We start from the raw sequence: 72,089 nt of genomic DNA on the forward strand, positions 1-72,089 counted from the left end.
CCAGACTTTGACTATTTCCTCAGCAAGTTGTTGAGAATGATCTATATGAGATGCACCAATTTAAAGGTAGAAAGTCAGATTGCTTGAAATAGTTCCAGATGGCCCTTTCAGTGATTTCTCCTTTCTTTATAAGCTTGAATTTCTTAGGCTTTCTCCCAACAGATTTGAGATTGACTTTTAGTGAAGGTTTGGCTAAAGGTAGGGTTGTGATTTTCTTGAGATTTGTTTGGCCTGTGGTGATTGGAATTTTTAGGAAAGAGTTGGCTGTTTATTTGTACAGAAATTTTGGCTTTGAGGTGGTTTGATGCTTGTGATAGTTGATTTTATAGGTTGAGCTGAGGTTTGAGCTAGTTATGTTTGGATTTTTAGTGTTTGGTGTGGTTCTGAACCATTATGACTTCTCTTACTCCTCCTTTCACTAGCTCTCTTCTTCTCATCATTCTTCTTATCATCCTCCTTCTTCTTCTCACCACCCTTGCTGCCAGATGGCTTAGTGGACTGATTTGGATTTGAGCCAGAAGGATTTTGATCATCTTTCTTCTGCTCATCATCATCCAAATCATCCTTATTGATTTGAGTTTTGGGCAAGTTGGCTTCAACATCATTCAAGTACCTCCTCAACAGCTTTATCATCTCTACATCATCATTATTCTTATTCTTCTTTGATTTTAAGCCAGTTTCCAGAATCATGATAAGCTTCTTGTTGGCCATGACACATTGTTTGGGGATTTGAAAATGTGTGAAATGTCTGGTATTTGGACAGATGTATGTTATACCCTTGCTTGGCTGAAGATAAGCTTCAGGAAAAGCAGCCACTTGTGCATTCTTCAATTCAGTTAGCAGCAGGGTGTCTTCATGAGTTACAACTCTGACTTTGTTAATCGTAATGTCCAACTCAGATGCCCTCCTTGAGACAAGATAATTGAGGGACACCTGCATACATCTGTCTATTCTTGAGTCATTGATATTGATCACAATCCTCTTTTGTAAAAAATTGTCTTGATTCACCATGACCACCCTTAAGAAATTTATTATTTTGTCCAGGGTCGTTTTGTATGAGAAGTGATTATCATTGAGAGAAGCTTTCAGGGCCTTAAGCAATTCATCAAACTCTCTGCTCAGACTTGGTCCTTCAGCAGCCCTAATAAGTCTCTCCATGTCAAGATCCACTTCTTGATTTAAATTCTGTATAACACCCTGGACTTGTTGTGATTATCTGGATTGTGCTAGCCTAGCCTCTATATAACGACTCGTATATTTTTATATTGTTTAAATGTGTAATTATTAAATAATTACATAAACAAAATATGTCTGTGGGTTCTATCAGCTGGATATTAAATTGTTATTACTTATATGTAACACCCCCAAATCCGGGGTCGGGGATCCGGGTTGTCACGAGTTCCAGTTCCCTTAATAACACCCAATCTTAATAATTACTCAACTACTCTGTACTGTGACCCCACAATAAACACACACACCATACGTTATAGTCTCAGATATGAACATCCAAAAATAACCACAAGTCATTTTATTCCCCAATTATCTGCCAATACACCTTAAAAGGTTTTCTGAATAAATTTACATTTATTTGCCATTATTACAATTCATAATTATACATAAATCTGGTACATTAGAAGTTGAAAGCCTAGCCTATTGGTAGTTCCTACCTCAGCTACGGCGGCATCAATGCTTCTAGAAAACTGCGGAACGTCTCCTAATCGCTTGCGAATCGGGAGCTTGGTCCTGTTTATCCTTTCTATCTGTTGTTGTGTGATGAAAGAAGAAAGCAAGGGTGAGCAGCAAGCCCACCAAAATAATATGTATAATGATTAATAGTATATGAGCCTTCTCTTAGTACTCATGAAAGTCTTGGTCAAAAGAAATGAACCAAGTTGATATCTTAGTGCGATGAAGTCGCAAAATATTCAGTATATATATATATATACATATATACTTTTCAAAATCTTGGAAGTCCTCTTCCATGCATAATATACACAAAGTTCCAGTGTATAACTGTATAAAAATATCGTTGCAAGGTGATTTCATATATCTAACCTTGTCTCAACGTTTTTCTGAAAATCTTTGTCATGCATAAGATAATCATTTACTAGATATAAGTTTAAAAAAATGAAGTTACAAGATACTCCCATATACTTATATCCAAATACTACTTGAACTACCACCGTTCAAGTTATAATCAGTTTCAAAGTTTATCACCCAGATGAGACTACAAGATAATACTTGAATAGATTCAATCTTTGAAATATCATTATAAATAATGAAGTTACGAGATACTTCATTAAGTCTGATATATATATATATCCACATATACATCTTCCTTTATACATTTCCTAAAAACCTCTGTCATGTAAAGTATGAACAGAATTGCAATATCCAATAAATTTGGAAAGGAAAGAATTTTGGCATAAACCTGATATCTTGCTGATCAGGCAAAGATACCAATAAGTAACCTTTTCTACTAGTAGATGGACGAATTCCCCACTGGTCATCACCCTGGTCGCAATAGGACCTTATGCTGGACTGCCACTCAGCCACTTACGCATTTGATGGACTCCCACTGAGCCACTTACACTATCATGGACGCCCACTGAGCCCATGTTGCTTATGCCGACTCGATAGATGGACTTACTTCCCGAACTTTGGGTAAGTAATCAATTCATTTACCAAAACAGCAACCTCGTTGCGAATATAAAATACACCACTGAGCCGGATTCCCCAGGTTTTGAGCGAATATTTAAATCCCCTTTGAAAGGAAGATCTTAAATATAAAAATGAGTTTTGGGATCCGCTCTAACTTTTAAAAATCATTTTGAAGACTCGAAAACATTTTTAAGAATGTTTGGAGTAGTACTGATTTATTAAAATAAATCAGTCCCGATATGAAAGAAATATATGAATATTATTATTTAAATAATATTCCCATAAGAATAATTGAGGTAGAAGTTGGAAAACTTATACTTGAATGAATAGCAAATAATCAAAGATATACTTATACGAAAGTAATATCTTTATTTGAATAATCAAAAATAAGTTTGATTATCGACACCTTATTCTTTAATACAATAAAGAATATTATTAAGTAATAAGCGGAGTCATAATACCTCGAATGAATACTATAAATAATATTCATAAAATAAAGGAGTCATACATCCTCAAATGAATATCCAAGTAATATTCAATAATAATATAAACTGAGTCATAAGCCCTCGAATGAATATTCAAATAATATTCAAATAATAAAATAAACTGAGTCATAAGCCCTCGAATGAATATTCAAATAATATTCAAATAATAAAATAAACTGAGTCATAAGCCCTCGAATGAATACTCAAATTAATATTCAATTAAGTAAAATAAAGGTATCGAATAAACCTTATTCGATCCATAGTTTTAAAAACTATATCCATATATATATAAATATATATATATATATATATATATATAATATACTCGGGAACATCGACTCCCGGTTTAGAAATATGTTCACCTTTTATCCCCTATACTAAGGGTATACGCAACTACTTGCTTATTTCTAGCATAGGTATTATGCAACTATAAGCATTGAAATCAACAGATAGATAACCAGATTACGAAACAGACATGCATATATACCATATCAGCATGCTCCAATATATCGCAAAATTTGCTAATAACAATCATGCACTATCACAAGATAATGCATATACATATATTTACATCACAACAACAGTATAACGGGTAGAAAACTTGCCTGAGCGACTGGGGGTTACGAATGGCTCGGGACGAGTCTGGTAACCTATAAACAACAAGTAAGTTGGAATTAAACCAAAGTCACTTGTAAATCTATACTTTAACTAACTTAGACTCTAACGCTTGTTTTGCGCTTACTGATTTTCTTAAGTCACTCGAGTACCCTCGGCTCCACTATTTTTAATAAATTGACCATTACGAATTTTAAGGCGATTCCTTCGCGAGTGTCTTACCAACTGCCTAACACTCTTACCATAATTGTTTCATACATTAATTAGCCCTTTTTGGTCTTTAACCTATGTTTCAAAGTAAGGCGAGGGGAAATGTTTCGTTCGCGAAACGCCTTTACTTGAAACGGTCGTTTCCCCTAAACCGTGCATCGGAATCGAACGAACTATATATCAAAACGAAGCTCGTAACACGAGCTATCTAGACATGGAAATGGTCATAATCTAGCAGGGGGTTCTCGGGTCCTAATGTTATGCACAAAAATAGTCTAAAGAAAATCGGACGTTACGACGGCTATGTTTACGCGATTTCCCAAATTTAAACCATTCAAACACCATCACAATTCAACCTCAAATCAATCATACAACCAACATCCATCCAAACCACATCATAACAGCCCCAACCAATTCAAGTTTAACATTCATACTTATGCCTAAGCTTAACTTTAACCATACTTAAGTTCTTTTAATCAAAACAACAACATTTACCAATCCAACAACATCCCAAAACTCACTAATCTCTACATACACAACCATCAAGCCTCTCATGAACTAAAATACTCATATTATGCTCTTAACATTCAATAACAAAGCTTGGTTAAGAGATTATACCTTCCTTGAAGCTTTTAAACACAACACAAGAGCTTTGAATGCCTAAAGAACCTTGATCCTTGCTTGTATAACCTTAATCTTTCATAAAAATTCAAGAAAACTAAAGTTATTTCTTGAAGGTTACTATTCACCATCTTCTTCCTTGATTTATAGAAAAAGATTGGCTTGGAATTAGAAGCTTAAACTTATAGGAAGTATGTAACTATCCATGGGGAAGCTTAGATAATTACCTTGCTAAATAGTAAGTGGTGGAGCTTGGATCTTCAAATTTTAAGAAATGGGCCGAGAGCTAGCTTGGGAAGAAAGAGATTTTTGTGTTTTGTTTGATGAAAATGAAATGATTTGCTTGGTTGGTTGATTTTTGTGTTGTTTTTGGTTAATGACTTAATTAACCTTGATTTTGTGTGGTTATAATTCAACCACACTTCCTTCCCTTCTATGTCATGCTTGTGTCACCTTGCACATGTCATAATGCTCCCACTTGTCCACACCTTGTGGTTTGATGATGTCACAATCCCTGGCTTCTTGTACAAGCTTGTCTCTTGGTCACTTATTTGTTTTACGGTTCGCTTATCTTTCGTTCTCGTTTATCGTTTGAGGGATCATACCCGGGATCTTATTACTTAGGTTCCCTTAACCTTTCTCAATATATTATATTCCTTTTATGATCCTTTCCTATAATCCTTTAATTTCAATCCTTTTTATCCTGTTACCTTATACTCAATTCTCTCCGTATCTTGTGGATTTCCGGGAAAAATCAAAGTGTTCGGAATTGGATTCTGACGATCTTTACATACACTTATATACCACATAGAGTACTAATAATATCCCATAAGATCAATAACAGAACCCCTACATAGCGTGGCATGAAAAGTTTTCTCGTTCAGCAAAAACACTATTCATAAGGGTTTCAAAATTTCTCAAAAATTGGGGTTATTACAGTCTCCCCTCCTTAAAAGGATTCCGTCCCGGAATCAGATAGAAAACAAATGGGGATACTTTCTTAGCATTACACTTTCTAACTCTCGAGTCAATTTTCCACATTGTGGTTCTACCACCAAACTCTGCCTAGTTTGATAATCCTTCTCCTAAGCACTTGTTCCTTTTCACTCTATAACCCTTCCTGGTTGCTCCATATAGGTTACGTCGGGTTGCATATCTATGCGCTCATATGCCCCTATTTGACTGGCATCCGAATTACACTTCCTTAACATTGATACGTGGAACACGTTATGAACTTGCTACATGTTCGGGGTTAGGGCTAGCTCATATGCTAACTTCCCAAACGTCTTAATATATCCAAGGGTCCAACAAATTGTAGACTTATCTTTCCTTTCTTTCCGAACCTCATCAATCCTTTCCAAGGGATACCTATAACATTACTAGGTCCCCTATTTCATACTCTTTATCCTTTCGTGTCAAATCAACATACTTATCATGTCCATCTTGGGCTACTACCAGCCGTTCTCTGATTAGATTTATCATATCCTTGGTCCTTTGGACTACTGCGGGTCCAAGCATCTTACGCTCTACAACTTCATCCTAACGTAAGGGAGATCGACATTGTCTTCCCTCAAGGATCTCATAAGGCGACATCTCGATAATGACATATGATCTATTGTCGTAAGATAACTCAATCCGAATTAAGTGATCATTCCAAATGCTTTCAAGTCCATTGCACAGACTCTCATTATAGCTTTTATCATTAGAACTTTTGCTTCTCAATACCCATCCTTTTCCAGTTCGTAATCGCTACTACCTTCCGTTCCTAATATTATACTGGTTATACTTTTGCTCGTTAGCGATCTATAACCTTTTAATAACCACGTCAACCTTAGTATCACGAATGTGTTCCCATTCCGCATACTACCACCACTTTATTACTCCTTTTTCAGTTGTTTCTATTTTCCAAAATTTGATCAATCAAATAGAAGTAAAGGAATTTGTTGAGAGATCACTATGATCATGAACACTTGTTATATCGCTTAGTTAGTACAGAAGGTGGCCAGCCTTTAGTACTTGACAAGCGATTAAACAATAGCTGGTATCCTACTAGGCTTCTATCACACAGATAGATAGTCATTCGACAATACCTCCCCTTTCTGGAAGGGTTGTTCTTCTCAGCTTACATGAAATGAAAAGAAGAGAAAAGAACGAATTGAAGAGAACTGTATATGTGAAAAAAAATATACTGCCACAAAATATCTGGCTTGGAACCTACCTCTGAACTATAGAGGTTTGTCATAGGAGAACAATTCATATACGTATATAAATCAACATTAAGCATTATAGCCTCGTATTTCCCATGCCTAAATATTTTCGCTATCCCGTCCATCATTCTATGGACCCACACTCTTCCTTGAGCTTATACACAATTACCTTTGAAACTCCTTCGACATCGAAAATCGAATCTGGGATCTCATTCCAGACATCATCGTTACTTGAATTCTATGCTTGCACCGCAACCTTCCTCGTATAATAATACGACTCTCTATTGATAAGAAAGAATAATAATTCACTAGGTAGATACTCTACTTAATTAGTCTATCAATGATAACTTATACACTACCACGACCCGATTAGTGGTACTCAATCTCAACACCCATTCCAATACAACTCTCACGGTTGTAATCAGCTCATTACTCGCAGAATCATTGCTGCCTTACTATGGTCCACCACTGACCTACTGTAGTCATTCATTTTCCATGAAGTCTTAATAGCTAACCATACGGAGTCCATACATGTCGTACCAAATCCTTCTAAGGAGGTAACATAATCACCATTCATGATTCATGGAGTACACTCCTGATCCTGACATACATACATGACATGAAGCATATAAAATTGCAGAAGAGTTTCAATCAAAGCACCGATAGCAGGTTAATACCATTCTTAATCATACGCCCTAAATAGAGGACTTAAGTCAAAGGTTCGTCTAGTCCTTTTTGAAACATGGTCCTGGCTTATCTCAAGATAGTACCTTCTGAGATAGATAGCCTGCTCATGGCGATTACACGAATTAAACCTTTACCAACTACTATTACGGTTGGGTATTGCACAGTCATCAGAAGGAATGTCAATCTTCCAAACCATAATACAACCTTCATAGCTTTAACCATCATCACTGTATTCCTTTGGCACAAGCGCCTATAATTATCCTCTTACCTTTAAAGTGTCGGCCACCTCTTTGGCCTTTCCTGATAGTAAAATTTCCTTACAGTCAATGTCATTTTAACCACCTCCAAATAAATTTTCTACCTTATTTCAATCACAGCTTATGTGAAAATACTTTTCTTTAATATCTGATGAGTAAAAAAAAATTCCATTTTTCCATAAGTTATCCCCTCAGTCTTTAGAGGTTAATCACTGTCATGACTGACTCTCAATCATAATTAGAACATCTTTTATCTTAAGTCCTAATTGCCCTGAACAATTTCGACCATTACTGGTTCGATCCATACTTTCTCGTGGTTTAACACGTGCCCCACTTGGCAACATTATAATTACGTCATATTTCCTTTATCAACATTTCTATTCTTGAGAATTTTGAATATTACCTTTCTCCTTGTAAAACCTCTAAGGTTATCCTTCAATCGTTCCTCCTGTATTCCCTAGATACATGGCATATCACAATACCATTTACTAATACTAGAACCATTGTTTATATTCTTCTGAAAAATTTCTCCACTGATTCTTAAAGGTTGTTGTTACTTTAACCCTTTCCCAATCATACTGTCAAAACTCATACTGTCCCTATTAAGGGTGACATGCCAACCTTTATGCAGTCCCCTAGGATTCATTTTAAGTTACCAATGTTCTATCCTTAATTCCACCTTTAAAAGGTACCTGCATCCTTCCATGGATAAATCAAGTCATATACCCTTGATAGATTATCTTATTCATCATTCCCACCTCGATAGTCTATACCTAACTTCATAATAGCATCCTTATTCAAATTGAGGTCAATCCATATGGCCTCCAAAAGATAACAATGGTCATCCGCTTTTCTTTCCTGATTTGGTAATGATAACATGGATGTTCTGGAAGATATTGGTCATGTTCAACGTGAACTTCTTCTTAATAATTCCTTATTTACTTTTGTTGTTTATCTGAACAGTCATCTCAATGTTGGGATACCTCTCATACCTGACGTCTCCCTTTCTGAGTATCGAGCCACCGGTCTTACATTTCACATTATTGAAGGTCACTTCCTTCATCCAATTTTCCTACTTTCTTACTTTCTTGTCTCCTTAGTCTATCCGCGTCTTATTATTTATCCTTCGAACTATCTAAAGGTTTCCTTGAATCCTCCCAACTTAAAGGGGGTACAATATATGTATCTCTTATGCCTTCAACCATCAATTTTAACTCATGGTGGATCATCATCATCCTGACGATTACATACTTTTCTATTTCTATTGCTATGAGTCTTTAGGGTTTCCTCATACCCAACTCCCTTATCATTCCTCAAACTCTATTGCCTTTATATTCCTTTCCACTTCAGTTTCTTTTTTTTTATTTTCCTTTCTCTTATCATTATTTCACAAACCAATCACAATATAAGCATTGATTTCAAACATCCCGTCATTCTGGATTCGTGTCCTCAGAACGAATCTTGACAACTTTTACAACTTAGATTCATAATTTATCATACTCGTCTGCCTTTGTTCTGACTCTAAAGCTTTTACACTATCTCCATAACCTTGGGAATTACTTTCCCGAAAACAATTGACTGAACTTAAATCAGTTTATTCTAACCTCTGGCTCCGTGCCTTTCTTGGTCTTTCACCAGCAGGTGGCCTCTCTTTTAGGAGGGTAAGTGATAAAAACAGTCTTTTGTGATTCATCAATCATTTAGAATCTCAAATGATTCCTATATTTCCTTTAGCCAGGCTCTTGCCTCGACTAGGTCAGCTTGTTCCTTGGAACTCTGAGAGCTTAGCGACTTAGAGGTCCTGAAAGAATTTCACACCACATTGTTTCCTCAAGGTGGTGGTTGGGAATAAAATATAAGTTCTGTTTAGACAGGTTCATGAATTTCCGTATAGGAGTACCGTCTCGGGTCTCCTTATCTCGCTCGACTTTTACTTTCTTAGGCTAAATATTTCTTCCTACTCCCCATAATTGGAGTCATCTTTTAATTTAAAATCTTCATTTTCCACTTTATTATATTCCGGGTTCTTTATATCTTAATTGCAACCTCCCTGATTATCACGTTCCAGGTTTGCCCTTAATCTTATTCCTTGTGGGGGCATATTACTTGGAAAATTTTGAGAATCTCCGGATATTTTTCTTACTTACTTTGCTTAAGTCTTCCCCTCGTTTAGTCCTTGCACGATTGCAAATTATGAATTCTTAAGTTCGATAAACTTCATGACACTCTCTTAAGTGTTAATAGAGCAATTAACAATATGATTTATCACAAACAAACTGACCTGAACTGAAATTAACGAATATATACATAACCATTTGTTCGAGGGTACAACAACTGAACATATTAAAGAGGATTACATCATTTGAACTTATCGCTCCTATCCCAAAAGTACTACCATAGATAGTCATCTCGTCATTAAAACTAATCATCTGTAACTTAGGCTAATCCTCCAAAAGTGGTGCTGCATGAAATTCTTGTCTGATAGCTCTGACTCTGCACACTACCATGGATCAAGAAATGCGAGCACGCACGACATCCCTAACCTGCTCCATCACAGAGGTGATGAGGTCTAAGATAGTCGCAAGTAGAGCTGGATCAACCTGACCCTCAAGATGGCCTCTAGCTGTAACACGGGTGGTAGCCTCAATCCTTTCCATGCTATACGCTAATCCTGCCGGAAGTATCCCACCCTCAATCCTTGGTGCAGTAAGTCGATCCAACAGATCACTCCTAACATTCCGGGCCTCTGACAGGCCACCCAAAGTCATATGATAATCAGCGATAAGAGAAGCCTGAGTGGTAGCATCTAGCAGTCCATGGGGTGCAGGTGGCGTAGACCCAGGAGATCCAAACGGATAACCAAGCACGGTATCAGGTGACAATGGTGCAGGGGATAAAGGTGGCATTTCCTCAGTATGTGCTGGGCTCTGTACAGGTGAGGGAACAGGAATTGGTGGAACCTCATGGATGTCTACAGGAGCCTCTGGAAGAGGGTCTGATACTGGTATAATTGGGGTCGTGGAAGGCCCCACTCCTTCTGCCCTCATTAACCTTTGTGCCCTTGGTAACTCTTCATCCTCTAGTGCCACCCTCGCGGCCATTCTTGCTCTGGTAGTCGCCCTGACTACGGTCATCTGTTCCTCAACGGTCCTTTCTTCATTCTCATCAGGATCCTCCATGAGATCCTCCTCAGCCACAATCCTTTCCGAAATAACATCCTCAACCGCAACATTCTCTATTTGAACCTCATCCGGTCCCTCATTAGGGTACTCCATCGGATTCACAATTTGATCTCCAACTTGTAATAAAACATCCTCATGCTGATGATCCTGAACCTCAAGGTTTGGTGCCCCGCTGCCCTATACGAGAATAAACTATGTTACTATCATGATACTTATAAGGGTTCCCGTAAGGGTTTTAACTGTCAGTGCTACGTTAGGTAGCCCGACTATGAACTTGGCAAGAGTTCTTATTATCTTAGTGAACTTATTATCTTAACGTCACATCATCTCTGAGGTTTATAACGCTTAGCTCTGATACCATTTCTGTAACACCCCCAAATCCGGGGTCGGGGATCCGGGTTGTCACGAGTTCCAGTTCCCTTAATAACACCCAATCTTAATAATTACTCAACTACTCTGTACTGTGACCCCACAATAAACACACACACCATACGTTATAGTCTCAGAGATGAACATCCAAAAATAACCACAAGTCATTTTATTCCCCAATTATCTGCCAATACACCTTAAAAGGTTTTCTGAATAAATTTACATTTATTTGCCATTATTACAATTCATAATTATACATAAATCTGGTACATTAGAAGTTGAAAGCCTAGCCTATTGGTAGTTCCTACCTCAGCTACGGCGGCATCAATGCTTCTAGAAAACTGCGGAACGTCTCCTAATCGCTTGCGAATCGGGAGCTTGGTCCTGTTCATCCTTTCTATCTGTTGTTGTGTGATGAAAGAAGAAAGCAAGGGTGAGCAGCAAGCCCACCAAAATAATATGTATAATGATTAATAGTATATGAGCCTTCTCTTAGTACTCATGAAAGTCTTGGTCAAAAGAAATGAGCCAAGTTGATATCTTAGTGCGATGAAGTCGCAAAATATTCAGTATATATATATATATACATATATACTTTTCAAAATCTTGGAAGTCCTCTTCCATGCATAATATACACAAAGTTCCAGTGTATAACTGTATAAAAATATCGTTGCAAGGTGATTTCATATATCTAACCTTGTCTCAACATTTTTCTGAAAATCTTTGTCATGCATAAGATAATCATTTACTAGATATAAGTTTAAAAAAATGAAGTTACAAGATACTCCCATATACTTATATCCAAATACTACTTGAACTACCACCGTTCAAGTTATAATCAGTTTCAAAGTTTATCACCCAGATGAGACTACAAGATAATACTTGAATAGATTCAATCTTTGAAATATCATTATAAATAATGAAGTTACGAGATACTTCATTAAGTCTGATATATATATATATATATCCACATATACATCTTCCTTTATACATTTCCTGAAAACCTCTGTCATGTAAAGTATGAACAGAATTGCAATATCCAATAAATTTGGAAAGGAAAGAATTTTGGCATAAACCTGATATCTTGCTGATCAGGCAAATATACCAATAAGTAACCTTTTCTACTAGTAGATGGACGAATTCCCCACTGGTCATCACCCTGGTCGCAATAGGACCTTATGCTGGACTGCCACTCAGCCACTTACGCATTTGATGGACTCCCACTGAGCCACTTACACTATCATGGACGCCCACTGAGCCCATGTTTCTTATGCCGACTCGATAGATGGACTTACTTCCCGAACTTTGGGTAAGTAATCAATTCATTTACCAAAACAGCAACCTCGTTGCGAATATAAAATACACCACTGAGCCGGATTCCCCAGGTTTTGAGCGAATATTTAAATCCCCTTTGAAAGGAAGATCTTAAATATAAAAATGAGTTTTGGGATCCGCTCTAACTTTTAAAAATCATTTTGAAGACTCGAAAATATTTTTAAGAATGTTTGGAGTAGTACTGATTTATTAAAATAAATCAGTCCCGATATGAAAGAAATATATGAATATTATTATTTAAATAATATTCCCATAAGAATAATTGAGGTAGAAGTTGGAAAACTTATACTTGAATGAATAGCAAATAATCAAAGATATACTTATACGAAAGTAATATCTTTATTTGAATAATCAAAAATAAGTTTGATTATCGACACCTTATTCTTTAATACAATAAAGAATATTATTAAGTAATAAGCGGAGTCATAATACCTCGAATGAATACTATAAATAATATTCATAAAATAAAGGAGTCATACATCCTCAAATGAATATCCAAGTAATATTCAATAATAATATAAACTGAGTCATAAGCCCTCGAATGAATATTCAAATAATATTCAAATAATAAAATAAACTGAGTCATAAGCCCTCGAATGAATACTCAAATTAATATTCAATTAAGTAAAATAAAGGTATCGAATAAACCTTATTCGATCCATAGTTTTAAAAACTATATCCATATATATATAAATATATATATATATATATATATATATATATATATAATATACTCGGGAACATCGACTCCCGGTTTAGAAATATGTTCACCTTTTATCCCCTATACTAAGGGTATACGCAACTACTTGCTTATTTCTAGCATAGGTATTATGCAACTATAAGCATTGAAATCAACAGATAGATAACCAGATTACGAAACAGACATGCATATATACCATATCAGCATGCTCCAATATATCGCAAAATTTGCTAATAACAATCATGCACTATCACAAGATAATGCATATACATATATTTACATCACAACAACAGTATAACGGGTAGAAAACTTGCCTGAGCGACTGGGGGTTACGAATGGCTCGGGACGAGTCTGGTAACCTATAAACAACAAGTAAGTTGGAATTAAACCAAAGTCACTTGTAAATCTATACTTTAACTAACTTAGACTCTAACACTTGTTTTGCGCTTACTGATTTTCTTAAGTCACTCGAGTACCCTCGGCTCCACCATTTTTAATAAATTGACCATTACGAATTTTAAGGCGATTCCTTCGCGAGTGTCTTACCAACTGCCTAACACTCTTACCATAATTGTTTCATACATTAATTAGCCCTTTTTGGTCTTTAACCTATGTTTCAAAGTAAGGCGAGGGGAAATGTTTTGTTCGCGAAACGCCTTTACTTGAAACGGTCGTTTCCCCTAAACCGTGCATCGGAATCGAACGAACTATATATCAAAACGAAGCTCGTAACACGAGCTATCTAGACATGGCAATGGTCATAATATAGCAGGGGGTTCTCGGGTCCTAATGTTATGCACAAAAATAGTCTAAAGAAAATCGGACGTTACGACGGCTATGTTTACGCGATTTCCCAAATTTAAACCATTCAAACACCATCACAATTCAACCTCAAATCAATCATACAACCAACATCCATCCAAACCACATCATAACAGCCCCAACCAATTCAAGTTTAACATTCATACTTATGCCTAAGCTTAACTTTAACCATACTTAAGTTCTTTTAATCAAAACAACAACATTTACCAATCCAACAACATCCCAAAACTCACTAATCTCTACATACACAACCATCAAGCCTCTCATGAACTAAAATACTCATATTATGCTCTTAACATTCAATAACAAAGCTTGGTTAAGAGATTATACCTTCCTTGAAGCTTTTAAACACAACACAAGAGCTTTGAATGCCTAAAGAACCTTGATCCTTGCTTGTATAACCTTAATCTTTCATAAAAATTCAAGAAAACTAAAGTTATTTCTTGAAGGTTACTATTCACCATCTTCTTCCTTGATTTATAGAAAAAGATTGGCTTGGAATTAGAAGCTTAAACTTATAGGAAGTATGTAACTATCCATGGGGAAGCTTAGATAATTACCTTGCTAAATAGTAAGTGGTGGAGCTTGGATCTTCAAATTTTAAGAAATGGGCCGAGAGCTAGCTTGGGAAGAAAGAGATTTTTGTGTTTTGTTTGATGAAAATGAAATGATTTGCTTGGTTGGTTGATTTTTGTGTTGTTTTTGGTTAATGACTTAATTAACCTTGATTTTGTGTGGTTATAATTCAACCACACTTCATTCCCTTCTATGTCATGCTTGTGTCACCTTGCACATGTCATAATGCTCCCACTTGTCCACACCTTGTGGTTTGATGATGTCACAATCCCTGGCTTCTTGTACAAGCTTGTCTCTTGGTCACTTATTTGTTTTACGGTTCGCTTATCTTTCGTTCTCGTTTATCGTTTGAGGGATCATACCCGGGATCTTATTACTTAGGTTCCCTTAACCTTTCTCAATATATTATATTCCTTTTATGATCCTTTCCTATAATCCTTTAATTTCAATCCTTTTTATCCTGTTACCTTATACTCAATTCTCTCCGTATCTTGTGGATTTCCGGGAAAAATCAAAGTGTTCGGAATTGGATTCTGACGATCTTTACATACACTTATATACCACATAGAGTACTAATAATATCCCATAAGATCAATAACAGAACCCCTACATAGCGTGGCATGAAAAGTTTTCTCGTTCAGCAAAAACACTATTCATAAGGGTTTCAAAATTTCTCAAAAATTGGGGTTATTACATTATATGTGATTATTGGTGTTTGAGGATGATTTGTGTTATTAGTAGTGAAGTTGTGTTGTGTCACTTTTATATTTAAAGGTGATTTTATTTAGGATTTATTTCCATAAATACTTGGGTTATCCTTAAAATCATTTTATGGCTTCATAATTTTAATAATTATTTTTAGGAGTTTTTAAAATTGAGAAATCAATATATTTCTTCAATTATTTAGCCATATATGATTTTCTGATTTCAATTATTGTTAAATCCGTATTTAATTCTGGGATTCTTTAAAAATTACAAAATTCATATTTTATTAAGTTTGGAATATTTCGAGAATTTTAAAAGTATTTTGGGAATTTTTGGGATTGATTTCACCCACGCGTTGATTCGTTTAATTGATAAAAGCGGGTATAAATTGTTTTTCCGAAATTGTTTTGAAATTATGAAAAATTATGTTTTTATTTACTTCGGGATATATCTAACATTTTAAGAATATTTTCGTGATTTCCTGAAATTGTTTTAAGTGCAGCTCGGTTCATTAATTGCGAATTGCGGGTCTGATGCGCGATCCAGAAACGCTTTAAAAATTATGTAATTTTTTTATTATTATACAATTATTCTAAGAATTTTAAAATTTGTTCGGTATTATTCTGATTTTCTTGCTCGTAAGTTATATCGTTAAAAATAGATAAAAAGAGAGTTTGAACCCGGAATGTAGGAGATACGTGTCCAATTAGGTACACGTACTTGTCTCTCAGTAATTATATAACAATGTGGCAGCTTCTTAGAAAATTGAAAAAAAAACAAACAAAAACAAAAACCACAACAACCCCAAAACCCCCCTTTTCGTCCCTGTTCTTCATTCCCCCGCCCCCCGTCTCTCTCTGTGTCTCTCGACCGAAATCTCTCGGCCCTCTCTCGCCGGAATCTCTCTCAATCTCTATCTACTCTCTCCTCTGTCGCCTCTCTCTCCCTCCTTCTCCTTTCTCCTCCCTTCCCGCCCTATTTCAGCGGTTTCCGGCTGCCGCCTTGCTCCGGTTCGTTTCCGGTTGTGTCTGCTCTGTTTAGGCTTGTTGATATATATGCGTGTATACGCGTGTGTATGTTATATGTGTGTTGTTGTTTGGTCTGTGCTGGTGTCTTGTGTTGTCGCTTGGTTTCCTTGTTGTCTTAACCTATTTTCCGGCCGTATGTAGTATTTTCCGGTGGTTTCCCCTCCCCTGTCTGTTGGTGCATGTTTACATGCGTTGATTTTGTGAATTTCTGTTATTAATTTAATTATTCTATTTCTGCAGAAATTTGTTGATTGTGATTCGTGAAATAAAATATTTTATTGCGAGGATTATAGTAATTAATCGATGGAATTTACGTAGGATGCCCGGTATTTATGGGAACCCGTAAATTTTGTCGCCGTCGGCGATGAGCTTCGGCAAGCCGACGGTGGACTATGATGAATATTTCTGAGTCCTACAATTTAAAATACAAAATAAGATTTAAAATGCAAATTGCGAATAAAATTATAAAATGCGAGTTAAGACATAAAAATGCGAATAATAAGTGTGTTTAATTGATGTTTTTGAATTTGCGAATTGTCAGTGTTGGATTGGAATCGGTGGTTGGGAATTGTATTGTGGTTGATTTGAACTGGTTGTGATTGATTTGACGTCGCGACGTTTGACGGGTTAGCCGATAATCAAAGGAGGTGCTGCCCGATTTCCCAAAAATTAAATTACGGGAATACGAGGTCGTACCTAATGACTATCGGAACATTGATCAGTTATATTAGCATACCTTACACGAAATCTGATTATGTGTTGTGATGAAATACTTTACGAAAAATCGATAACCCTAATTTCATAAAAAGATAAATATACCTATTTTCTGAAAATGAACACCGAACCGATTTTCGAAGACGTGAACCCTAATTGATACGTGTATTATTATATGAAGTATGTTACGAGTCGGGTTTTGCTAACGTTCGAGTAGATGGTTAGCGAGGATATGTCAAGCATAATCAAAGGTCTAAGTTAGGGTGTTCGACTTTGTAGGTGCTAGTCGGAAAGCCCAAGAGTTGGCGTTGGATAGCCTAGTGGGCAGTCAACGAGCTCAGTAGGGTTCCAATCGAAGGACCTGAGTGTTGAAGTCGAATCCAGGATAATCTAGTGGTTAGACATTAAAGCCTGAGCGTCCGTGTCGGCTCAAGGTCAATCGGTATTAGTGGTAAAGCTCTGCAAGACAAGTACCCCTGAACAAATCTTTTACAGTTCAGTACTATATAAATAATTGTTGATTTACATTTACGTATTGGAACAGAACGATTTAAGTTATGTATCCCCTGGGTTTCAAATTGTTTTGTTAACTTGGTTTTGGGGAAAAGTAACTTCTGAAAATGCCTATCTCTAAATATTGAATAAAATGAAAATGTTTTGGAAAATGTGCTGTGTTATAATTGTTTTGACAAGAGATAGGTAAGTGAGTTGGAAAACTGGATAAAAATGATCAGATAATTGGATGATTGTGCGCAGAAGGCCCGTAACGGCCTGGAAGTTAGCGTAAGAGGCGAAGTGGTTGCGCACCCTGTTATAACCACCAGCCCAGCGTGACAGAGACCTAGCTAGTATCTGAGTTTCGGAACAAGTTTCATAGGATAGCCTGATCAGCTGTCTCACCAGGGATCATCCAATACTTTTATATCTGAGCAAGTTTTATAGGTCCTGTGATGGGACAAGTTTTATAGGTCCTGTGATGGGACAAGTTTTATAGGTCCTGTGATGGGACAAGTTTTATAGATCCTGTGATGGGATAAGTTTCATGGTTCCCGTAACAGAACAAATGATTTTGGGTCCCCGTAACGGGACAAATGGTTTTATGGGTCCTGCGATGGGACAGAAGATTTGAAAATGAAAGAAGCATGCTAAAATTGAAATTGATATTTATGCACAACACATAACTGATGATATAGTTTTACAGAGCATGCTAGTTTTGATATCCAGTTCACACATGTTTTACTTGTTTTCTAGCAAGTTATGAATTCTGTTCCTATAACTATTTATCATAAACTATTTTTTTATTACTATTCATATAGTGGTACTGCTGCGCAATTGAATGCTCACCCTTGCAAAATGTTATATATATGTATTGCAGATGCTTAGGGGATTCTCTCGTGGTAGTCAGGGCAGAGTTCCAGTTCCTTCCGTGTCAGGCTCCTCTGAGGTAGTTGTGTTGGACCCAAGTGGGTCTGTAGAGTTGTTGAACAAAGATAGCATTGTCAGGATTGTCTTTAGTAAGTTGGTTTTGTGAGGATTGTAACCTAAGTCATACTTAAACCTGGAAAAGATCTTGAAAAAAGGGGTTGTGTTTATATAATAATGTTGAGTTGGATTATGTTATGTTGTTAATATTGTTATTGTTGACGTCAACTCCTGACCCCGGGGTTGAGGCCGTCACAGTTGGTATCAGAGCCATAGGTTTGAGTCCCTAATTTAGGTTAGGAATATAGTCAGAAGAGTGGAAGAAGGTTTATATATAGATGTGAGTCAGCAACTCAATCAGAGGAGCGAGTCTATGAGTTCAGTTAAGGGTTTCAGAGGTGTAACCCTGATGTCTATTGAGGATTGGCTGGAACTGCCCTAGCTTGTAGTAAGTCTCCCTTGTATTTAGGTATCACTGGCAATGTCTGGTAGAGTTTCTAGTTTCCCTTTTTGAGGAAGCGAGTCTGACCGTGAAAGTTCAGGTGGAATGGTAATAGTCAGCGGCTGCCATGACAGCCGAGTCTCATAGTGAATATGGGTCAGTACTGAGGTTTATACCTTGAACCGTTATATTTCTTTCCTCAGAGGTTCTATCGGTTGATTGGGGAAAATAATACATATGAATTGACTATTTGTCTATGTGGCAAAGGGTCTGGTGGGACGCCGCCGAATTATGTGTTGTAAACTGTATGGTACTAAGACTGGCCATCTTATGTACTTATATGGTTGCTCCCAGTCATATCCGCATCTTCTTCACTTTTCTTTCAAGATGGATTATCTTGATTTTGAAATTTTATTTGGCATTTTATTTCAATGAATTTCCTTCGCTAACCTCTGTAGTCAGACCGTCCTAGTTATGGAAAGTAAACGAAGCGTTGACCGTAAAGAGAAGTAAAAGTTCTATATCCGGTTGCTACTTTGGAATAATGGCAGCAAAAAGGATTTGGGATTCATTGGAAAAGGTTGCTTGTTGGTAGTTATGGCTGAAATAGCCAACCCTGTTTTATTATGTTGATTAGTGATACATAGGGTTATTAACATGTTATGTGTCACAGTATTGTGAACTGTGGAGTTGAGTGGTGAAAGACGGTTAGTATACTTGTTAGAGGTTTTGTTGATGTTGATGGATTGATATGATTGTTGGTGTCGGCTTGAGTCCGACTGGTAGTCAATAACATAGAGGAAATGCTACCCAAATTTTTGGAAAATACCCTACCATTATGGATACAACTTATACTTTTGTGCATTACTGAGGTTTCTGTTGATACTCCAATTGATCAATTAAAAGAGAGAGTTGGTTAATTGTACCAACTAATGGTCAGTCGGATGGAAGTCGGTTCCAATTAGAGTATGTCAATTTCTAATGTGATTTTCAGATCTGGAAACAAAGAACGTTCGATGTGTCACATGTGGTCATAAGGGTCATTATGCGTTGGAGTGCCATCAAGAAAATCCAATAGTTACTTGCTACAAATGTGGGAAGGTTGAGCGTATTGCAAGGAGATGTGGAACGGTTACTCAAGGTACTACATCCCAAGGGTCAACATCCAGCATAGTTAGAGACATAACTTCCGGAGTGACCAAAAGATCGAGTGTTTAGAATTCGGACGTAGTGCACCTGATCTGACACCCTTTGAGCTAGAGGAGTTTGACATGATTTTAGTAACGAATTGGTTGTCCTTTCATACGGCAAAGATTAATGCAAGAGAAACGAATAGTAAAGCGTATGGAAGCCAGTAGTAGGGTGAGTTGCTAAAGGAAGGAGCAAGATAAGAAGCTCTTCCAATCATACGAAGAAAAGAGTTAATAAGCTAAGGAGATAAAGTAGATCCACCTTGTGTAAAGATATGAAGAATAAAATACTTAAGTTGAAGGAAGTTGAGTAATATATAATTGCATTGGAATTTCTTTGAAGGCCAGCGTGGCGAAATAATTAGTTCGATAATTGTAAAAGATATTGGTAAGGGAAAATGAGTATACCAGATATAGTCCCTTGGTTTGCACTAAAGATGTTGCTAAAAAGAAGAATGAAATTATGAGATTATGTATTGTTTATCGAGAGATTAACAAAACGACGAATAAGAATAAGTAACCCCTATCTAAAACTGAGTACTTTTGTGACCTAATTCAAGGAGTGTGTTATTTCTCGGGGATTGACTTAAGATCCAGCTTGAGGACGTATCGAAGACTGCAGTTAAAATGAAATATGGGCATCACAATTTTTGACAATGTTATTTGGATTAACAAGTGTATTAGTTAGCGAACATGGTGTATAAGGAGTGCTTGAATAAGCATGATTGTATTTATTAATAACATCCTCAGTTATTCAAGGATCAAGGATGTCCATGTGGAACGCCCAAGGATCTCCCTACGAGGATTAGAAGGGAAGAAACTATACGTTAAATTTTCCAGAATAAATTATAGCTGAGATAAACAAGGGATATCAATTGTTTCATCAAAAATCGCCTAAGCAAGGTCGGTGTAGTAACAGATGCCCTGCACAGAATGAAAGGATTGAATGTAATTAAGATCACTAAGGAATTAACAAAAGAATTGGAAAGAGTGGAATGTGAAGTTCAAATGTCTGAAGGTGAGAAGAAGTGAAGATATAAGATTACTTTCCAGTCTTAACTGATGAAAGGGAGTAGGAGGTGTTCGAATGTTTGGAAACTAAGTTGAAAATGAGCATCGTCTATCATTCGTAGACGAAGGGTCAAAGTAAAAAGATGATTCAGACAATATAAAGGGTGTTGAGGGTATATAGTTTGGATCTAAAAGGAAACTGTGGTAGTCACCTACCATTGAGTGAGTCTTCTATGTTAATAATTATCATGTTAATAGGGAATGCTACCTTGCGAAGCCCAGTGTGAGCATAAGTATGAGTTCCCCTCTATTGAGAGAAAGTGGGAGTAGAAATGTTGTTAGATCCTGAGTAAATTCAGCGCACCGAGGACGTAGTGGTGTTGATTCGAAAAAGAGTTGACGCAGCTTGGGATGGACAACGAAAGAAGACGGATTTGCATCGAAAGAGTGTGGATATAAAAGTAGGATCGTGGATATTGACAAAATTTCACCTTGAAAGAAATTGGTTAGGTTTAGTTAGAAGGGGCGAGTTGAGCCCTAAATATATGTACCCGTTGGAGGTATCGAGGAAGATAGATGAAGTGTTCATGAGTTAGCATTGTCATTACAGTTGCGAACATTTATAATGTGATCTACATATCATTGTTAAAGCGATATGTTCTTGATTCGAACCAAATCATTGAGTAGGAGCCAATGGGCTCTTGTCCAAATTGTTCTGCATGGAATGATCGACTCAGATCCTAGATCGTTATAAGCGAGTCCTTAGGAATAAGTCCATATCCATAGTAAGTGTGCTTCGAATGAATCCTCGAGTAGAAGAGTCTACTTAGGAGTTACAGTCAGATATGCTTGACAAATATCCTCACTTGTTTGGTTAAAAATCAAATTCTGAGGATAAAATCTTTTTAAGGGGGGAAGATTATAACGACTCGTATATTTTTATATTGTTTAAATGTATAATTATTAAATAATTACATAAACAAAATATGTCTGTGGGTTCTGTCAGCTGGATATTAAATTGTTATTACTTATATGTGATTATTGGTGTTCGAGAATGATTTGTGTAATTAGTAGTGAAGTTGTGTTGTGTCACTTTTATATTTAAAGGTGATTTTATTTAGAATTTATTTCCATAAATACTTGGGTTATCCTTAAAATCATTTTATGGCTTCATAATTTTAATAATTATTTTTAGGAGTTTTTATAATTGAGAAATCAATATTTCATCAATTATTTAGCCATATATGATTTTCTGTTTTCAATTATTTGTTAAATCCGTATTTAATTCTGGGATTCGTTAAAAATTACGAAATTTATATTTCATTAAGTTTGGAATATTCCGAGAATTTTAAAAGTATTTTGGGAATTTTTGGGATTGATTTCACCCGCGCGTCGATTCGTTTAATTGATAAAAGCGTGTATAAATTGTGTTTCCGAAATTGGTTTGAAATTATGAAAAATTATGTTTTTTTACTTCGGGATATATCAAACATTTTAAGACTATTTTCGTGATTTCCTGAAATTGTTTTAAGTGCAGCTCGGTTCATTAATTGCGAATTGCGGGTCTGATGCGCGATCCAGAAACGCTTTAAAAATTATGTAAATTTTTATTTTATTAGTATACAATTATTCTAAGAATTTTAAAATTTGTTCGGTATTATTCTGATTTTCTTGCTCGTAAGTTATATCGTTAAAAATAGATAAAAAGAGAGTTTGAACCCGGAATGCAGGAGATACGTGTCCAATTAGGTACACGTGCTTGTCTCTCAGTAATTATATAGCAATGTGGCAGCTTCTTAGAAAATTGAAAAAAAAAACAAAAACAAAAACCACAACAACCCCAAAACCCCCTTTTCGTCCCTGTTCTTCATTCCCCCGCCCCCCGTCTCTCTCTGTGTCTCTCGACCGGAATCTCTCGGCCCTCTCTCACCGGAATCTCTCTCAATCTCTATCTACTCTCTCCTCTGTTGCCTCTCTCTCTCCCTCCTTCTCCTTTCTCCTCCCTTCCCGCCCTATTTCAGCGGTTTCCGGCTGCCGCCTTGCTCCGGTTCGTTTCCGGTTGTGTCTGCTCTGTTTAGGCTTGTTGATATATATGCGTGTATACGCGTGTGTATATTATATGTGTGTTGTTGTTTGGTCTGTACTGGTGTCTTGTGTTGTCGCTTGGTTTCCTTGTTGTCTCAACCTATTTTCTGGCCGTATGTAGTATTTTCCGGTGGTTTCCCCTCCCCTGTCTGTTGGTGCGTGTTTACACGCGTTGATTTTGTGAATTTCTGTTATTAATTTAATTATTCTATTTCTACAGAAATTCGTTGATTGTGATTCGTGAAATAAAATATTTTATTGCGAGGATTATAGTAATTAATCGATGGAATTTACGTAGGATGCCCGGTATTTATGGGAACCCGTAAATTTTGTCGCCGTCGGCGATGAGCTTCGGCAAGCCGACGGTGGACTATGATGAATATTTTTGAGTCCTACAATTTAAAATACAAAATACGATTTAAAATGCAAATTGCAAATAAAATTATAAAATGCGAGTAAAGAAATAAAAATGCGAATAATAAGTGTGTTTAATTGATGTTTGTGAATTTGCGAATTGTTAGTGCTGGACTGGAATCGGTGGTAGGGAATTGTATTGTGGTTGATTTGAATTGGTTGTAATTGATTTGACGTCTCGGCGTTTGACGGGTTAGCCGATAATCAAATGAGGTGCTGCCCGATTTCCGGAAAATTAAATTACGGGAATACGAGGCCGTACTAAATGACTATCGGAACGTTGATCAGTTATATTAGCGTACCTTACACGAAATCCGATTATGTGTTGTGATGAAATACTTTACAAAAAATCGATAACCCTAATTTTATAAAAAGATAAATATACCTATTTTCTGAAAATGAACACCGAATCGACTTTCGAAGACGTGAACCCTAATTGATACGTGTATTATTATATGAAGTATGTTACGAGTCAGGTTTTGTTAACGTTCGAGTAGATGGTTAGCGAGGATATGTCAAGCATAATCAAAGGTCTAAGTTAGGGTGTTCGAATTTGTAGGTGCTAGTCGGAAAGCCCAATAGTTGGCGTTGGATAGCCTAGTGGGAAGTCAACGAGCTCAGTAGGGTTCCAATCGAAGGACCTGAGTGTTGAAGTCGAATCCAGGATAATCTAGTGGTTAGACATTAAAGCCTGAGCGTCCGTGTCGGCTCATGGTCAATCGGTATTAGTGGTAAAGCTCTGCAAGGCAAGTACCCCTGAACAAATCTTTTACAGTTCAGTACTATATGAATAATTGTCGATTTACATTTACGTACTGGAACATAACGATTTAAGTTATGTATCCCCTGGGTTTCAAATTGTTTTGTTAACTTGGTTTTGGGGAAAAGTAACTTCTGAAAATGCCTATCTCTAAATTTTGAATAAAATGAAAATGTTTTGGAAAATATGCTGTGTTTAATTGTTTTGACAAGAGATAGGTAAGTGAGTTGGAAAACTGGATAAAAATGATCAGATAATTGGATGAGTGTGCGCAGAAGGCCCGTAACGGCCTGGAAGTTAGCGTAAGAGGCGAAGTGGTTGCGCACCCTGTTATAACCACCAGCCCAGTGTAACAGAGACCTAGCTAGTCTCTGAGTTCCGGAACAAGTTTCATAGGATAGCCTGATCAGCTGTCTCACCAGGAATCATCCAATACTTTTATATCTGAGCAAGTTTTATAGTTTCTGTGATGGGACAAGTTTTATAGGTCCTGTGATGGGACAAGTTTTATAGGTCCTGTGATGGGACAAGTTTTATAGATCCTGTGATGGGATAAGTTTCATGGTTCCCGTAACGGAACAAATGATTTTGGGTCCACGTAACGAGATAAATGGTTTTATGAGTCCTGCGATGGGACCGAAGATTTAAAAATGAAAGAAGCATGCTAAAATTGAAATTGATATTTATGCACAGCACACAACTGATGATTTAGTTTTACAGAGCATGCTAGTTTTGATATCCAGTTCACACATGTTTTACTTGTTTTCTAGCAAGTTATGAATTCTGTTCCTATAACTGTTTATCATAAACTATTTTTTTATTACTATTCATATAGTGGTACTGCTGAGCAATTGAATGCTCACCCTTGCAAAATGTTATATATATGTATTGCAGATGCTTAGGGGATTCTCCCGTGGTAGTCAGGGCAGAGTTCCAGTTCCTTCCGTGTCAGACTCCTCTGAGGTAGTTGTGTTGGACCCAAGCAGGTCTGTTGAGTTGTTGAACAAAGATAGTATTGTCAGGATTTTCTTTAGTAAGTTGGTTTTTTGAGGATTGTAACCTAAGTCATACTTAAACCTGGAAAAGATCTTGGAAAAAGGGGTTGTGTTTATATAATAATGTTGAGTTGGATTATGTTATGTTGTTAATATTGTTATTGTTGATGTCAACTCCTGACCCCGGGGTTGAGGTCATCACACTCTGTCTCCCCCTTAGTCTTGTTAGCAGGCATGAGAAGGGGAGTAGGAATTTCAGGCCTTATCTATTCTGGAAGTGATGGTAGAGGAATGTTGAGCTTGCCCATGATGGCTCCCAAAGCAACAGAGTTTTGCATTTGGAGGTGCTTGTGAGAGTCCACAGGGTCTTGATGTTTCTCTATTGACTAGAGAAGTCAAAGCTTAAACTTGAGTGCTGAGAGAAACATTGAAGATTTCCAAAGAAGCTACTTGATCCTTGAGTGCTTGAATGTCTGAAGAGGAAGAGCTTGGAGCAGAGATAGCAGTAGATTGGCCAAAGGTAGCTTGCACAAATTTCTGAATCTCATCCATACCAAAGGAGAAGGAGTGTATCTTGCAGTGTGCATCTGATCCGACTTCAACCTTGTGTCATTAGATTTAGTGATTTGATTTTGAACTTGATTGTGCAAGGTTACAAAAGAGTCCTTGAGTTGAGTTACACTTTTATCAACCCCACTGAGATCATACCTAGACATTTGCTGTGAGAAGGTCTTAAATTGATTTTTGATCTCTGTTTGTGAAGGGATAATTTGGTCCATCTTTTCCCTGACCATTTTCATTACTTTGTCCTGATGACCATTCAATGTTATTTGTAGAGCTTTTCCAAAGTTGTGGAAAGCCTTGATTTGAGCCTTGTAGACCTCATTGATGGCATCATAAACCTCTTGTGGAGTGAGAGATCTTGCATTGCTTCCCAAGATGGTAATGTACTCTTCTCTGAATTTTGCTAATAAGGCATCCATCTAAATTATGAAATCCTTGTCCAACCAAACATCACAGTTAGCATCCTGACCAGCTTCATCCATAATTTTTTCCTGATTTTCTTCCACATCAGCCTAGTAGGAGAGCATGATAGCTTGGTAATCTTGATTGGACATATTTGATGTGAGAAGCTGCTGTGAGATTTGAGCCAGGCCACCAAGTTGATCAACCCTAAGATCTTGAATTGTAGATGGTTGATTTTCAGTGTCTTGGAGCCATTGAGAAATGATGTGTGATTGTTGAGCTTGTGAAGTTGAAGGTTCAGAAACACCTGTGACTGAAGTCACAGTTTTACTCACAGATTGCTCTGTGGTTATGGCTAGTTGTTGTTCCACACTAGTTGTGGGAACCTCCAATTGAATTGGAGGGGATTTAACTGGGTTACTACCATGTGCACCAGTATCAAACCCTTGTGTGTCTTGCACCACACTATCACCTGAATATGCTATACTTGCCTCCCCTATGACAGGATCATTGGCAATTATACTCCTAGCATCAACTGCCAAGCAATCTCTGCTAGGGTTTTGAGGGGAGTTGTTCCTACATGAGGAACCTCCAATTAAATTGGAGAGGATTTAGGTAGCTCCCCCTCAGGAGTGCTACCCTCAAACCTTACAGTCTGTGAAGAACGATTTGCACATGAAGGTGCATTTGTGACATCTATAGGGTCTTCAGGGAAAACTGATGAATCCCCCATGTTTTTAATGGTGTCATCAAGGTCTACCCCAGCTAGTAGCCTCTCATCATCAAAATGAGGTGTCTGGGTGGTGATCAAGGTTTCTGGAACCAAGTCACTTGATTTTTCTTGCACTTGAGAAGTAGATTCAAGTGTAGTTGGAAGAGAAGAAATTTTAGATTTTAGAGATTGTTGCTCAGGTGTGAGTGTTGGCAGCTCCCCCTGAATGAATGAGGGAGCTTCAAAAGATGTGCCCTCACAGTGTGTGCCATCCTTGTTTCTCCTACCATACACTTGAATTGCTTCAGGTGCAGGCTGTGCATACTCACTACTAGGTGCTTTTACAACTGCATCCTGTTGGGAGGATACAGAGGAGGCTTGAGTGGTCAGCTCGGTTTTATTACACCTTTTGGATCTCTTGACCAAGGGTGACTCAACTTCTGCTATATCCTCACCACTCTCAGCTATAACTGGTAAGGTTACCCCCTTTCTCTTCTTTTTACTCACCTCATCCTTTTGAGAAGATGAGGTGGTTGGTTTCCTAGCTTCTACAGTTTTTGAAAGAATGGTTTCAGCTTGGGAAGATCCCTGTTGATGTTCCTGTGGTTGTATTTCCACAGGTTCAGGGATCATAGCTGTGCTAGATTGTATGTTGGATCTCATGTCAAACATAGGGTAAGGGTAAGTCCTAAACCTCTCCAACATGAATGTAGTGATTCTTAGACTTACATTTATCTTATTCTCTGTAGTAAGTGAACCAAATATTATTTTGGACACTTGCTTACAATTGCCTATTTTTGTGCTATCTATACCATTCAATAAGTGTATGTCTGCTACTTTATGATTTAAAGTGGACATAATAAATCTAGGAAAGAAAATTTCCTTACCTCTAGCTGATAGGGGCATTGTTAGCCTGGTTGCAAGTTCTTCCAGGATCAACAGACCAACATTCAGGTGTCCTGTTTAAGCTTGACAAGTTGATTCTTCCACCATAATTGATGAAGTCCATAAACTCAGTCAGCTTATCAGGAGTAGGCACCTCCACCAGATTCTCAGTTGGTAGCCCCAAAGCTCTATTCACATCTTGCTCATTAAATTCAATTTGTTGACCTCCAACTGAGCAAGTTACCACCAGAGATACATAATTGTCATTCATAACAGTCCTCACCACAGCTGTTGTCCAGAACTCATGCAACACGTCTAGATACATGACTGGATTTGCAGTTAAATCTCCTGCAAGATAAGACTCAACTAAAAGTTTCACAAACCCCTTGAAATTGTCAGGAGCTTGCTTAACATCAGTAAAAATGAGGTAATTGGTTCCTTTCTTTGGAATAGAGGCTCTTGCAACATTGAGTGCCATTGTTGATTGATGAGAATGAATGGGTAAGAAATTTTTTTTAGAAAAGAATAAAACTGAGAGAGAAATCGGTTTTAGCTTGAAGGGCTAGGTCACTTGAGATCTCGAAAATTGTAAGTATGTATATGTATCGAGAAGTCTGGGTATTTATAGTAAAAGCAAATGACTTGTCGCGAACTCAAAAATAGACGTTTGGAGTTTGTCTATCGAGAAGTCATTTTAAGAAATGAAAAACATATCGAGAAGTCATTTTAAATTACTCTTATAGAGAACTAAAAATTGACTTATCGAGATGTCCAATAAATACCCAGTTTGTCCAAAAATGGACTGAATTAATTCCAACTTTTATTTTAATAAATTCAAAATAAAATAAAAATAAATATTCCAAAAGTATTTTACCAAAATAATTTATTAAATTAAATTATTTCAGTTTTGAGTTATTGATAAGTCAAAAATTGTAATTGTAGAGAAATCTGTGAATTAACACTACTAGAGAACTCTACAAGGGCTTATCGATAAGTCATATTTAAGCCTATCGAGAAGTCACTCGAGAAGTCAGTAAATTGACTTGTCGAGAACTCACTCGAGAAGTCCTAAAATGACTTGTCGAGATGTCAATTAGACTTATCAAGAACTCAGTTCTCTATATACTTTTAATCAATGTAGTTCTGCCTTGTGTTAATTTTACATATTAAGGATGTAAATTAACAACTGAGCAGTTTACTTAGAATTTGAAAAATTCCAAGTTGAATTTTGACAAATAAATATGCAGAGATTTCTAAAATATTTATCGTTCATATTTCAGTTAATTTCCAATTTAAATCAAATAAAGATTGATTTATTAGAAATTAATCTGCTACAAGATATTAGCTGAGTTATTGCCTTAGGATGAAGAATTAAGCATTCCAATTTCACCTACAAGTCTAGTGAAAGTTGCTTCATCTAAAGGTTTAGTAAAAATGTCAGCTAATTGTTTTTCTGTTGGAACAAAAATGAGCTCAATGGTACCATTTGTAGCATGTTCTCTGATAAAATGGTAGCTTACATCAATGTGCTTTGTTCTAGAATGATTAACTGGATTAGCCACTATAGATATAACACTAGTATTGTCACACATGATAGGAATTTTGTGTAACACTAAGCCATAATCCATTAGCTGATTTCTAATCCAAAGCACTTGAGCACAACAACTCCCTGCAGCTATGTATTCATCCTCAGCTGTAGAAGTTGATACATATTGTTGGTTCTTGCTATACCAGGATACAAGTCTTTGTCCAAGAAATTGACAGCTTCCAGTAGTACTCTTCCTGTCAACCCTGCATCCAGCAAAATCTGCATTGGTGTAACCAACAGCTTCAAAACCAGTTCCCTTAGGATACCATAATCCCAAGTTTGGAGTTCCCTTCAAATATCTGAAAATCCTCTTTACAGCCATCAAATGTGATTATTTTGGATTGGCTTGAAACCTTGTACATAGGCATGTTTCAAACATGATGTCTGGTCTGCTTGCAGTTAAGTAAAGCAATGATCCAATCATCCCTCTATAGCTTGAGATATCTACACTCTTGCACTTTTTATCTTCATCCAACTTTGTTGCAGTAGACATAGGTGTAGATGCAGGTGAACAATCAACCATACCAAACTTTTTCAATAAATCCTTGACATACTTAGTTTGGCTGATGAAGATACCATCACTTATTTGACTGACTTGAAGTCCAAGAAAGTAACTCAGTTCTCCCATCATACTCATTTCATATTTACTATGCATAAGCTTAGAGAATCTTTGACAAAGCTTTTCATTTGAGAACCAAAAATGATATTATCCATATAGATCTGAACTAAGATCATATTTTCCCCATGTTTCTTATAGAAGAGAGTCTTGTCTATGGTACATCTAGTAAAACCATGCTTCAGTAGGAATTCTGACAGTTTATCATGCCAAGCTCTAGGTGCCTGCTTTTGTCCATATAGAGCCTTGCGTAACTTGTACACAAAGTTTGGAAATTCTGGATCTTCAAAACCAAGTGGCTGTTGCACATAAACTTCTTCTTCTTGCTCACCATTCAGGAAGGCTCTCTTGACATCCATTTGATACACTTTAAAGTTTGAATGTGCAGCAAATGCTAGAAAAATCCTTATTACTTCAAGTCTTGCAACTGGAGCAAACATTTCATCATAATCAATTCTTTCTTCTTGTGAGTATCCTTTTGCAACCAACCTTGCTTTGTTTCTGGTAACTACACCATTTTCATCCATCTTGTTCCTGAACACCCATTTTGTTCCAATAATGCTTCTATTTTTTGGTACAGGAACTAACTTCCAAACTTTGTTCCTTTCAAACTGACTAAGCTCCTCTTGCATATCAGATATCCAATCAGGATCTATTAGAGCTTTTTCAGTTTTCTTGGGTTCTATCTGAGACAGAAAGCATGCATGTAGGCACTCATTAACAGTTTCACTTCTAGTCCTCACACCAGCAGTAGGATCACTTCTATCGCACTTCCTTGTATGAGTTTATTGACTTGTGCCTTCATCATTCTCTATATTATTGGTATGACTGCTAGATCCTTCTTCTATTTCTCCCCCTGAGTTTGTGCTATCAAATTCAGGTGTTTGAGATGAGCTTCCATTCCCATGATTTTCTTGTTTAGTAATCTCTTCATTCAATATCTGTTGTGCAAGAACTTCATCTTCACCATCAGAATCACTATCAATGTTGAGGTTTTTAAATACAAGGGTTTCAGCTTCATTTTCATCAAGGCATTCCAAGCTTGGACACTTGTCATCATCAAAAGTCACATCTGTGCTTTCCAAAATCTTCTTTTGATCTATAACATAAACTTTGTAGGCTGTTCTTTCCAATGAATATCCCAGAAAAATTGCTTCAAAGACTTTTGAGTCAAATTTTCCTACATATTCAGAGTTGTCTTTCAAAATGTAACACTTGCTTCCAAACACATGAAGATGCTTTACAGTAGGCTTTCTTTTAAACATGATTGAGTAAGGTAATTTTCCATGTGCCTTGTTAATGATATATCTGTTCTGAGTGTAATATGTAGTGTTAACAGCCTCTTCCCAGAAACTTGTTGGCAACTTGGCATCTGGCAACATTGTTCTAGCAGCTTCAACTAATGTTCTGTTCTTTCTTTCAACGACTCCATTTTGTTGAAGTGTTCTAGCAGCTGAGAATTCTTGAACAATGCCTTTACTTTTGAAGAATTCACTTAATGTTGCATTTCTGAATTTTGTTCCATTATCACTTCTCAATCTTTTTACACAATTGTGATCTTCAGACTGTTTTTCTATCTTCTTGATGTGCTCAATTATGATGTGTAGAGTTTCATCTTTAGAGTGCATGAACTCTACCCAAGTGTATCTTGAGAAATCATCCACCATCACAAGTGCATATTTGTTTCTTGAAATTGATAAGACACTTACTGGCCCAAACAAGTCCATGTGAATAAGTTGCAATGGTGCACTTATAGAATTCATAGTTTTTGACTTGTGATTGATCTTTTCATTTTTCCTTTCTGATAAGCTTCACAATTACTAACTCCTTTTTGACCAAGGTGTTAATTGTCTTGAAATTCAAGTGAGACAATTTCTTATGCCATATTTTTCTTTGTTCTTCTGATGTCTTGGTGAAGCAACAAATTCCATCCTTATTTGTTGAGTCCAAGTCTGCAACAAATAAGCTCCCTTTCCTTGCTCCTTTCAGAGCAACTTCACCAGTTTTCTTGCTGATAAAAGTGCATTCTTCTTTGTTGAATAAAACTTAAAGCCTTTGTCTACAAATTGGCTAACACTGAGAAGATTCACTTCAAGACCAGCTACCAGTGCTACTTCATCAATGACAATATTTTCAGAAACAATCTTGCCATATCCTATTGTGAATCCTTTGCTGTTGTCTCCAAAGGTCACCAAAGGGCCATCTTTCTCCTCAAACTGTGATAGCAGGGCTTTATCACCTGTCATATGCCTGGAACATCCACTGTCTATGATCCATATGACTTTCTTCACTTTGCCCTGCATACAATAAGTTTTAAGTGTGTTTAGTAACCCAAGCAGTGTTGGGTACTTTCTTCTTATTAACTGATTTAGCAGAAGTAGAATGAGTAGTTTAAGATAAAATAGAGTTCATTGACTGTTGAGCATTTTCCCTTTCTGTTGTAGACCCAATTCTTGTTTCTTTGAGGTCTACCTCAGTTTGTGACAACTTTTCATCACTTTCAATTTACAAGGAATGCAGTCAAACTTGTAATAGATGGAGTAGGGATAATTTGCATTTGCTTCATTGTGTTTGTAGGCTCCTTCAGTTAGCTTGCTAACTGCCTTTTTATAAAGGTGAGTTAGGTGATTCACAAAGCCACATTTCTCACATTTCTTTCTTGGAGCATCTACAACATAAGCAAAATTATTGCTTTTGTTTATCCCTATATTCCAATTTCTATTTTTCTTTTTCTTTCTTGCATCTTCAGTTTTGGTTTCTTTAATATGTGTCTTGGGACTTTGTTTGTCCATGAGCTTCTCTTCATTATTGGAAGACTGAGTTGATTCTGCAGTTTTCTTCTCTTTATCCTCATCAGCAATTTTTTGCTTGATAATCAATTCTTCTTCATTGAAGTTGACTTCACATGCCTTGAACATAGGTGAGGCAACTTTTTTCAGCATTGCTGGAACATTTTCATTTTCTGTTGCTTTTCTCTTGTCACGTATGTCTTTCTTTTTGCTGTTCAAGGCATCATAGTTAAGATCAATAGCAGTGTTTGCACATGGATAGTTTTTCTCAAGATACTGTCCAATTAACTCAGATGAATTCTTGAAGGATTTCAACTTAACTTCATTCTTTTCCAGCTTCTCCCTTAGCACTGCTTCAATTTCATTTGCACACTTGAGCTTGTTCTTGAGATAAGCATTCTCTTGTTTTACAGCTTCAAGCTCCACCAATAACAATTCAGTTTCTTTCTTTTCATTCTCAAGCTTCTCATTTATCTTTGTCAGTCTGATAACTTCTTCATAAGCAACAACCATGCTTGTGGGAATGTGAAACATTTCTGTGCTCATCTTCTTTATAGTTTTCTTTTATTGACTCACATTTAAATTAATGGTGGTAAGAGTTGGTACCTGTGATTTGGATGAGGATGATTCTCCTTGCTCCAAGGCCATGAGTGCATAATTTCCAAATTCTTCATCTTCATCATTTTCAGAGTCATCCCAACTTTTTCCCTCTACAATATAAGCTTTGCTTTGCTATTTCTTCAAAAGAGCTTCATACTTTGCTTCTAGTTCAAGATAAGCTTTGTCTTTCTTTGCATTCTTGGGTTTCCTGCATTCTATAGCAAAATGGCCTAGTTCATCACAGTTGAAGCACCTTATCTTAGATATGTCAACAGATCCAGTTTTGTAACCACTCTTGCTGTCAGAAGTGTACTTTCCTTTTCCTTTCCAGCTGCTGTGTTTGTTGAAAGACTGTCATTTACCCTTGAAGTATCTTAGCTTTTTACTCTAATGTTAGGGAATTTTCTAGCCAAATAGGCCATTGACTGATATAGCTTATCCATTTCATCAAGAGTATAGAATTCATCTTCTTCCAATTCCAGAATGACTTGTTCCTGTGAATCATTTATTCTTTGCTCACTTGGTGAGGCAACTGGAGTTTGAGATATTGGCTTATCATTAGATATCTGGCTTTCACTTGTTCCTGATTGCTGAGATTTTCTATTCCAAATGATCAGGGAGAGTAAGCAAGAACTTCAAGTTCACCTCTTCAGCTTCATAGTATTTGTCATGTAGCTGCAAGTCATTTATCAGCTTGTTGAACCTTTCAAGAAACCCTCATATTGTGAAATCAGTATCCTTCTTTGATTAGATCTAACTTCCTCAGTTCCCTCACAGAGTATTTCAATATTTTCATATATTTGCTTGGTAGTGTAACAATTGACAATGTTGTTGTACATTACATTGTCAAGTGACTCAATCAATATCATTTGCAAGTCACTATCCAGGAAAACTTTCTCTTTTTCAGGCTCAGTGTACTCAGAAGGGTCTTTTGGAGCATAATGAGCTGGAATGACCATATCACCATCTGTTGATTTTTCAACTCTAACCATAGGAGTGAAGGGCCCATTTTTGAGAATCTGAATATAGAGTGGATTGGCCATCCTTATAAACAACAACATTTTCTTTTTCCAAAGAGTGTAGTTAGCTTTGTCAAAGGTAGGAATTTTGATGCTACTGATTTTCTGCGTATTCATTCTTCCAAGATCTTGAATCTGTTTACTTTCAGATTTGGCTCTGATACCACTTGTTAGGAAATGAATAACACAGAGGGGGGGAATGTGTTTTACTGTTTTTAAGCTTTTCTTGAATTTTTTATGGTTAAACAAAGTAAATTAAATCTTGTAGTGAAAGTGTGTTCATGCAGAAATTAAGCTTGCAAGAATAAAGAACACAGATCTTCAAAACTCACTTAATTTTATATTAAAATTAAGAATGTTTTGCCACAAAATTTCTAGGCTCTTTGTTGATAAAGAGCTTAGCTTCTTCTTGAGAGAGTTACAAGGTTTTCTTAAAAAAATTGTTACAACTTACTAAAGGACTAGTGTTAACTTTATAATTTAGTTAACTGCTGGTTTACATAGTGTATAATAAGGCATGTTATTACTTTAGTAAACTATCACTTATCATTTCCATTTTAGGAAAAGTGTTTCTTCTATTTCTGGCTTAGCATATCTTAACATCCCGTTATTACTTTGATCCTCCTTTGTCAGTTAATCTTCGCCATTGATCTTGCACATTCTTCAAGCTGCTTTTTGTAGACTTGTCAATCCAGCTGTTTGGATTGTTTGTTGATCATTAATCTTGGATATTGGACTGATATGCAATTTTGTACTTTGAGATTTTACCTCAAGATCTCCAGTTTGGTCTATAGAGAACTTAACATCTCGATAAGTATATTGGCTTATCGAGATCTCTAGTACTCTATAGTTAATTTGGCTTGTAGAGGTCTCCCAGTTCTCTATAAGAGAATTTGGCTTGTCGAGATCTCTAGTCTTCATATCTTCACTTTGACTTATCGATATCTCCGAGTTCTCTAGTGGCTTCTTGACTTTTCGATATCTCAGAGTTCTCAAATCAAATTTGACTTGTCGATATCTCAGAGTTCTCTAGTGAATTTTGACTTATCGATATCTCTGAGTTCTCTAGTGGAACTTGACTTATCGATAACTCAGAGTTCTCTAGTGAATGTTGACTTGTCGATAAATCTGAGTTCTCTAGTGAAGAAAATGACTTGTCGATATCTCCAATTTTCATGTCTTCAATTTGGTTTGTCGATATCTATGAGTTATCTATAAGCTTTCTTGAGTTCTCTATAAGTCATTCTGGAGTTCTCGAATGACTTCTCTATAACACTAAATATGTGACTTGTAGAGATCTTGACTTAGAATATTTTTATCCAAACAGATTTATTCAACTCCAAGCTTCTTCAACATTCTTCTGAGGCATGATCTTCTTGATCTTCTTCCAGATAGAATCCTTAGGCTTGATTGTTTAAACAAAAAGACTCCAGTCTGCTCCTTTGACATTTTTACAGACTTTAAGTGTTACAAGTACAAAATACAAATTAAGATAACAATACAACTTACTTAGGGTTGACAAATTGTCTTAGTCTTGTTAAAGTACAGGCATATCTTGCACAACACACTTGTCTGGGGATCCTCGCTACCACCAATTTCCTTTTTCACCGGAAAAGAATATAAACATATTTGCATGAGTGAGCTAACTAGCTCAGCAAGTCATAATGACAATCACTGAGATTAACAATGATCAATTAAAATGATACGAGAAATCAAGTATACTGAAACGCAATGATTAGAATTGGATATTCATTTTCATTTAAAAAAATCAAGGTTAGGCTGCTGATCAGTCACGCACTCACCCCGAGCAAGGCTCCCGGCTTTGCTCTATATACTGGATCCAAGACACACATTGGCCTACTATGACCACGAATCTGGTCCGACCACGAATCTGGTCCATATTGAAAAACAATCCAATTCCAGAATAACAATATGATAAACAATGTAAATCAATAAGCTGAATTATAAACAACATTCATCTTGAAGTGTAGGGTGATTCAATATTCCAAGACGATATAACAATGGAATCATAAAAGTTGGCTTTCAATCAAGGAAAGAATCAGAAAATAGAAGACCAAGGGTTCAAGGGTTACAAGGATTGGTCTTCTGTTATACAAAGCACAAAGGTTTGTATGTTGAAAAATTCAATATCAAGAATCATAATGTGGTATATATATATTTGTGGAGTAGTATCGTATAGGTGTGGTTCGTATCTGAGAATTCAACAATCAATGGTTTATGAAGAATCATGCTTATGGCTCAAGATCAATAAGAATCAGGGTTTAGGGTTAGGTACTTCAAAGTACTTGCAATATAACAAGAATGACCGAATTACGTGTAACATATATGAAAAAAGTTCAAAGATATTTGCAATATATTATGAGAAAAAATAGGAACACTTGCCTTATTAATCCGCTTTTACTTTACTAACACTTGTCAGTTGGTTCCCACTCTTCAATCACTTGCTTTCCCTTTTTACGTCTCGCTTCCTCTGTTGAACATCACATGTACTTATCAATACCCATTCTCATCTTGTTCTATTCGAACATTTTAATTAAATAATTAAATAATTAATCAAAGAAGATTCAGAGTTAAAATGATTTTCCAGGTATTTAATACGAATTTTTGAGCATTTTTCGGAATTTAAACATGACTCCGAATCATTTTATAATTAAATAATAGGGTTCGAACACCCGAATCTGACTTTAAAGTGATTTAATAATAATTATTGAGCTTTGAAAATAATTTTAAATAATATTTTAAAACTCGAAACAATTTTTCAGAATTTTTAAATCAAAAATAAATAATTAAATCCAATTATTAAATCAATTAAAATTAATCAATAATTAACTAAATTAATTAATCAATTAATATTAAATTAATCAATTGGTTAACATACTTAAAAACTAACTAAAATTAATTAATAAAATAAATCAGATTTATTTTTACGTAAACATATAATTAAAAAGAATTTTCTGAATTTAAAATAATTAAATAAATAATTTTCTGATTTTTAAAATAACAGAATATCGTTTTTCAAGAAAGGACTGAAATGCAAAATAGGTGAAAGGTGGGTGATGAAATTGCAATTTCACCATCACCTCCACCATCTGCCACCGGCAGCCATGGCTGCCGCCTTCGAGCTCGCTGACGGCGACTGTAAATGCCCTGAACAGCGCAAAAACGAGCAGATCAGTAGTTCTCCTTGCCAGGAATCCATTGATGCTATCAAAATGAACAAACAACTCGTGGTTCGGCGGAAATTTAACTGGAAGTTTCCAACTCCGGCGAACTTCAATTTTCCGGTGAAGTCGATTTAATCATCCAAAAACAAAACTAATTACATGAATCGACTATACGTGAAACGATCTACATACTGGTGCCCTCCATTTCAGCCCAGATTCAATGAAATTAAAAGCCCCAAATTTCTATTGAAATTATTCAAGAACATAAACCCTAATTTCAGTTTTCCAGAATCAAACATCAACTTCTATATGTTATTGGACTCCAAATTAGTTATATAATATACCAAAATGACCAGGAAGAAAAGATCTATATGATTCTAGCATCAAATCATAACAATAACAACAACAACAACAACAAGAACCAATTTTCATAATTTAATCTTTAATTAATTCGAAATGAAACAGTTAAATAAGAAAAATACCTTGATTTCTGCACCAAAATAGTTGATTGATTCAGAAAGAGTTTTTCGAGAGCTTTGATTTGATATATGGCACGCTTGAATTGGAGTTCGATAACGCTTTCGTTCATGGGTTTGATTATGAAGAACGCAACGTTTTTAGGGTTTTTCTCTGTAAATTAATAGTTTTAACTGACTGATTGTGATTATACGACTAAGATGAAATAATAAAAGGGCTATTTATATTTATAGAATATTGGATCGTAATAATTTAGTTGCTTAGCCGCTAAGTAACTGCGAAAATGATCTATTTTGATACCTGTATTGGATAATTATCCAAACCGGGCTTCTTATAAAACACTTTATTCGAAAATAATATAATAATATTTCATCTTTCAAGAGTACGGGTTTTATTGATATATCGAAATGATTATCGTATCGAAAATTATGCGTCGGGACGCGTACGGGTCAAACCGTAATCCGGATTGAAAAAGTTAAAACACGGAAAATGTTCGGAATACCCAGATTAGGTTATGAAGGAGTTTTCCGAAGAGTTTCGGGTTGTAAACACATAAAAACGGTTGAAGTCGGATGATTCTCGGTTTTATAAAATAGTTTTGTAATTATACAAAAAATAATTATTACATCTGTAAATCATTATAAAATCATATAACGATCCAAAAATTACCAGAAAAATATCACAATTATCTATATTTTATTCTGGACATATTAAAATTAACATACTCACATTTTATCACATATAAACATCTATTTATCAATATCAATCAACACATAATTAACCATAAATCATATAATAATCATATAATAATCATTTATTGATATAATAATTACACGCGATATCCCATATATTACATCTATGGTACCTCTAGTAAAACCATGTTTACTAGAGGATTCTGACAATGTATCATACCAAGCTCTAGGTGACTGCTTTAGTCTATATAGAGCCTTGAGTAGCTTGTACACAAAATTTGGAAATTCTGGATCTTCAAAGCCAAGTGGCTGTTGCACATACACTTCTTTTTCTAACTCACCCTTTAGGAAGGCACTTTTAAATTCATTTGATACACTTTGAAATTTGAATATGCAACAAATACTAGAAAAATTCTTATTGCTTCAAATCTTGCAACTGGAGCAAAAGTTTCATCATAATCAATTCATTCTTCCCGTGAGTAGCCTTTTGCAACCAACCTTACTTTGTTTCTGGTAACTACACCATTTTCATCCATCTTGTTCCTGAACACCCACTTTGTTCCAATTACACTTCTATTCTTTGGTGTAGGAACCAACTCCTAAACTTTTTTCTTTCAAACTGATTAAGCTCCTCCTGCATAGCAGTTATCCAATCAGGATCCATAAGAGCTTCTTCAGTTTTCTTGGGCTCTACTTGGGACAGAAAGCATGCATTTAGGCACTTATTAGAAGTTGCACTTCTAGTCCTTACACCAGCATTTGGATCACTAATTATTGCATTTGGATTATGACTTCTACCCCATTTTCTGGTGTGAGTTTGTTGACTGGTGCCTTCATCATTTTCTCCATTATTGGTATGATTCGTAGATTCTTCTTCCCCTTCCCCCCCTGAGTTTGTGCTATCAAAATCAGGTGTTTGCGATGAGCTTCCATTTCCTTGATTTTCATGTTCTGTAGATTCTTCATTCATCATTTGTTGTGCATTATCTTCACCTTCTTCATCAGAATCACTGTTGATGTTAAGATATTCAAATACAAGGGCTTCAGCTTCATTCTCATCAAGGCATTCCAAACCTGGACATTTGTCATCATCAAAAGTCACATCTGTGCTTTCCATGATTTTCTATTCATCAACCACATAAACCTTGTCGGCAGTTCTCTCCAATGAATATCCCAGAAAATTGCTTCAAAAACCTTTGAGTCAAATTTTCCCACATATCCAGAGTTATCTTTTAAAATGTAACACTTGCTTCCAAACACATGAAGATGCTTTACTGTAGGCTTTCTTTCAGACATGATTGAGTAGGGTGATTTGCCATGCATTTTGTTCATGAGATATCTGTTTTGAGTGTAGCATGTAGTGTTAACAGCTTCTTCCCAAAAACTAGGTGGCAACTTGGCATCTTGCAGCATTATCCTTGCAGCATTGTCCTTGCAGCTTCTACTAATGTTCTATTCTTTCTCTCAACTACACCATTTTGTTAAGGTGTTCTAGCTGCAGAAAATTCTTGAACAATGCCTTTGCCTTTGCAGAATTCACTCAATGTTGCATTCCTGAATTATGTACCATTATCACTTCTCAATCTTTTCACACAGTTATGATATTCTGCCTGTTTTTCTATCTTCTGTATGTGCTCAATTATGATGTGTGGAGTTTCATCCTTAGATTGCATAAACTCTACCCAAGTGTATCTTGAGAAATCATCCACCATCACTAGTGCATATATGTTCCTTGAAATTGATAAGACATTTACTGGCCCAAACAAGTCCATGTGAATAAGTTGCAAAGGTGCACTTATGGAATTCATAGTTTTTGATTTGTGACTTGATCTTTTCATTTTTCCTTTTTGACAGGCTTCACAAACTTCAATTTGAGCAAACTCCAGCTTTGGCATGTCTCTTACCAACTCCTTCTTGACCAGAGTGTTGATTGCCTTGTAGTTCAGATGTGAGAGTCTCTTGTGCCACAATTTGTTTTGGTCCGTGGATGCCTTGGTGTAGAAGCAACAAATTCCACCCTCATTTATTGAGTCCAAGTCTGCAACAAAGAAGCTTCCTTTCCTTGCTCCTTTCAGAGCAACTTCACCAGTTTTCTTGCTGAGTAAATTGTATTCTTATTTGTTGAATAAAACTTCAAAGCCTTTGTCTGCAAATTGGCTAACACTGAAAAGATTCACTTCAAGACCAGCTACCAGTTCTATATCATCAATGATAACATTTCCAGAAATAATCTTGCCATATCCCATTGTGAATCCTTTGCTGTTGTCTCCAAAGGTCACCAAAGGTCCAACCTTCTCCTCAAATTGGGATAACAGGGCTTTATCACCTGTCATATGTCTGGAACATCCACTGTCAATGATCCATATGACCTTCTTCATTTTGCCCTGTACATAATAAGTTTTAAGTGTGTTTAGCAACCCAAGCAGTGTTGGGCACTTTCTTTTTGTTAACTAATATAACAGAAGTAGAATGTGTTATTTCAGATAACATAGAATTCATTGACTGTTGTGCAATTTCCCTATTTGTTGTAGACTCAGTTATTGTTTCTTTGAGGTCTACTCTCAACTTGTGGCAGCTTTTCATCACTTTCAAGTTGCAGGAAATGCAATCAAACTTGTCACAGAATGAGTAGGGATCATTTGCATTTGCTTCATTGTATTTACAGGTTCCTTTAACTGGCTTGCTAACATCCTTCTTGCAAAGGTGAGTTAGGTGATTCACAGAGCCACATTTCTCATATTTCTTTCTTGGAGCATCTGCAACATAAGCAAAATTGTTGCTTTTGTTTATCCCAATTTTCCCATCTATTTTTCTTCTTCTTTCTTGCATCTTCAGTTTTGATTTCTTTGACAGGTGTCTTGGTGCTTTGGTTGTCCATGAGATTTTCTTCAACTTTGTAAGATTGAGTTGCATTTGTAATTTTCTTCTCATTGTCCTCATCTGCAATTTCTTGCTTGATAATCAACTCTTCTTCACTGAAGTTAACTTCACATGCCTTGAACATAGGTGAACCAACCTTTTTCAGCATTGCTGGAACATTTTCATTTTCTGTTGCTTTTCCTTTGTCACCTATATTTTTCTTCTTACTATTCAAGGCATCATAATCAAGACCAATATAAATATTTGCACATGGCTTGTTTTTCTCATGATATTGTCCAACCAACTCAGATGCATTCCTGAAGGACTTTAACTTCACTTTATTCTTCTCTAGCTTTTCTCTCAACACAGCTTCAATCTTATTTGCACATTTGAGCTTGTTTTTTAGATAAACATTTTCTTGTTTTACAGCTTCAAGCTCCACTACCAACAATTCAGCTTCCTGTTTCTCATTTTTAAGCTTCTCATTTATCTTTATCAGTCTATTAACTTCTTCATTAGAATCAACCATACTTGTATGAATGTGAAACATTTTTGTGCTCATCTTTTCAACAGTTTCCTTATATTGATTCATATTTAAATCATTAGTGGTAAGAGTTGGTACCTGTGTTTTTGATGAAGAAGACTCTCCTTGCTCCAAGGCCATTAGTGCATAATTTCCAACTTCCCCATCTCCATCATTGTCAAAGTCATCCCAACTTTTACCTTCTGCAATATAAGCTTTGCTTTGTTGTTTCTTGAGAAGAGCTTCATTCTTTGCTTCCAATTCAAGATAAGCTTTGTCTTTCTTTGCTTTCTTGGGTTTCCTGCATTCTGTAAAAAAATGGCCTAACTTATCACAGTTAAAGCACCTTATCTTTGATCTATCCACAGATCCAGTTTTGTAACCATTTTTGCTATCAGATGTGTACTTCCTCTTTCCTTTCCAGTGAAGTACTTAGATCCACAAACTTAGGATCAATCCTGCTGTCTATGTTGAATGATTGTCCTTTTCCCTTGAAGAATCTTGGCTTCTTTACTCTAATGTTAGAGAACTTTCTTGCCAGATAGGCCATTGATTGATCTAGCTCATCAAGTTCATGCAAGGTGTAGAACTCATCTTCTTTCAATTCCTGTATGATTTGTTCCTGTGAATCATTGTTTGTTTGCTCACTTGTTGAGGTAGCTGGAGTCTGGGATCTTTGCTCATCATTAGAGGTCTGGCTTTCATTCACAATTAGGGCACTTGAACCATCTATAATATGCCCTTGACCAGATCTTAATGATTTCCTTTGAATCATGTCTAGTTCATATGTCTTTAAGATTCCATACAGGACTTCCAGAGTTATTCTGCTCAAGTCTCTCCCGTCTCTGATTGTTGAGATTTTCTGTTCCAAATGATCAGGAAGAGTAAGCAAAAATTTCAAGTTCACTTCTTCAGCTTCATAATATTTATCATGATGCTGCAAGTCATTAATCAGCTTGTTAAACCTTTCAAACACATCAATAATGCTTTCCTTTGGCTTAGCCATAAAACCCTCATACTGTGAAATCAGTATCCTTCTTTGATTTGACCTAACTTCCTCAGTTCCCTCACATAGTATCTTTATCTTTTCCCAGATCTGCTTAGCAGTGTCACAGTTGAGAATGTTGTTATACATTACATTGTCAAGTGATTCTATTAAGATTAACTGCAAGCTACTATCCAGGGAAACTTTTTCTTTCTCAGTCTCAGTGTATTCTGTAGGGTCTTTAGGAGCATAATGAGCTGGGATAACCATGTCTCCATCTGTAGATTCATCAACTGTAACCATAGGAATGAAGGGCCCATTTTTGAGAATCTGAATGTATAGTGGATTGGCCATTCTGATAAACAACATCATTTTCTTCTTCCATAGAGTATAGTTAGCTTTGTCAAAAGTAGGGATTTTGATTCTACTAATTTTCTTTGTATTCATTCTTCCAAGATCTTGAATCTGTTTACTTTCAGATTTAGCTCTGATACCACTTGTTAGGTAATGAATTACACACATGGGGGGGGGGTTGAATGTGTTTTTGTGCTTTTCTTGAAGTATTTATGGTTTGAACAAAGTAAATGTAAATCTTGCAGTGATATGTGTTAATACTGAAATTTAAACAAACAATAACAGTGAACACAAATCTTTCAAAACTAACTTAATTTTATATTAAAATTAAGAATGTTTTGCTACAAAATTTCTAGGCTCTTTGTTGATAAAGATCTTAGCTTCTTCTTGAGAGAAATACAAGATCTTCTTATATAAATTGTTACAACCAACAACGGACCAGTGTTAACTTTATATCTCAGTTAACTACTAGTTTACATAGTGTATTATAAGACATGCTATTAACTTTAGTAAGCTGTCACTAATCATTTCTATTTTGGGAAAAGTATATCTTCCATTTCTGGCTTAGCATATATTTGCACACTGTGCTAACTTTTGTCACACCCCCAACTTAAATAGCGAAATAAATATAGCTATTACATCTTTTTAATGAAGAATACACAACCAAAATCCAAGATCTTACAGTTTAGGGTTTGGAACAGCCCAACACTACCAACTATTACATCTGATTACAAATACCGAGTCCTCACACAACTATTATTACTTATTCTACCTGAGCTCGAACATAAGCGTCAGCATCACAGGTCTTACGGGCAGTCTGCTTGAATCTAACCATAGCTGCTAGCTGTAATATAAGGGTAAAGCAAGAAGTGAGCCAAAAGCTCAACAAGTGCTAACAGTACAACGTAAAACATAAATCGAGATATACCTTTAGGAATGACAATGGAAAGATATAATCAATGATAACGAGAGATAAAACTTATGTGAGTTGGCATCATTTTGCTTGCATCAAAATAAATTTTAAAATCATTCTTAATCAAAATCATTTTATGACGCTACGGATTACAGCCGGTGATCAGCCGCGAAGTAATCCCGAACCTCGCTGGGTTCTAAAACATTATTGGGAATCCCTAGGCAACTTTTAAGCCTAATATAAGTGTGGAAAGGACTCGCGTCTCAGTCCAGATCCACCATTCAAAGAAAACATTTATCCCCCTTTGGGACTGAAAAATCCACATTTTAATCATTTTAAAAACTGATGCCGATTTATGACAAAATCTCTTTCGACTGTAATCATTTTTATCAAGGGATTATAGATCAACTTGAAACACTGGAAATATGACACTAGATCTCAGGGCCATGATCCACTAGACTTTACTATATTAGGGTAATTGAGAGGTTTCCATAAACAAGAACTTTGACAAGGAAATTGAGCAGGGCTATTGAATAATATGAAAGAGTGATGCCAAACTAGGCTTAAAGCAATGGTTGTAGACAAGGTATAGGTATTAGAACATCAAGAAGATAAGCATCACTGGTTCCAATAGGATAGAGGTGTTAAAATATAAAGAAAGTGATCATCAGCTCAAGATATAACAGGGTATCAAGCTTTTAGGGTAAGGATAGGGTTATCAAACAATCATGAATGAATTTAAGAAATGATTGGCTTTTAGGTATCAAGATAAAGTTTCTATCGAGGTTATTTCAAGAGTTGAATCAAAGCATCAGGGTGCAATATCAAGATTTCTCAGGGATCAATAGCATGATAATCAAAAGGATCAATAAGGTATTATAACAAATCTCTATTTTATCATGGCATTAAACTATCATGAAAGACTTTTGAACTACTTGCAATACGTACTCGAGGGTTCATGGCATCTCTATGTAACTCAAAGATAAACAAAAGATACGCTTGATTTAAATATATCAAAATGACTCAGGATAATTGCATCGATATATATATGAATTGTTTACAGTAAATACGAAGGTCAAGTTGAATCACTTGCCTTGAGATAGACTGGTCTGGTCTGACTGGTCGGAGCAACAACTGGAGCTTCACTCGACTTTTATGGCAAGTTTTCCCTCGTCTCGAGATCCTACATAAATAATAATAATCCTCATTATAATATATTCTTACCATCTTAACCTATTTACAACCCGAAATTAAACATGGATGGCACTTAGGCCTATACGCACTTAATTCATATCCACCATTATATTTTCAAATGTACACACGTAGCCACATAATCACATATCGTATATTAATACCAAATAACATCATATACACCATAATGCCACACTAGGCTTGGATGATCTCGACTCACCACTTAAGTCACTTGGTCGCTAACTAAACAAAGTCTTCAAATTTGGGCTTCCTTACTCAATGTGCCTTTCCTAAATTATCCAAAACCTATTGACCCTCACTTGTGCCTTTTTCTCTACTGACCTTATACTATCTTACAACTATGGTGGTTGACCTAATACTCACTTCTAAGTATTCTAAAACTATGTGGTAAGTGATAGTGCTCACTGGTGCAAATTTCAGAATGGTAACTAAGGTTTCTTGAGTGCATTAGACACTCTTAAACTACAAGTTTTTCTTCAAAATTTTTACCCAAGACTCTCCTGACCTAAGGGCATCTCACAAGCTTGATGTGGCTCAAGGGCCTGGCTTGGGCCTTCTTGGGCCTAAGCTAAAAGTCCAAGGTTTCCCTGTTTTTCTGGGCAGAAAATGCCGTGACTTGAATTAACTTGTGACACATGGTTCTAGCTCATATCCTATGAACTATGGTTGGAAAAACTTCTCTGACATACCCTCTAACTAAGGCCCAATTGGGCCTAATGAGGGCCTACCCATGACATGGCCAAATCTCCCTATTTCTAAGTTGCAACAAAACTGTCCCCTGCTGGACAGATTTTGTTATTCTACTTGTGCACCTAACCAAATGACATGCAAACCTCCAACCAACTCCTAAAACCTATTATATACTCCCCATACTAACTTCTGGTAGCTTGGGCCTCAAAGTGCACATCAATGACATGGTCAAAACTCACTCTAAACCTCAGGGTACTAAACTGATTTTTCTGCAGAAATTATAACTCTCATTTTTCCAAGGTTTTGACTTGACAACTCAACTAACAAAAACTCAATACTTAAACCAAGACTTATACATGGTAATCTACTGAACTAACTCCTTTATTCTCAAAATAACATTGGGTGAGATCATCCATGCCTAAAAACAACAACATGCAACTAAATATATAACATGCAACTCATGGAAAGCACATAACAAGATTTCGGCTAGGCATAAAGTTGTAAATGCTTGCAAAATTCGACTTGCACCTAATACTTATCCTTAATAATTATGAAATATAACTCCTTTTAAGTATTAATAAGAAATTCATCATGGAAACAATCTATTTAAGCACATCTATTTCGAATTTTATAGATAACAACATGATTTCGAAAAGAATAGCATGCAAAACATGGTTGATCATCATTTTAATGTCTTAAAACTAGCATTCATGGCTAAACATAAATTTATAATGAGATTTCAGTAGCATGCAAAGGATTTTAAAGCATGATATCTCCATAAAACACTTAGTTAGCACATATACATAATATATCTCATAGAGAGCTCTTGAATTCACAAGAATCAAGAGTTTCTCTTTGGAGATCACACAAAACTACACATGCAACCATGAAACTTCATCTTCCAAATCACAAAACTCTTGGGAAGTATATAAAATAAATGTAGGTGAAAGAATTACACTAGGGAAGATGAGAAATGGAATGAAAAATGGAAGGGAGTGGGGGAAATGGGGTTCGGCCGAGAGCAAAAGGGAGGGAGGGGAAGAGAGAAATTTTTGTGGTGTGTTGGAGTGTGAAATGATGAATGACTTCTCTCCACTTTGATTTGTTTGTTTTATGCTATTTGGTTGACAAGAAATGAGTGGAAGTGAGAACTTACAAAAATGTCCCTTGGCTAAAGTTAGGCCATTTTGCATGCAAGGCTAAGGTAGTAATTTGGTAATAATCAAATGAGTTAGTGGGGTTGGAAAAGTCTTATTTGTCCTTTGAGAGAATAGAAAGAGAGTTTGCATGCAAGGTTATTCATGTAATTTGATAATTATAACAAATAAAATTTGTAAAGATTTATTTTTATAAAATAAAATACAAGTTCAAAAATTATAAAATTTATACCATAAATTAACTTGTATTTTTAGAGACTTTATAAAATCGTTTTCAAAATTTGTGATCAAAATGCCTTTTAAAAGAAGATTTTTCCAAAGCTTAGAATATTCCTTATAAATCAAAAATAAAGAAATTAAATAAACTCTTGCTTTGAAAAATCATATACTACCCAAAGCAAATTTATAATGCAGAAATTTTCACTCACACAAACGTACAATCATTGAATATATTTTCATTTGACTTAATATTATACCAAATTCACAAATAATATTACATAAAATGCCGGTCGTAACATCCTCTCCCCCTTAAGGGATTCTGTCCCCAGAATCTAAGAGAACAGATGAGGATACCGGGAACGCATATCAGACTCTAACTCCCAAGTCGACTCTTCGACCTTAGGGTTCCTCCAAAGTACTTTTACTAACTTTACTGACTTATTTCTAAGACTCTTTACTTGCCAGTCGAGTATTTTAACCGGTTGCTCCACAAATGACAGGTCTGCCTGAATTTCTACGGGTTCATATTCTATCACATCGCTAGTGTCAGGATTATATTTCTTAAGTAACGACACATGGAACACATTATGCACATGCCGATACTGAGGTGGTAAGGCCAACTCGTAGGCCACCTTTCCTACTTGACTCAAAATCTCAAAAGGACCTATGTATCTAGGTGCTAACTTTCCTTTCTTGCCATATCTCATCAACCCTTTCCTAGGTGACACCTTTAGCAACACAGCTTCGCCAATTTGGAATTGAACATCCTTACGCGCTGGATCCGCATACTTCCTCTGTCTATCTTGAGCAGCAAGCAACCTTTTCTGGATTAACTTGACTGAGTCATGCAACTGTTGTACCAATTCTGAACCGAGAATTCTTCCTTCTCCTACTTCATCCCAACTTGTTGGTGATCTACATTTTCGCCCGTACAAAGCTTCATATGGTGGCATGCCGATACTGGAATGATAGCTGTTGTTATATGAGAATTCAATCAATGGCAGGTGGTCGTCCCAACTTCCTGCAAAATCGATTGCACAACTGCGCAACATGTCTTCGATTGTTTGAATCGTCCTTTCGCTCTGTCCATCAGTCTGCGGGTGATATGCCGTGCTCATATTCAACTTCGTGCCAAGACATTCCTGGAATTGCTTCCAGAATCTCGAGTTAAATCGGGGATCTCTGTCTGAAACTATTGATACGGGTACTCCATGCCTTAATACGATTTCGTGCACATACAGATGAACCAACTTGTCCAGTGACGACTTCTCATTTATTGGAAGGAAATGCACCGACTTCGTAAGACGATCAATTATAACCCATATTGCGTCATGTCCGGATTTTGTTCGCGGTAGTCCTACTATAAAGTCCATAGCGATATTTTCCCATTTCCATTCTGGAATCTTCAGGGGCTGAATTAATCCGCTTGGTCGTTGATGTTCTGCCTTTACTTTCTGACAAGTATAGCACTTCGCAACCCATTCTGCCACGTCTCGCTTCATATTTGGCCACCAAAAGTTCTTCTTTAAGTCTTGATACATCTTGGTGCTTCCCGGGTGGATTGAAAATTTCGAATGGTGGGCTTCATGGAGGATCTTATTCTTTAATTCAGGTACATGAGGAATCCATATTCTGGATGAAAACCTTAGTATTCCTTGCTCATCCCTTTTAGTATTAATCTCTTCTCCAGATAACTGATTTTTCTCTTTTTCCATTACTTCCTCTTGACACTTCTTTATCTTTTCCATTAGTGTTGGCTGAAAGGTCATTGCACGACAAACTTCTTTGACTTTCCCATAAGCACAAAGTTCCAATTCAAATTTTCCGATTTCTTCAGATAACTCTTTTGATGTTATCATCATATTCAATCTCTCCTTCCGACTCAGCGCATCGGCCACTACGTTTGCCTTTCCAGGATGGTAATTTATCGAACAGTCATAGTCCTTGATCAATTCCAGCCATCTCCTCTGCCTCATATTGAGCTCTTTCTGAGTAAAAATGTACTTTAAACTCTTGTGATCCGTGTAGCTTTCACACTTCTCTCCATAGAGATAGTGTCTCCAAATCTTGAGTGCGAACACTATGGCGGCTAGTTCCAAGTCATGCGTCGGATACTTTAACTCGTGCGGCTTCAACTGTCTTGACGCATATGCTATTACCTTACTGTGTTGCATCAACACACAACCCAAACCCTTATATGAAGCGTCGCTGACTATTACAAAATTCCCTTGATCATCTGGAAGTACCAACACCGGAGCTGTTACCAACTTCTGTTTTAACTCTTGAAAGCTATTTTCACATTCTGCACTCCATTCAAACTTTTGATTCTTTCTGGTTAACTTGGTCAATGGCGTGGCGATCTTCGAGAAATCCTTGACGAATCTTCTATAGTATCCGGCCAATCCTAGAAAACTTCGCACTTCCGTAGGAGTCTTTGGCCTCTCCCAACTCATAACTGCCTCAATCTTCGCCGGATCCACTTTAACTCCCTCATTTCCAATAATATGCCCCAAAAATTGAACTTCCTTTAACCAAAACTCACATTTGGTAAACTTGGCATACAACTTCTCCTGTCGGAGTATCTCCAATGCTATCCAGAGGTGCTGCTTATGTTCTTCTTCCGACTTAGAATAAATAAGGATGTCATCAATAAATACCACGACAAATTTATCCAAATACTTCTTAAATACTCGATTCATCAGATCCATAAATGCGGCCGGAGCGTTGGTCAATCCAAACGGCATTACTAGGAATTCATAATGCCCATATCTGGTCCTAAATGCGGTCTTGGGAATATCTTCTTCCTTGATCTTTAATTGATGGTATCCCGATCTCAAATCAATCTTCGAAAAGCATTTTGCTCCCTTTAACTGATCAAAAAGGTCATCTATCCTTGGTAGCGGGTAGCGGTTCTTGATCATTACTTTATTCAACTCCCGGTAATCTATGCATAGACGCATACTCCCATCTTTCTTCTTCACAAAGAGAACAGGTGCTCCCCATGGCGACGTACTTGGTCGTATCACTCCCTTATCCAATAATTCTTGTAGCTGGCTCGCCAACTCTTTCATTTCTGCTGGTGCCATCCTATACGGAGCCTTTGAAACTGGTTCCGTGCCTGGAGCAAGGTTGATCTCGAACTCAATTTGTCGATCTGGTGGTAAGCCTGGTAGTTCGTCGGGAAACACATCGGGGAACTCATTAACTACAGGAATATCTTCCATGCTGGGGCTGCCTCTCTCTGAATCCACTACATATGCTAGGAACGACTCACAACCTTTTCTAAGTAACTTCTTAGCCTGAATAATTGTAAGAAATAGTTGCTCTTGCCTCTGCCCCTTAAATACTACCTTCTCTCCACTCTTCGTCTTTAAATACACTCTCTTGGTCTTACAATTTATCTGAGCGCTATTCTCTCCTAACCAATCCATTCCTAAAATTATATCAAACTCTCCCAGCTTGAAGAGTATCAAGTCGGCTGAGAACTTATATCCCGAAATATCAATCTCACATTTTGGACAAAATTGATTCACAGGAATCTTCTCTTGGTTCGCAATTACCACATTTACTACCTCACTCATAACCGTTTTATCACATTGGAGCTTATCAACAAAAGATTCTGATATGAAAGATCTTGTTGCTCCCGAATCAATCAATACTTTAGCTTTGACATTATTGAGTAAAAGTGTACCTGCTATCACCTCAGAATTCTGAACAGCATCTTTCATCTTTAGATCAAATGTCCTTGCTGTTGCTTGCGGGGTTGGTGCGGGTGGTGGAGGTAATGCCAATACCTCAGCTGGCACGCTTGCACTGGTACTTGCCACGTTCATCAGAGCTTTGACTGGTCCTGTTGCCTTACACTCCCTAGCCATGTGTCCAGTCTTCCCACACTTGTAGCACGTAACTCCTGGCTTTGCCATCTTGCACTCATTTGCTAAATGTCCCTTCTGATTGCACCTATAACAGGTTATGCTCAGCTTATTGCATACTCCGGGGTGCCTTCTTCCACAGTGCTTGCATTCTGGCCTCTGGAACCTGTTTTCTCCAACTTGCCCTTGGCTTGCCTGATTGTTCCCTTTTGATTCTTGCCTTTTGCCCAAATTTCCCTTCCTTTGAAAATTTCCGCCCTTCTGGAAACCAATCCTCTTTACATTCCGATCTTGTGAACTTCCAGCTTCAGACTTTTCTCCATAAAATGGAACCTTCCTCTTCTTGTTATCCCTCTCTTTCCTTGACTGCATCCCATTATTCTCAATCAGAGCAGCTTTCTGTACTATTCTCGCATAAGTTTCAAGCTCAAACATAGCCACCCTATCTCTGATCCAAGGTTCCAATCCTTACTGAAATTTCTTTGCTTTTTCCTCCTCAGTGCTGGTATACTTTGTCACAAACCTTGACAACTCAGTGAACTTCTTCTCATACTCCAATACAGTCATGTTCCCTTGCTTCAACTCAAGAAATTTTAGCTCCATCTGATTCTGCATGTACTTAGGGTAATACTTGTCCAGAAATAACTTTTTAAATCTCTCCCAAGAAACCTGCTGAGTGACTTCCATAGCTTTTACTGATTCCCACCAATAGATGACTTCTCCCTTCAAGAAGTAAGTGGCATACGACGTCTTCTGATCGTCTCCTAACTGCACCAACTCAAAAGCCCTTTCCATCTCCTTGATCCAGGTGTTTGCTATCACTGGATCAGTGGTATCATGAAATACAGGTGGATTCACATTCTGAAAAGCTTTGAAAGTGACAATTTGTCTAGGTGGTACTGGTGGTTCAGGTGGTTGGTGTGGCTCATGGTTATCTTGGTTTTCAATTCGTTGTTGAAGGGTTAGTTGTTGTTGAGCTATAGCATTGGTTTGCTGTTGCAAGGTTTCCAGTAGTCGAAGAATATTTGGGTCTGTGGTGAAGGTGGTTGTTGGGTTCTTCTTTTTGGGAGGCATGATCCTGAAATAAGAGTTGTGTCATAACAGATATGAATGAATAAATGATTCGAGGGTATCGCATGGCATTCTCATTGACATATGGGGTCAAGTTTCCAAATTAAGCAGATATGATGATAAAAACATAAAATAACAGTTGAGAGCAAATGGAACAATAGCACATAATTATTGAAATTTTTAAAGGTCACAGTACATAGGATTGGGACATAGTCTGATTCTAGGAATAACAGGCTTATTTAAAGGAAAGACGGAAACAACTGGGGATTCCATAGAGTCTGATAGTACAACAACATGAAAGGTAAATGGAAAGAACTAAGGCTCCACTCCATCTGAACGGGGCTTGGTAGTCTTTTCCTCTCGAAGCGTCTTCACAATGCTCTGGAGCTCATCCGCCACCATCTGAATGACATACTGGCTGGTACGGTCCCGGTGCGCTGGCATCTCCTCAAGCTTAGTGTTGACGTACTGAACCAAGGTCTCAAGTCTCGCAGTCATCTGCTCCTTGGGCTTCCCTTCGTAGTTTCGGCTGTCCGGATACACGTTCTTCAGTCGGTCTATCAGTCGGTCGTACTTGCCCTGAAGCATGTCGAACTCGCGCCTCAACTCAGCATACACGGAGAAAGCAATAGTGTCGTCCGACCCAGAGGATGACGAGGAATGCGCCCTTTGCTGACAACCAATAAGAGGAGTATTAATAATAATTTACTTAACCTACTCTCTCGCATAATATCTATAACCTACACGCAAATCCTATAACCTATTTGGGCTGTCCAGGGACTCTAAACCGTAGCTCTGATACCAAAACCTGTCACACCCCCAACTTAAATAGCGAAATAAATATAGCTATTACATCTTTTTAATGAAGAATACACAACCAAAATCCAAGATCTTACAGTTTAGGGTTTGGAACAGCCCAACACTACCAACTATTACATCTGATTACAAATACCGAGTCCTCACACAACTATTATTACTTATTCTACCTGAGCTCGAACATAAGCGTCAGCATCACAGGTCTTACGGGCAGTCTGCTTGAATCTAACCATAGCTGCTAGCTGTAATATAAGGGTAAAGCAATAAGTGAGCCAAAAGCTCAACAAGTGCTAACAGTACAACGTAAAACATAAATCGAGATATACCTTTAGGAATGACAATGGAAAGATATAATCAATGATAACGAGAGATAAAACTTATGTGAGTTGGCATCATTTTGCTTGCATCAAAATAAATTTTAAAATCATTCTTAATCAAAATCATTTTATGACGCTACGGATTACAGCCGGTGATCAGCCGCGAAGTAATCCCGAACCTCGCTGGGTTCTAAAACATTATTGGGAATCCCTAGGCAACTTTTAAGCCTAATATAAGTGTGGAAAGGACTCGCGTCTCAGTCCAGATCCACCATTCAAAGAAAACATTTATCCCCCTTTGGGACTGAAAAATCCACATTTTAATCATTTTAAAAACTGATGCCGATTTATGACAAAATCTCTTTCGACTGTAATCATTTTTATCAAGGGATTATAGATCAACTTGAAACACTGGAAATATGACACTAGATCTCAGGGCCATGATCCACTAGACTTTACTATATTAGGGTAATTGAGAGGTTTCCATAAACAAGAACTTTGACAAGGAAATTGAGCAGGGCTATTGAATAATATGAAAGAGTGATGCCAAACTAGGCTTAAAGCAATGGTTGTAGACAAGGTATAGGTATTAGAACATCAAGAAGATAAGCATCACTGGTTCCAATAGGATAGAGGTGTTAAAATATAAAGAAAGTGATCATCAGCTCAAGATATAACAGGGTATCAAGCTTTTAGGGTAAGGATAGGGTTATCAAACAATCATGAATGAATTTAAGAAATGATTGGCTTTTAGGTATCAAGATAAAGTTTCTATCGAGGTTATTTCAAGAGTTGAATCAAAGCATCAGGGTGCAATATCAAGATTTCTCAGGGATCAATAGCATGATAATCAAAAGGATTAATAAGGTATTATAACAAATCTCTATTTTATCATGGCATTAAACTATCATGAAAGACTTTTGAACTACTTGCAATACGTACTCGAGGGTTCATGGCATCTCTATGTAACTCAAAGATAAACAAAAGATACGCTTGATTTAAATATATCAAAATGACTCAGGATAATTGCATCGATATATATATGAATTGTTTACAGTAAATACGAAGGTCAAGTTGAATCACTTGCCTTGAGATAGACTGGTCTGGTCTGACTGGTCGGAGCAACAACTGGAGCTTCACTCGACTTTTATGGCAAGTTTTCCCTCGTCTCGAGATCCTACATAAATAATAATAATCCTCATTATAATATATTCTTACCATCTTAACCTATTTACAACCCGAAATTAAACATGGATGGCACTTAGGCCTATACGCACTTAATTCATATCCACCATTATATTTTCAAATGTACACACGTAGCCACATAATCACATATCGTATATTAATACCAAATAACATCATATACACCATAATGCCACACTAGGCTTGGATGATCTCGACTCACCACTTAAGTCACTTGGTCGCTAACTAAACAAAGTCTTCAAATTTGGGCTTCCTTACTCAATGTGCCTTTCCTAAATTATCCAAAACCTATTGACCCTCACCTGTGCCTTTTTCTCTACTGACCTTATACTATCTTACAACTATGGTGGTTGACCTAATACTCACTTCTAAGTATTCTAAAACTATGTGGTAAGTGATAGTGCTCACTGGTGCAAATTTCAGAATGGTAACTAAGGTTTCTTGAGTGCATTAGACACTCTTAAACTACAAGTTTTTCTTCAAAATTTTTACCCAAGACTCTCCTGACCTAAGGGCATCTCACAAGCTTGATGTGGCTCAAGGGCCTGGCTTGGGCCTAAGCTAAAAGTCCAAGGTTTCCCTGTTTTTCTGGGCAGAAAATGCCGTGACTTGAATTAACTTGTGACACATGGTTCTAGCTCATATCCTATGAACTATGGTTGGAAAAACTTCTCTGACATACCCTCTAACTAAGGCCCAATTGGGCCTAATGAGGGCCTAACCATGACATGGCCAAATCTCCCTATTTCTAAGTTGCAACAAAACTGTCCCCTGCTGGACAGATTTTGTTATTCTACTTGTGCACCTAACCAAATGACATGCAAACCTCCAACCAACTCCTAAAACCTATTATATACTCCCCATACTAACTTCTGGTAGCTTGGGCCTCAAAGTGCACATCAATGACATGGTCAAAACTCACTCTAAACCTCAGGGTACTAAACTGATTTTTCTGCAGAAACTATAACTCTCATTTTTCCAAGGTTTTGACTTGACAACTCAACTAACAAAAACTCAATACTTAAACCAAGACTTATACATGGTAATCTACTGAACTAACTCCTTTATTCTCAAAATAACATTGGGTGAGATCATCCATGCCTAAAAACAACAACATGCAACTAAATATATAACATGCAACTCATGGAAAGCACATAACAAGATTTCGGCTAGGCATAAAGTTGTAAATGCTTGCAAAATTCGACTTGCACCTAATACTTATCCTTAATAATTATGAAATATAACTCCTTTTAAGTATTAATAAGAAATTCATCATGGAAACAATCTATTTAAGCACATCTATTTCGAATTTTATAGATAACAACATGATTTCGAAAAGAATAGCATGCAAAACATGGTTGATCATCATTTTAATGTCTTAAAACTAGCATTCATGGCTAAACATAAATTTATAATGAGATTTCAGTAGCATGCAAAGGATTTTAAAGCATGATATCTCCATAAAACACTTAGTTAGCACATATACATAATATATCTCATAGAGAGCTCTTGAATTCACAAGAATCAAGAGTTTCTCTTTGGAGATCACACAAAACTACACATGCAACCATGAAACTTCATCTTCCAAATCACAAAACTCTTGGGAAGTATATAAAATAAATGTAGGTGAAAGAATTACACTAGGGAAGATGAGAAATGGAATGAAAAATGGAAGGGAGTGGGGGAAATGGGGTTCGGCCGAGAGCAAAAGGGAGGGAGGGGAAGAGAGAAATTTTTGTGGTGTGTTGGAGTGTGAAATGATGAATGACTTCTCTCCACTTTGATTTGTTTGTTTTATGCTATTTGGTTGACAAGAAATGAGTGGAAGTGAGAACTTACAAAAATGTCCCTTGGCTAAAGTTAGGCCATTTTGCATGCAAGGCTAAGGTAGTAATTTGGTAATAATCAAATGAGTTAGTGGGGTTGGAAAAGTCTTATTTGTCCTTTGAGAGAATAGAAAGAGAGTTTGCATGCAAGGTTATTCATGTAATTTGATAATTATAACAAATAAAATTTGTAAAGATTTATTTTTATAAAATAAAATACAAGTTCAAAAATTATAAAATTTATACCATAAATTAACTTGTATTTTTAGAGACTTTATAAAATCGTTTTCAAAATTTGTGATCAAAATGCCTTTTAAAAGAAGATTTTTCCAAAGCTTAGAATATTCCTTATAAATCAAAAATAAAGAAATTAAATAAACTCTTGCTTTGAAAAATCATATACTACCCAAAGCAAATTTATAATGCAGAAATTTTCACTCACACAAACGTACAATCATTGAATATATTTTCATTTGACTTAATATTATACCAAATTCACAAATAATATTACATAAAATGCCGGTCGTAACAACTTTGATCTTCCTTTGTTAGTTAATCTTCACCATTGATCTTGCACATCCTTCAAGCCGCTTTTGTAGACTTGTCAATCCAGCTGGTTGGATTGTTGTTGATTGTTAATCTTGGATATTGAACTGGTCTGCAATTTATACTTTGAGATTTTACCTCGAGATCTCCAGTTAGGCATATAGAGATCTGACATCTTGATAAGTATATTGACTTATCGAGATCTCTAATTCTCCATAGTAGATTTGACTTGTAGAGGTCTCTGAGTTCTCCATAAGAGAATTTAGCTTGTCGAGATCTCTCCACTTCATGTCTTCACTTTGGTTTGTATACATTTCTGAGTTCTCTAGTGACTAATTGACTTGTCGACAACTCAGAGTTCTATAGTGATAATTGGCTTGTCGATAACTCAGAGTTCTCTAGTGATATTTGACTTGTCGATAACTCTGAGTTCTCTAGTGAAGAAATGACTTGTCGATATCTCCAATCTTCATGTCTTCAATTAGCTTGTCAATATCTATGAGTTCTCTAGTAGCTTTCTTGACTTCTCGATAAGTCATTTGGAGTTCTCGAATGACTTCTCTATAACACTAAATATGTGACTTGTAGAGATCTTGACTTAGAATACTTTTATCAAAATAGATTTATTTAACTCCAAGCTTCTTCATAATTCTTCCGAGGCATGATCTTCTTGATCTTCTTCCAGATAGAATTCTTAGGCTTGATACTGTTTAAACAAAAAGACTTCAGTCTGCTCTTTGACATTTTTATAAACTTTAAATATTACAATACAAAATGCAAACTAAGATTACAATACAACTTACTTAGGGTTGCCAATTTGATATAGTCTTGTTAAAGTACAAGCATGTCTTGCACAACAATAAGTAAAGTACAAATAAGATACAACTCATGAAGATTGGCCTCCAAAAAATCTCATAGGATAAGGAATCAATTTCCTGCATCATAGGACTCCAATGTCCACTCTAAATCTGAGACTTGTCCACCAAGTCTCCAAACCCTAACCCAATTCAAAGGCATCGTGCCTATATAAGGGGTGTCACCCCACAAATCAGAACTACGTTTTTTGACTTGATCCTTGGCAAACAACAAGGTACGTAGGTATTTTATAAAAGGCAGATTGAGTCATGAGACACGAGAGCAGTCAAATCGAGCCTCGAAGCTCATGAACCCTAGAAATAAATACACCCTAAGTTTTTACCTATAACATTTCGCACCGTCTGTTGGAAAGCATAACAAAAACTATGGTGAACACACGGAGTAGAAACAACGCCTCGAAGGAACACCAGCTGGGATGACCCAAACAATTTCGTTGATGATGGAGATACCCTCACACTCAAAAGATGCCTCCACCCAAGAAGGAACCTTGATGGGAGCAACTGAGCCTCAGCCACAAGGGACGAATCCCCCGGCTCCTCAAGGGACAAATTCCAAATTTCAGCAGATACACGCACCTGTGAACCCTCAACCCGTTGGATATGAGTATTCAAATATTTTGACCACTAAACCCCCTTACGGGATGCCCCTATACCCTGAGGTTGGAGGAAATGGACACTCCAATCGGAGTGAAGCACAAGGGCAGACACACCACCACTTACGCGGTTTGGCTCCTGTTCCGGAGGACCAAAAATTTTCTGGACCTTATACTGAAAGAGACTCCGAATCTTCGGATGACGATGTGGCTCCGAGAAGGAGGCGTGCTGGTAAAGAACCAATGCCTGATGCTAACCAGCGCCCTAGCAGCACCCGAGGTACGAATCCCCAAGAAGTACATAAGAGGATCATGGCTCACGAAGCTGAGATCCAAAGGTTGAAGCGTGACCTGGAGGCACACCTGACCCCAAGACCCCCACTTCCTCCAAGGCGGAGAGATCCTCGTCTAATCATAGACCTGGATGGTCCAATACCAAGAAGGGCCGTTGTCCCAAGGGCTGACCCAAGTGATCTTATGCCCTTAGGAGATCCTGATGATCCAACTCCATCATTCACTGAAGAAATAATGAATGCCCACATCTCAAGGAAGTTTAAGATGTCCACCATCAAAGCATATGCTGGTACTGGAGATCCCGCTAATCATGTCAAAACATTCTCTAATGCACTGTTGTTGCAGCCCATGAACGATGCTATTAAATGTTGGGCCTTTCCTCAAACCCTGTCGGGAATGGCTCAAAGGTGGTACAGTCGTTTGCCTCCGAATTCAATTGGGTCCTTTAGAGACTTAAGTCAAGCTTTCATTAAGCAACTCATCAGTGGAAGAGTGCATTAGAAGAGTTCAGCATCTCTCATGAGCATTGTACAAGGAGCAAAGAAGTCTTTGAGGGATTATTTCACGAAGAAAGCCTTGAAGGTCCCGGACCTTGACGACAAGTTGGCTATGATAGCACTGCAGCATGGAACTAGGGATGAGTTCTTTAAGATGTCCTTAGCTAACTGTCCCCCTGAAAGTATACTACATCTCCAAGATAGGGCAGGGAAATATATCAAAGTGGAGGAAAGCATGAGGAAGACGGTAAGGAACCACGACCCTGCTGGTGGCAAGAAGCGAAAGACTGATTTGGAATATAATGCTAAGGACAAGTATCCTAGAACAAAGAAAGACGTTGATTCAACCCCAAAGAAGGAAGGCCATGGACAAAAGTTCACATAATATGCTAAGTTGAATGCCCCTAGAAGCCATATATTAATGGAAATCGAGAGGGATAGGGACGTTCGTTGGCCCCAGTCCTTGAAGGCTGATCCTGCTAAGCTAGTTAAGAGAAAATATTGTAGATTTCATAAGGATGCTGGTCATGACACTAATGAGTGCCGGCAACTGAAGGATGGAATTGAATTCCTTATTCCGAAAGGAAGGCTGAGCAAGTATACTGGAGATGGAGGAGATAGGAATAATAGTGGAAGAAGGAACTCCGATGATCGTAGAAAGGATCAGGATGATCAGGGGTGAAACACCCAACCCAAGGGACCGGTGATAAATGTTAGTCGCTAAACATATGCTAATATTTTACACAAGCATACACGATCGCAAGTAATATAGAATTATTTCTAGTTCGTTCCCACAGAGACTGGTTTAGGTTAACTTGTAATTTATGCACTTATGCAACAATGATATGGATATTATTCAATGCTAAGATGAATAACAATTTGGGTTTTGATTATACTACGATTAACTATTGAAAATTATACTAGAGAATATTAACTAAGAGATTAAAGAGAATTGAATAATATATGACACAAAATGGGATTCTTACTTCATTAAGTACTTCATTCATTAGCCTTTTCGTTATTAACCTTAGCATGTAATGGTGATGACACTAATCAGATAACACGAAACTAATAAACGCCAACTTTTGTTGTACGAATACCATACTACCAGACATCCACAAAAGAGATAGAAGCTGAATAAACACCAATTATATTGAGACCCTATATGTCTATAGAATTTGACAACATAACGGTTTAATGCACAAGTTATCTATCGTGATTATATAGGGAAAGTAAGATGGTTAAAATTACCTTCGAATCATGCATAACAATAACACATGAACCTATGCTATCATGGAAATTTCTAAATCCTTAAATTCACTGTCACTTCATTAAGAATTAACACGCTATCTTATAAGTTCACGACGCTCATAAGACGAATAAGCACAACCAAAACTAGATTATCATACAATCACCACACACTAAGGCATCGAAACAAATCAACTAAAGAAATCCATATATAAATCCGCTAGAACCCCACGATTACGATTAGCCCATAATCGGACTCATCATCAACGTGAGTTCTGATGAAAGAATGGTATAATAAATGTAGTCTTTATAAACAAATTAGCATGGATGCCCGCTTCGCGTGGTGTTGGCTTTTTAATAAGTTAAGAGGACAATCAAGTGATTACACAGAACTACTTTTCCAAAATTAGGAGTTTGGATGCGTATTGTTATTTTTTTTATGAGGGTGCCCAGGAAACGGAGGAAGGTTAAATGGATGGGATTACATATTTATGAAAATCGTTTAGAAAGGATTGAGTGTGAAGATTTTGTATTTCTTTTTTTTTGCCGGATTACTCCCTCTTCTTTATTATTTTCGGTCCGTAGTGGAACCTGATATCGAAATCAGTTGAAGATTTTAACATAATGTTGACGATTACTCAGCTATAGAAACTGTACGTTTAATAGTTATAGAGTAGTAGTGATAAACATAAAGTGGTAATGTCATAATATGGTCGGTAGTATATGAATGCATAATGTAATTTAAAAGTGAAATATCCATACCTGAGAGGGTGCGTTCTCTACCCAGAGCTTCAGTAAGACCTCACCTACCTTCTTTATGTTAGGAATAATTCTAACTTATTAATGGTAAACAAACATGTATGTAAGTCACTGGTATCATGTGGCTGACGTTAATGGCTAACTCTATACATGAAATAAAGTTATAATCTGGTTGTTTAGTGGTTAAAGATTTGGAAGTAGAATCCTTTATAATCTTTCCAACTTGCACTTCAGTATTACTGTTACAGGTACTCAGTTAGATTGAAGATTATGTTATCATCTCATTCCATTACAATATAGCTAGCTTCTGCAAATACTAAATACATTTTCAAATTCAACTAAATTTAATATAAGTCTACATATTGAAAGTGTTGCATTATTTTATTTCAATTTTAGTAATACGTAAACTGAATTGTTCCATATCTTCAACTTTTGCTTTAATAATATTGGAGATATCATTTGCAGGAGATATATTCTATAATTAAACTTTTTTTTAAATGAGAAATAGTTCAAATTTAATTTATGTTGTATAGTTTAAGTTTATTTATTCATAACCAATAATTCAGGTAAATGATAAACTATGTACGTAGCTTGATAAAATTTATTAGGTGATCGATACGTTTTTCACCTCCATTTTCCTAAAATTACATAACAATATCGTGTACTCATCATGTTAAGTAAATTGTAATTTATATATTTACTTCGTTTAACTTCCCTACCTTTCTTAAGAGCAAAATACCAATCTTAAAATTCGGATGTCATTACCGATTGTAGCATTTGTTGTTACAACATTTTTTTGGTTAGTGCGTAATATAAATTAATTTGAATAATAAAGTTTGTAAAACCTTTTGTAAGGAGTTAATATGTAGATGTGAGTAAATAGTGCATTTTTAATCTGTTTCATTTAAGTGAATACATACATATCTTTGTAAGTTCTTTTTCGTTGTATAATTTAAGTTCATTTATTTTAAACCAATAATTAATGTAATTTAAAAACTATGTATGTTGCATGATTTTTTTTTAGGTAATTTACAAATTAACTATTTTTAACTTCTATAGGTTGTTAAAGAACACATTTCCAATCTTAATATTCGGATTTCATTACTCTTTAGCAATGTTAAGAAACAAATGAACAACGTAGGTGCAAATAATAAATGTTTATTACTATACGTAGTTCTTGAACAATCTATTGGTTTGGAAAAAAAATTGAAATTTTTAAGTTGAAGATAATTGTTTAATAGCACTTTTATTTACTATTATAGGAATTATGTGATTCTTTTATAATAAGTCTTCATAATTTACATAATATACTTACATTACATTAACCAAACTACATGATTACCGTGTCGAAATAATTCCCTTTTTCTGTATCCAATATTTACGTAATGAAGTACAATTAATGTTTCATGTTAAAAGATCTATATAAAATTTTAATCGCATATTAATCTTTGGATATATGTAATTGATTGACATACTATTTTTTTGACATAACCGGAGCCATCATTTGTGATTTAAAAAGAATGTAATCTATTTTTTTTGTAAAAATCAGAATTTTTATTTTTTATTTAATTAAACTCACAATTATGTTTTTAAATCAAAGTTATTATTATGTATATAATTATTTATTATAATTAATACTGATTGGTTGAAACGTTTTCATCTGCTACCTAACCATTCGTTGAAGAGACACGCCTGTTAGATATCGTGTCTTGGTGAACGAACAGACGGACCATTGCATGTGATATACCTAGACTATTCATCTACCCCAATACCTCTATTAAAGCATACTGCATCTGATTAGAAACGGTTCATTCATCATATTCTCTCACTTATATTCCTATTTCTCTTCCGCCTCGTTCAACTTCAGATCAATCACAGCAATCGCCTCCGCTTCAAAGAACATGTGATTCTCTTAACTCATGCATGTAGATACTTATGTAAATACTCCCTTTACTCTGAAATTGTACTCCCTTTATATGATTATTTTGCGTTTGCTTATTGTTAAATGATTTTCATATTATGCATGTCTTCTTCTTATCCACTTGCATGACTTCTACACCCTTTATCCTCTTCTCACTTGTATGTGCTGTATAATAGGATGTCCACACCCATATTTGTTGTCCTCAACTTCTGTACATTAATGGTTCATACCTTATGTCAAATATAGATAACTTAGGCCTCCTATTAAAATTTTGATTCATGTGTTGTAAGTGCTAAATCGGGGGGTAGAAGTCTGTAGTTTTCCAGGATTAGGTTCATTCCTCTTACTTGTTATATGATTTCTTTCCCTATTATTTTAACTGACTTATGACATTCTCATCTTTTCATTTCCTGTAATTACATTATTGGTGAACTTAGATTTGAATTTTTTAATTTACTCCTATGATATGGCCTTTTTTAATGTCTCCTAATAGTGGTAGCAGTTCCGATGAGTGCGAAAGTGCCAGATATGAGAATCGGAGCTTCATCAGGTCGGAGAATATGGAAAAGAGCATGACTAATCTCAATGTTAACTTGGTGGCTGTGTCGAGGATGGTAGAGGAACCGGGGGAGAGCCACATACAGTTCACTGGGCACATGACCATACAGCAGGAAGAGTTCAACAATAGGTTCAAGGCGCAGCAACAGCTTCTGCTTAAGGAGATTAAGCTTCTGAGGATTGAGTATGGTGAGATCCGCATGAAGATGAATGAGTGGTTCTGAAGATGTAAGATTGTGGCTGGTTTTATGTTTGTTTCTATTTAATTAAGTTTTAATGTTTTGATGATCAATGCCGTTTTATTTTGGATGATCGGATTGAGATGTAAACATATTTATTGGTTTGCATTAATGTTTTATGAATGTGGTTTCTTTCTGAATGTTGTCATTCATTTTTATTTTATTTCAAAACTAATTCTATCGTGTATTACCATGAAAAGGTAATGCTTCATTACCTATCTTTAAAGTAGACATTACTTAGAGTAGGGCTACATGGCAAAATAGTGTTTACATGCATCTGTAAGTAACTATCAGTAGGAGGAAGGCCAACATACTAACGTAATTAGTAAGGCTGGTTGGTAGGTAAATATACTCAAGATTCTGTACTCTGGCAGAACTATTACTTGACTTAAACGTACTACTACTCCTAAATATAGATCATGTTAGTAGGCAATTAGTAATGTGCAACATCGAGCCACTCAAAAGGAGTATGTCTGATGTCCTGGCAGATACAGTTGATGATACAACTCCTCTTCTGCAACTTGTACTTCAGCTTCCTTCTAATTCTGTCAAAACTGCTGTCTTACACTGCAAAGTTGAATGTGTATATATATATATATTCTTTATTACATGTACTTGTATACATAATTTAGTTAATCAAATATTTTCGGAGATTGGAATGAAATAGTAAGGTCTGATTACAACTAAGAAATGAGTACTCTTACTTTTTCATTTTTATATGGGTTTGTGCCAACATTGTTTCTCATGTTAATTTGTAACAGTAAATTGTAATTTTAAGAAGAAGAATATATTTTTTGGCATTATTTTGTTTTTTTTAAAATTTATATTTCAATTTTGAAATTTAGTTTTATAAATTTGGTTCGAATTTGAATGTACATTTAAACGTAGGATGTAATATAACTGTATTTGACATTTATTTATTTTAGTCAAAGTTATTAAAGGGAGCAAAGTTAATCAATTTATTGAGAAAAAAATATGTAAAAATTGGAGGAAGGAACATGTATATTATATAACACTATATTTAAAACTGACAAAATATTGATATCATTATGAAATAAGAGACAATTTTATTTATCCATATATTACAATATATAATAGGCATAACAATTTGTATGGTTACATTTAATTTTAATTAAAATCTTTATAAGTGTGAAATAAAATGGGTGGGTTTGTCAAGTTAGTTGTAGGACCAAATGCCTAAAATCTGAATCCTAGACATTACGTAATAAAATTTTTCAGCATAATCATAAGTTATTTTGGTAAAATAGAAAGGTGTGACCTAATTGCCGGAGATGTAATAAATTTTACAATTATTTGTGTAATTACACATACTGTTATATTATTATTATACGTATACATGGTTACACTTGTCAAACATAACAGTTTAGGGTGATTACACTTTCCATAATTAGTAGAAGAATTAATTAGCTCGATTTTGGTCCAAAAGTTACGAATAATGTACCATTGTCCTGTTCCACTTTATGCCATCTCCCATAGTGGTTGATCAGCCTAACGTTGGAGTGATTCAGGTACAAAATTGGCCAGCAATAGTGTATTACTGTTTTAATATATTAAGAGGACAATCTACTGATTACATATAATCAGTTCTCCAAATTCAGAAGTTTGGAAGTGTATTGTTCTTGTTTTTAAAAAGACGCTAAAGAAATATAAAAGAGTTAAATTGATGGAGTTACATAATTGCAACATACAATAAACAAAATATATTTGACTCTTTAGTAACATTGCAAGGAACGAATGGCGAATGCGTATTTGTTGTACTACGATACTGGCAGAATTAGTAAGGAGCACATCCAATAGGAGGTAGTCCTGTGACCACCACTTTCCTTACTTTTGGAATATACAGATTCTGCATCATCAAAAAAGGTAAGGAGTATGATATGCTAGCTCCAAAATTTTCTATCTAAGTGCTACAATTATTCAAATACATGCAGAAGAAAAGGAAAGCACACAAAACTATTGAAACCCCAAAGAGATAAAACTGAAACTAAGAGATCAAATACAGAGTACACAGTAGAAAACTTGGATATGGATGATTTAATTTAGACATATATTACAATAGATATGGATGATTCGTAAATAAATATCTCTACAAAGTGGGCAAAAGGTCATCACTTCAGAAAACTATTTAATATTGATATAAGAAAGCAAACTTGCTATGTCCAACACCACTTATCAAATACATTATGGTTTTAAAAAATATTGGATTTATAACCTAGTAAATAAATTGAAAATAGCAAGAATCATTCAGATATAAACCATTTAAAGGAATCATTAGGGTATAAGCCATAAGAATCTAACTATGAAGGATTAAAAGGTCACCTTATACACAACTTCTTTACTGAGGACAACTTGATTCACTACTTGAATCATCACTATCATCATCCTCAATATTCTCGTAGTTATGTAGAAATGACAAAACATCAATCATGATTCTGAAAAATCAAAAACATAAGTTCATAAATGCCTGAATACAATGCTTGAGATAATACACAAAAGAAATGCAAAAGAGTTAAATTGCATCATCTGTTATTGACAGGGATGGTTCTAATTCTGGTTTCACTTGTAAATTTTTATATTTTTTGCCTAACAACTTGACAATTGTATGTCGATCAAATAATGTCGATCAGTCCCAAATTGACAATTATATGACAGAGATGGTTCTAATCCTGTTTTTTAGTACTGACAAATAATGTCGATCAATCCCAAAGGTAGAAGCTAACTGTGGAGCTTGGTTGACATTTACAGCTAAGTATGTAACCTGAATGCGGTTTTGCACTTTGCACCTACCATTATATTACCCTAGGGAATCTGCATACTTAGGTTCTCTAGTGTAGGGAACATGTTGTAAAGTTCGTTTAGTGGTATCTTTGAGTGGTAAGAATGAAAGAATGTTGTTATTTTATGTCATAAATTTTATCTCTCTTTTGCAGAGAGGTCAAGTAACATTAGGGTTTTACAATGTTTTTGAAACTTTTTGTTCTTCATTTGGGTATCATGACAATTTTTCTTTATCTAAAAACTATACAAAGAAAAATAATATAATAAATAGGGCCTTACCTTGGCATCTTGATACTGAAAAAGTGGGGTCAGTAAAGGAACGACATTTGTTACAAATTCGGCAGCATAGCAGGGAGTTTCTTGCACATATTCACAACAATGGAAAGTGCCACACGCTAAAGAAAGTAATAATTTTGAAATGAAATCATCGCATATTTAATATAGATACAACTGAACAAATATCTTTATATCAGTACTGAAAAAAGTTTACTGAATTGATTACCTGGACTCCTGTTGAAAAAAAATCAAGAAACTGGAGCACTGCCATAAGTGCCCCTGCCCTTAAGGAAGCAGTTGGGTTCTCCTGAGATATCTTCTTGAGAGCTTGTAAAGACTGTTACCATCGCAATAAGAAGCAAATTTACAATTTGAAATTTTAGAGATACATTATCAAGGATAAAATATGACAACTTTCTTTTAATATAACAAAGTGAAGGTTAAACTATAGATGTCTAAAATTATATGAATTTTCAACTACCATTCGAAGTTAACATAATTGGCTCACCTATTCAGCCAAATCCATATACTCGATTGTGAGCAGTTTATCCATAAAAGAACTCACTGCACCATAATGCATAACAGTAGCACAGAAGTTGGAAGCACATCGCATAAGTGAGTAAGTGCCCTGGCCGCAAGAAGCATTATGTCAACATTATCCAAGAAGGTATTTAAATGCAACAAAAGTAACTAAAACCTTCGTGTAGTGTGCTTATATTTTTCTTCAAGTTCTTTATCAGTTGCGGGCTGTCTTCTATAATATTAATAACAGTAATTGCAACCCTAGCTAGGTATGGGGGCAACGAAGCTGAGAAGACATTGCCAGAACTACTGAGACGCTGCAAAAGATATATAAAACATTAGGGAAATGAAGCTAGAGTGATCAATTATTCATTTTCATCTAGAAATATAACAAAAAGTAAAATTCATTTCTTGCTGCAATTTTACTCTCCTGAATTACTCTTAACGGAACAGTACTTTTTAAAAAAAAGTGGTTCTATGAAGTACTTCTTCATACTTGGTGGTCAATAACTCTAGCACTCCCTGTGCAGAATCCGCCTTCAGTTCCCCTTCTTTAACACAACCCAACTAAGCACAATCCTTAACAATTATAATAAAACTACAACAATTGAAATTCAAATTCTAAACATATAAAGTGGACATTTAATTTCACAAAGAAAATAGACCAACCATGTGAAAGAAAAGGAGACACATCTAAAAAATGTAAGATATAAAGTGATCAAAAATTGGTATAAGTAACACAGCCTCTTTTGTAGATGCTTCTCAAAAAATTGAGTTTTGAATATGGTTCTCCCTGATCATGAGCTAACTCAGTCTGCATTTGTAGCATTTTCCAACCTTTCTTTTAATCAATTCGTCAAACAATCTCAACAAAATATATACTGCAACAAATATAATGCATCATATATGGTTAGTGGCAAATGATTAATACGGAAAGAAACTTATACATATATATCCCAAAAGCAAACCAATAATAATAACTAAATCAAAAATATAACCACAAAGTGAAAATTTAATAACTTTTACTTTCAACCATATCATCGAACACTTTGTCAGCAATAGATAACCTGCAACAAATACAATATGTAACAAATGTAAAGAGTGGGTTATGAACATAAACAAAGACTGATCTTAAAGAAAAGAAGAGTGGGGGTAAAATAAGGGGTGGTACCTTTCGGCGGTGGCAATATAGGAATCCAAGTTGTCAGTGCAAGCTAACTGAAGGCTGAAACTCCTACTACTTTTCTTCCGTCCATTGCTTTTTCTTCACACACAATGTGAAAAGCCGCCGACTTATGAGATAAGTATCTTTCCCCGGGGATATATATATATATAGGCTGTGATTTCTAAATAAAAAAATTTTGATAAGTGATTATTGTATTTTGTTTATAAAGGTTGGATTTGAGTTCTAGGGAAATGTGTGCAAATTTGAAATTTGAATTTTAAAGTTAAAACTTCCAGCAGAAGCTTGTTTACATGTGAGAGTTCAAAGAAGCATTATGGCAAGAAATGTAATTCTTTGCAACTTTGAGAGTAAAAAGCTATAAAGGGGGTGACGTTACTATTCAAAAGAGGCAGTAGGAACTATTATATATATAGATAATAAATAAAGTACATAATCCAGAGTATTAGGTTCAACAAAACAAGAAACGAGCATCCAAGATTACAACTTAGAACCAAGATTCACAAGAATAAACTAGATCTTCTTCGCCTTCATTGAATTGTGCTATAGGTATTCGTGTCGTCTTCTCCTTAAGCTCCGTTATAAAAAACATCTTTTTATTGTCTTTAAATAACACCCCAATTAATCCAAAAACCCTGAAAAATAGTGTTTTAACTGAAATAGGAAACTGGATTCCCGACCTGGCGCGACCGTGCGCTTCACCAAATACTGGCCACTGGATGTCAACACATGTGGCTCTGAATGCAGTCCCTAGCGCTTGGGTGAGATCACGTGCAAACTGACTATGTATGTCATGCATCACATCCATCCTCTTCGCTAGACGCCTATACTATATCATGTTCATACCAACTCCAACATCAGCTCCTGCTGTAATGGACCGCCTCTTCACCCAACTGAGATCTCCATACTATTCTGCTCGACTGAGCTACCCCAGCAGCTGGCCTCCCACCAGGCAGATGGTCAAAAAAATACCCAAGCCCCTTCAAATCAGGCTTGCCTCCATCCCACTCTTGCATCATCACTAAAGCGGTGCTGTCAATCGGAGCACTCGGAATCTGGAGCTGCTCGTGTGCTGGCCAATGAATACCAACTGCCACACAGAGCTTCGTCACAACGGACGCATAGGGTATAGAACCCGTAGTACTCCCTCGCAAAAATCTCAAAATACCCTAGTAAATCACCATCCCAAGGTCCACATAATCACCCTGAAGAATCCCCCACAACAGCCGTGCACGCTCCACAATCACATCATGCACATGAGAAGATGGCATGATGTTAGCACAAATAAACGCATTCCATGCACTAGCAAATGGCATAATCAGTTGTGCCCCTCTTGAACTTCCAGTGAGTCTCAGGCACACACATAGTAGCAACAATCAAATCCAAATCAAAGTCCTCCGGAGTCTTATCGTTCCAGGTGTCCTGACCGGGCTTCCTCGCGGGCTGCTCAATCACCTTCCTAATCGCATCCGCACTGTACTCAACCGTCATCCCCCTAACCACAGTGAAACCATTCTTCTCCGCCTTACCATTAGCGAACAATACTCATGGGCACAACAGGGGGTGCCTCGCAAAAAGCAACCCAGCCCATCTTCAAGATCATCTCCAACAACTTACCATCCTTCCCCGATGGCATAAAACCACGCTCCTTTGCTATAGGCTTCGAGAGAAGCTTCGTATACTCCGCTTTAGCCTCACACCACCTACACTCGAAGAATTAGTGGTGCTGCTGACTTGAGTTCTTTGTCTCTTGGTTGCCATTGGAATTGAATAAGAGAGAATAAAAGATAAGTGTTTGAGAGAGAATTGTGTTTGAGAATTTGAGAAGTGGTGGAGAAGTTTGTGTATAAATGTATGTATATATAGGAGGTGAGAATAGAATTAGATATGGAATAAAAGTGGGAATTGATTATGGGAATAGTGGGAATAATGGGTTTGATTTGGAGAGGGAAATTTGGGATGTGGAAGAGTAAAATTTGGGTAGAAATTGATTTTTAAAAGAAGTCCCCGATTTTCTCTTCACAAACTGCCTTTTATTTTTTTCTGAATCGGGACCCCAGCGCGGCCGCGCGCTAGACCAGCACGGGCGCGCTCACCTTCTGCCAAATCAGCACGATCGCACGCTAGATAAGAGTGGGCACACTTGGTTTCTGGAATTCCAGCGCGGGCGCGCACTAGATTATCGTGGGCTCAGCTTCTGAAGTTAGCCCTGGAATTTTCAGTTTTTCTGATTTTTTTGTGTTTTTCTCCTTTCAATCTTCATCCTCTATCTACTAATGTACAACAAACTTCGGTTGCCTCCCAAGAAGCGCTTGTTTTACGTTATTAGCTTGACGTAGAAATGCGAGATCAAACGGACAATAAAACGGCACTAATCACCTCACGGTTTGCCGTGTCACCCATAATAATGCTTCAACCTCTGACCATTTACCTTGAATGCTTGGCCCGGATCATTCTCAAAAATCTCCACAGCTCCATGTGGAAACACAATTTTGACAACAAACGGCCCTGACTACCTTGACTTCAACTTTCTAGGAAAAAGACGGAGATGAGAGTTGAACAAAAGAACTTATTGCCCCGGCATAAATGATTTGAGCACTAGACCCCTATCGTGCCACCTTTTGACTTTCTCCTTATACATTTTATTATTTTCATATGCTTGAAGTCGAAACTCATCGAGTTCATTCAATTGTAGCATCCTCTTCTTTGCAGCTGCATCCAAGTCCAGATTCAACTTCTT

This window comes from Apium graveolens, chromosome 3 (genome assembly GCF_009905375.1).
Source record: "Apium graveolens cultivar Ventura chromosome 3, ASM990537v1, whole genome shotgun sequence".
NCBI lineage: Eukaryota > Viridiplantae > Streptophyta > Magnoliopsida > Apiales > Apiaceae > Apium > Apium graveolens.